This window comes from Etheostoma cragini, chromosome 21, assembly GCF_013103735.1.
Source record: "Etheostoma cragini isolate CJK2018 chromosome 21, CSU_Ecrag_1.0, whole genome shotgun sequence".
NCBI classification, from domain to species: Eukaryota; Metazoa; Chordata; class Actinopteri; order Perciformes; family Percidae; genus Etheostoma; species Etheostoma cragini.
This window is the reverse complement of record NC_048427.1, coordinates 12,742,426-12,814,514: the sequence shown is the minus strand read 5'-3', so window position 1 is coordinate 12,814,514 and position 72,089 is coordinate 12,742,426. Positions and strand designations below refer to the sequence as shown.

Below are 72,089 nucleotides of genomic sequence, written 5' to 3'. Positions count from 1 at the left end.
AAAACTCTGAACTCAACCTCCTCCGGATGCAGTTTAGGTGTGCAGCAAAAGGTACCATGACGATCTAGCCAGGTTAAAAGAGAGCCACCTCTGTGACATTGAAAACTTTAGCTTTAGGCTCAACATACCTTGCTAAAATAATACTCTCACTTCGTAGTAATCCCTTCTGTCAGCTACTGGGTGAAAATATTCAGTAATTAATGTCTGTGTGAAAACTAGTTTGTGTGGTTTTAATTTACTGATGCATGAAATTCCACTAAGTAAACACTTGTGTTACAACTAGGCTAGGTTTGTTCTAGCTAACAGATGGTTTCAACTTTTTGCACCTTGGGTCCAAAACACAGCAAGTATTTTCACTCCTTATGATATAAATAGACAGTATTTACTCACACATCTAGTTTACCTTACAATGGCCTACCTCTGTGCCTGACCCTTAACATAAACACAACATGGCTCCTTTCCCCAGTGGCCCAGAGGGGTGCAGGTGGTCCACATGGACACCTCCTATATGGGCTCTGACCTGGGTTCAAAGGTCAGACCCCTCAAATGATGCCCTTCCTTGCCGCCCATAATTGCCCTGTTTATTTTTAGTCCACACCGGGCCGTGTTGAGCTATTAAAAGAAACATGAACATGAGGCGGTCTGCTAATTACCGTTAGGCCAAAAGACCCTCACTTTCTCTGATTGCTACCATATGCTAACCCACTCAGAAAGCAGAGTCTCATCTGTCACCTTCACTGTCTCTCAGTGGTTTTGCCGTTGGGCTGCAAGATGGTCACCGTCCTTTCCTGAAAAACGCCACCATAAATCGTTTGTTTAAGCAGCAATTACGACACATGTTTAAGTTTTGACGTGGCAGCGCTCTCTTGTGGCCGTAGTTATTATAATGGGAGCAAAGCAGAAAGTAAGGTAAGAAAGACTGCCAAATTCCACATAGAAAGGTAGGTTGGGGGTGGCGTATGGGTCAAATAAAACACAGGACTTCCCCCAGGACATTTGGGTTTGTGTCACACTTAAAAATTTAAATAATTGTAACTTCAGAGAACAAACGGAACTACGTGCCGTTCTGCGTAACTGTGAAGGGAAGTAACCTAACAAATGTACTGATTTTAACCTAAACCATGATATTTTTCTAAGCTTAACTACGTAGTTTTTGCCTAAACCTAACAAACTGCGGCCATTTCACAACATTTATGACATGTTAAAAACTGTGACCGGTACGTCATGTGTTTTTAGAAATAAGGATGGAAAATGTTTCAGTGGGTCGTATTTCCTGGCCAGCCCTCGGGGCGCAAATTAATGAAACACTCCTATGGGTTGTATAGAGACCTATATCATTGTATGGTTTGGAGGACTTGTTGAAAGGATGCCCCTTTGTTTTGTGGAAAAATGTAGATAGAAATGTTCTGAACTAGATAATTAGTTTTAACATAGGCACAAAAAGCCACAACCTGCAGGATGGATTTGTCTGTAATGGAAATGAATCTAATCTTTTTTTTTCAGTTTTGCTTCAGTTAATGTAATGTGTCACACCCTGTTCTGAAATTCCCCCAAAGGCACATCAGAGATGTTCACAAATAGACAGTCATAGTTCACAGGATACACACGACTATCAACAGACAGTTATCACAGAGCCATTGCTGGCAAGTATCAGTAAATCAGGTTCGAGCATTTAAGGAAGCAGTAAGTAATTGGGTCGATTTAGACCTATTTGTGGTCAGAGGGAGGTTGAAATAAAGCAGCAGAGGCGGGCATCTTGCTGATGTTGTGAAGTTTACAAAGGTTTGATTGCAGTAGGAAGCTGGTTGTATGGATTAGCAGATGGGCCTGGACAAAGAGAGTACATGCCTCTGTTTAGTCTGAGAGACATTTAGAGCTGCTGTAGACATTTGATATGATAATTAGATATCTGTTATTGAACTGAAAATAGTAGAAAACACTTAGATTTATTAAATAAATCCTCAATTTTGGGAAACAGATATGGGAAACCAGGATTATTTATTTGAATCAGAATTTAAATTTATAAGGGTACTGATTTGCATTCGTTATAACACTATAGAGATATTGAATGCTGAATTGGCATGGGTGACAACACTTATTTGTAATCTTTCCAATGTTTATGTGTTGATAAAAGTCCTGAACTTCCTAGAAATCCTGTTCTACAGGTACAAGACACTAGCTCTTTCATTTCAACACTTTCTGATTTGTCGCCACTTGTTTCCTGGTGCTCTCTTGTCCCTCAATGCCAGCTTATGTTGCTGGTAACACATGTGTCAGCGGTGAAGCCGGCAGCTGCCATGAAGGTGTCTGGATAATGTCAGCCAGCGCAGGCCCACCCATCTCTCTCTGCCCTGATGGATTGGGTTTCCCCCACACCTAGATGCACACAAACCTGCAACTTCCTGCAGAAATGAATCATTGCATGGAGGGAAAATAGATATATGCAGAGGAGCAATGCATTATACTACCTAGACCTGTTAGGCAACTATAACGTTATGTGTCATGAGCAAATAAATGACTCAGGAAATGTCAAAGTGTTGTCAAAGACAGATCTGTGCATGGTCAATTTATAAAAGAAAAGCCTTAACATGAGGATGACTTAGACCTGGCATTGATAGGGAACATTGATTATGACTGGCAATTAATTTGCACTGTGGAAATGCTAAGTAATTTGACCAGTAGTTAAAGTATAATTATTTGTTTAAAAATTATATTGGGCTGAACATGATACTAATCTGTTTTGTTGGTCCTGAAATCTAAATCCTTGGCTGCAGTGTAGTAACACATAGGATGTTTATACTTATACATAAATTTGATACATGATTCATTAGACAAATTATAATAGCACTTTAAAATCAGAGACGTTTTGGGGAGTTTAACCAGTAAACAGCGCTGATATACAACGTTGGTAAATTTCATTTGATCTATCTGTTACTTCAGTGGTTAAAAACTTGGGGAATTGGCAACAGGCTTTAATGTGTGAAACAATTGATTCTGAATATTTGCAGTTACACATCTGCTTGCTGGCAAGCTTAGTTCATAATAACCTGTTTCCTAAATGTATTTAAAGTGTCTTCTTGATAAGAGGCTCGAGGCTAACTATTATCCTTTCACACCTTTGTTAGTCCCCAGGCACTGTCACCACCCAACTGCCTGTTTCTGTTTCCCTTTAACTAATACATCTTACCTTTTCATACATGTACATGTAAATACTATTTTAGAAAAAGAGGATCTGTATATGTTTGTCACAATGACTCTAGAAAAATCTACATTCAGACCAAGCTGCTCCAATTAGATATAATAGGACACAAGAAAAATGTCCTCTAAAGAAACCTAAAGAGCAACAGTTTTGGCGCTTACTGCTGGTACCTGTTTGGCTCGGCTCAGCTGGCCTTGGCCACGGTACCCCATCCTCCTTTTCCCATTGCAGAATTAGTACCGCCGCACACTGGTCATCATTGTGACCCTGCAGGAAACTGCCGTGACCTAGTGTGACACACACAAAGAAAGTCAAAGGTGTGTTATTTTGGATTCTCTGCATTTGGCTGATGTGTGGCGGAAGACACATTTTGTTTTAAAAGAAACTATTTAAAAATGGCGAGTTTGTTCAGGACACCCCTGTCTGTTGCTAGCAATGATGACAAAGGATGATGCAATGCTTAGTGACAATTCTCTCCAACCAATCAGTAGTCTGCAGGTTTTCACGTGATCTTTTGCCATCGCCTCAGCTCGCTTGGAACCTCGACTGAGGTGATACTCATAGCGTTTTTCCATTACATGGTACCTGCCCGACTCGCCTCGACTCGTGATTTTTGGTTTTCCATTATGAAAAAAAGTCCCTGGTACCTGCCAACTGGTACTTTTTTAAGTATCACCTCCGTCAAGGTTCCAAGCGAGCTGAGGCAATACCAAAAGGTGACATGAAAACCTGCAGAGTACCGATTGGTTGGAGAGAATCGTCACTAAGCATTGCATCATCCTTACTAGCGACAGACGGGGGTATTCTGAACGAACCCACCATTTTTAAATGTTTTTTTTTTTGCATCCTCCAGCTTGTTTTAAAACAAAATGTGTCTTCTGGTTGGGGCAATAGCCACATGCCGAGAATCAATACAACACACCTTCTACATTGTGTGTGTGTGTGTGTGTGTGTGTGTGTGTGTGTGTGTGTGTGTGTGTGTGTGTGTGTGTGTGTGTGTGTGTGTGTGTGTGTGTGTGTGTGTGTGTGTGTGTGTGTGTGTGTGTGTGTGTGTGTGTGTACCATTTTGTAGCCATTCAATGCTTACGCCTTAAACATGACTGTGAAAGTCACCTTCTCCCACAGTAATCTTCCATGTCAGAGGCTCAGTCATGTTTAAACGTGGATAATTGGCTTCTTAGAACATGACACATGATGTGGTCAGATGTAATCTGATGTAGATGAAAAGCCTATATGTGTTTGCCTAATTATTTAATATATGTCATATTAAATCATGTGTACATAGACAACAGTTTATTTTGTTCTCCTTTTGGCCATTTTTGTGGGGTTGTTGTCCATTATCCCATCCTCTTTCAGTCACTCTGTTTTCTGATTTGTACTTGTCTGGAGAAAATAACTTTGACATTTTTTTTTATCAATTATTAACTTATCCGAATCAAGCATCAAATTGTTGTAGAGATGATCAAGATGCATCTAAGAATTTATTATTTTTCCCACCCCTAGTAAGCGCCTTGAACAAAGTACCTGTTGGCAGGTACCAGAAAGTTTTTTTCAAAACGGAAAACCAAAAAAGGCGAGTCAAGCAGGTACCGTGTAATGGAAAAACGCCATTAGATAACCTGGAGACAGATTATTATGTTGTGGCAACATCTGGTAACACTTTGTAATAATGACTGCTAACCCGTGTTATCAGGGCCGGGCAATGTGGATTACTCTTTCATCTTAGCGTTGGAATTTCAAACTTTGAGCTTTGTGTAAGCCTTAATTGTGGAAAGTTGTTCCTTTTTGGTTTGGTCTGCTGGGGCAACACCCAGCTGTTGCAGAGATGGTAACATGCACAGTGTGCCAGGAGCTTTGCTCTTGCCACTTTAGCTGTTGTTTGTCTTTTCACCCCTGTGAAACATGGCGTAACTTTTCATGGTTGAGGTAATCCTTAAATGTGCTGTGCAGATGTACAGTAGATTTCATTACACCACAACACTTTTTGCTATTCGTGCATACACATTTTTTTTTGGCATGCACTCCTCTGGACAGACGATACATTTGTTAATTTTTACAATATGTTTTGGGTTTATTTTATCACAGACAAATAGCAAAATATGTCTTTGTAATGTATTGTCACAAGTAACAAAAATCTTGATAAAACTTTTTGGAACAATTTTAAGCACTTCTAAAAGTAGATATCTTAGAATGACAAAGCATCATATATATAAAAACAAGAATCTACAGCCATGCCATCAGCTCTGTGAAGTTGTACCTTGGTACAGCTGTGGTAATAGCTAATTCCTAATGCTAACAAGCTCATTTGAAAGTGCTAATATGCTAATGTATAGCAGGTATAATGTTTACCATTTTTAACATCTTAATTTAGAGTGTTAGCAGGATAACGTTTGCTATTTAGCACCGAACACAAAGTACAGCTTAAGTCGATGGCAGTGCCATTAGTTTACAAAGTTACAACATTTTGTTGTGATAATGCAGCTAGATGAAAAGTCAAGGGATCACGAAAGACAGTAGGATTCATCCTCTTGTGACCATGAATGTGTGTGCAAACTTCCATGGCAATCCATCATGTAGTTGTTGAGATATTGCAGTCTGAATCAAAGGGGTGGACAGCCATCTCTTAAGCCACATTGCTAAAAAAAAGAAAAAGTTTATGCATATAATAACATATGTGCTGATTATATGTTAATTTTCATCAACAACATGGAGAGCAGAGACTCTAGAGACTGTGGTAATGCTGTCATGTTCCCTGTGTAAACAGTGGGAGTTCCTGGGCCACTGTTGCCACCCAGACAACTGCTGTGGAGCATCAGGCCCCCCGATGAGCACCTCAGCATGACGAACACACCTGATGGCGTTCCCTGTGGCTCTGTTCTCTCGGGAGCCTGGCAGACGGCTGGAACGTTGGTTTCGGGCAACGCTCCAAGAACAACATAGAAGTCAACGGAAACCAAGTTTGAAAGCGAAGCTCATAAAATCACCAATCACACTTTTATGTTTGCTAACAGTCTGCTGCCACTGAGGAGGAGCCCCTTTTAATGAGGCTGTGCTCAGCTATTCCTAATGGAAGGATCAGTAATAGAAAACTGCTGTGCATCGGTTTTACATTTTTGAATAATAGCCAAACCGGTGAAGCATAAAAAGGTTGTTGCAATACAGCATGAAATTCAAGACTTGAGTGTTCCAAACCCAAATGCCTGGTCCTCCTCCAAAGAACTGGAATCCTCTCCAACATGGATCAACAGCTAGCTTCATGGGACACTCCCAGTTCCTCTACCACCTCCTAATCTTCCTGGGAAACCAAGGTGGGACTCTTGGGTGAAAAGGTCACTGTCCCCGAGCATTCCTGGCTTGGCAGGGGGGCGAGGGTTGAGTTAAAATGGAGGTTGAGCAGGGGCATTGTATGTCCAGGGGAGTTTTTTTTTTTTCTAAACTCGGGTTGGGCCCTTTGGCTTTTGTTGCTGTTTTTGTTGTCATTGTTGGTCAGACTTAATACAGCATTCCTCCTGGCTCTGCAGTGAGTATTTACTGGAGAAGGTAGCAGTTAGGGGGAAAGACGACAAAACAAGACAGGTTTTTACATCTTATCCCCCCCCCCCCCGGAGCCATTTTGGGACCTCATGGCCTTCAGGGCCTTGAGCAGAAAACTGCATGACAATGACAATAAAAACCAAATAGGCAGCAAAAACGTGAGCAACCTGAGGAAAGTCACCTGAGGAAAGATTTAAATAAATACCTACAGTATATACAGTATTTACCGTGGAAATCAACTATAGAACTTAAGTTTTTAAGGCAAAAAGTGTGGGATTACACATAAATGGCTTCATTGTTCTTACCCATAATACTTTGAGATATCTATCACGGCTAATTTATTATTGTGATTATCGACAATAGAGTTCCACACTTCACATAATTAATTTGTTTTCTCATCTGAAATGCACTCGTCCTATTTTTTAAACAGTTAATCTGTTCATCTTAAAGGCTCGTATTGTCAAAATCCTTTATAGTCCTCTATTTAAATGACCTACATAAAAACCCAAACAAAAATGCATTTGTTTGCTTGAAGTGACTTAGCCTTCAATAGCTAATGGGGTCAGGCTCTGGTCAACCGAAGCTTCGCCTACCTGCTTGTCTTCCTATTTTTTTCCTTCTATTTGAGCCAGTCTACCAGGGCAGATCACCTCCAACAGCTTTCCCGTCATTACAGACCTGCCTCACTCCTCCTAGGCTGCTTTTAAAACAGATTACAGGTAAATGGGGTTGTTTTGCCCCGGAGCCTTCTGTCACTGAAATATGGATGTGTTTGAAGTTCCGGCCTCTACACAGCCAACGAAGAGGTTACATGTTTGGGTATGAGCAGGATCAGTCATTCTGCTGGCGTTATCACTACCAGTTCGTCATGTCTGCTAAAGCTCGGCTAAATTCCTCACCCCAAGATTACTATCCTCAGGTCATTGCTGGCCTCATGGTTTCTCTCACTGCCTTTTTAAAAAAGCTCTCTACGCAGTGTGGTCACAAACAAATATTCTAGCAGGGGATCTACTGGTTTTTAGATGCATGGTTCGGGCTGGTTTTGTGGTTGTGAATTAGGAAAGCCATCGTAAGCGAAAGAGAAACAGTGCCATTACTCAGCTGCCTGCCCACAACAGGGCTTATTTGTATACACATGCAGATTTGAAGAAGTTGGTATGTGTGTTATCTGAAGTTCCACACTGAGAGACTTTGCTTTCCTTCTCATTCAAACCGGAGAAATGCCAAAGCTCCGTCCATCAGATAAGCGTTTTAAGTTTTTTTTGGGTCAGGCACATAAGAGAAATATTCAGCTCGGAGCATTTCTATGCAGTTGCCAGACAGAGGTTTTTCAAAGCTGGCCCAGGGGACCAGATTATGACTAATGAGGTCCAAGTTAACGTGACCAGAGGAGGCAGCTGGCGAGAAACAGGCCCTGGTTTAAACCTTTATCGTGAGATCTCTTCGTGGGCCAGACCCACAGGAAGTACATCACTAACTGATGCCCTGTCACGTCTGCCACAAATGAGCTACAGTGACTTATAAGGAGATCTTGGAGACGACAAGGGTTAACACTAACTGGCTTATTTTAAAAAATAGATTTTTTTTAGTAGTTACAGTAAATAACACTATATAGCAGCGTTATTTCTCTTGGTCGCTGTGTGCCTAAAAAAATATAAGAGGAGAAAAATGTGATGATGGCAGATGGGATTGTGGTTTAATTTACCTCAACTGAAGTTACACACAGTGTGTTCAGAACACCTGTTCACTGGTCCCCTGTGTCCCCAGTTTTGTTTTGGGGCTTGTGTTTTTACCAGGCTGTAAACATTCACAAGGGGTTTATCCACAAATGATGTATCATGTACAAGATTATAATCACTTTTACATTTTATCATGATTTTATTTATGATGATTCTTTTATGGTCAATGACCAAAATCTATCAAATGAATACATAAAACAATCTTCATGTATTCCTTGTAATGTCATGTATAGAGAAGCTTATTCCTGTCCTGTTTTTTTTCCAGTGCCTGGTCTGGTCCCATGCAAGCAGTTTTGTTTTCCCCTTCTGCTGCTTAATTGAAATCATGTTGTCATAGCTGACAAACAGAAATAAGTAATCAGTAATTGTTTTGTGGTTCTGGGGCTCCAGAATCAATTATTATGCCTCCCCAAGCAATAATATCCTTTGTTTTTAACACCAGCTTCCCCTTGGCAAGTCATCAGGGCTAATTGAGACCTGGGGAGCTCCACTGCAGGACGATTTTCAAATGTGTTTTGGTGCAGCACGGCCCCTGTTGGATGTTAAATCAATGAAGAAGATCATATTAATTTAGGCATTACGCAGGTTGTGATTGTGCAAGACACCAATTAAGAGACTTTAATTTTTACTTGGTTTGTATTCGGAGATTATTACAAAATTCTCAACTAACGAACAGTCACCTGGTCCTCCTCCTCAGGACAGTCGTTCACAGTGCCAAGGAGAGAGCAGCAGGTGTGGGAGTAATCTGGGACCCACCCAGTTAGCCAGAGGCCCCTGATTCACACTCCGCCCTAAGCTGCCATCCATTGTGTCCCGGTGGTTGAAGAGGAGCAGAGGAACAGGACAATTATGACATTAGGGCTGGGTGGCTGAGCAGCATATCCCAGCTGGTGAAGAATGGGTGACCAGTAAGCGACAGTTCCCACAGGAAAGCAATCCACCACATACAGTTGGGAGGTTATGTTCTGTCCTCATCAGGGGGTGTGTGTCATGCTGGACCGCTCCGTTGGGAATAGGGGTGTAACGATTTAATCCAACAATGATTTAGATTTAAGTTCAAGATCTACGCCATCAAATCACTTTCAACTCAACATGATTTGACTCAGTTTAATTCCATAAATTTAACTTTTAGAGCTGAATATCAAGCACGAAGACATTTGAAAGTTACCATTGTAAGGAAAGGCTCAAGTCACATTTTTAAAGAGAAATTTATGTTCTAACCTAATCACTCTTTTACTTACTGACATGCAAGTAGTAACACGATAGAAAAGCTAGCGGATTCTCCTGAAATATGAGCCAATCAGAGCTTGTGTAAAGAATGGAAAAGGGTAAATTTAGCTGAGAGGTTTGACTTCTGTCAACTGAAACGAAGCCAGTGAACGACATGACAACTGAAAACAAATGTCTAAGGGTGGATTGACGTGCCTTTTTGGTGGCGAGTCTTAAAGTAACACTTTAAATGATCGCCATAATGGGACTTTGACGTATTTCTGTTTTGATTAATCGTAACTTTTTATATTGATGGAGCACTAAACACAAAGTACAGCTGAAGCTAATGTCATAAGAATTGCATGTTGTTGGTCATAAACCAAAGTCGAATGGAAATTTGAACCTGATCATGGCGCTAGATGAAAGGTAGAGGAGCACACTAAAATTACTATTTCGTCCTGAGGTGAACAGAAATGTGTGTACCCATGTAATGACAGTCCATCCAATTGTTTAAGGCATTTCACTCAAAACCACAAGCTCATAGTGGCACTAGAGAAAGGTCAGTGGATCAGGACTTAGTTGGATTCATCCTCTTAGGAATATAAATGTTTGTACAAAATAATCCATCCATCCATCTAATATTTGTTGAGATAATTCAGTCTGGACCAACCAAGTTCTATCTGCCTTTTATTAGTCCCCAGCCATTGAGACTCCATATTGTTTCTTCCGGTTTCTCTGTGAGACCATTTCTTTCTCCTCATAGTTATTTACCTGTAATGGGGTTTTAGGAGGGTATCTGGGTACATTCCAGTGTTGTTGATTAATGTATACAGTGCTGTAAAATGTTCTATATTCTATTTTAGATATGACATCTGCTCCTCCACCATCTAAGCAGCATTCCTGTTTAGTTCCCCTCCTTCCAGGTGTTTTTGTCTCTTGCGTCATTGCCTCATCCTGTAAACCTGACCACTTTGACATCAAAGCGGAGGTGTGTTGTTCCCTCTCTCCACGCTGTCATGGGAGAATGACCCCGCGAGAGCCTGCTGCAGCCTCAGGACGATGTGGAGCCACCTGAGACGAGGACTCGGTGCATTCCTCTGTGTCTCCGCACTGTAAAATTTCAGTGGCCTGATGATCGGACAATCACATCTGAGAAAAAACTTGTTTGACCATTACGTCTGAGCTATGGACCTCGACAGGTTTGTGTGTGTTTCACACAGGAGAAATTCGCTGGTGGCATTTGTTCATGAAAATTAGTGTTTTTTTATTAGGGCTGGGTACCCAAATTCACTACCGACCGACCAAATTGCCTCTAAAGTATCGAGAATCAAAAAATGCCTCGCCATTCAATACCCAATTTCAATACCTAAGGGGTAAATCTAATCAGTGTCAACGAGCCAATAAGCATGCAGCATGCTTCTAACCAAGATCTAGTAATGTGGGTGATTGGCTGTCTAACGTTACACGGCAAAGAGGCATTCAGGGAAAACTGTTACGCATGGAGACTGGGCTCACGTAGTTGGAGATACAAAATATATAAAAAGATTTGTGTGGTAATGTGTAATGTTGGTATTTCGTTTGTTTTATACAATTGTTATTGATAAAAATATTGTTTAGGAACCATTATCATAGTCACGGTATTGGTATTGAACATTTTTTAACAATACCCACCCCTGAGTTTAATGTCAGTCACATTAATAAACCTTCAACCCTAATGTATTTGTCAGGACAGTTACTAAAAGTACTGTTTTTAAGTGTAAGTGTGTCTGCCCTCTCCTCTGTCCGGTTGCATGCCTGAACCAACACTTTAAGTAATAAAGTAGGTGCTCCTTTGATCTGATGTCCCACCCAGAGGCTTCTCCCTCCAAGCAGACAATACTCTAATTCATTACTGGACCTGCCTCTTCAAAGCTCAGCAACTCTTCAGCGGGAAACTCTAAACTTAGGCCCCAGACAGGCTCTTTTTAAACACGCCCCATGGGCACTGAGGTGGTGGCTGGATGAGTCCACATAAGTCACGGTAACCTGCACATATCCACTCCTTAACCCCTGCAGCACCACACCTACCCCCCTCGGGTGACAGGTGGATTATTGGGCATTGGTATTTGTGCATTCTGCCCATTTCCAAACACGCCTGTTAACTATGGGAAAATGTCACATATGAGCTGCAGAGATTCTCTGCAGCAAGTGATTTTTGTGTGTCAGATGTCAAATGTCCGACTGGGCCCCAGTTTGAGCTGAGGTCACATTATTAAAGAGATGAAACCTTTAAGAGATAACTTGCAGATAAATATCAAAGTAATTTCTGAGCATCCCTTGCCCTTTTTATCATGTGTATTCTAAGTGTCACTTTACACTGGGATGTGTTTGTTGTTGCAGTGTAATCCCTTGTTGTGACCTAAAATGGGTTGAATGGCTGGTTGGCCACTCAGGAGATAATTGAACCACTTGACTCACACAGAAGTAGTTTGACTTGTTCAAGATAGAGGATGATCCGTAACAAAATAAGTTTTCCCACGATTTGTGTGTTTGGTATTGTTATGAAGATTCAGAATGTGGGTGTTATTATGAAGCCCAATAAGACTGCAAGGCCTTCACAAATAAACACAGCTTTGCTTGACTTAACATGTTTTCATGTTAGTAACGTGTTTTCATTTTATTTGTATTCAAAATACAGGGATAAATACAGTAAGATACCCATACCATTATTGAAGTCACCAGCCATTTGCTCAACATAATTTGTTATACTGAAGAGCAGTTCCCCCCCTTGGGTGGTAAGAAGCTGAAACGCTGCACATCTCAGCATCTCTTTGTCCCTCCTCTCTCTGTCTCTTTCTTCCTGCCCCTGTTTACCCACTACTTGCCAAGTCTGATGTCAGCCTGCTGCACACAGGGTCCCCAAGTGAGTGTACAGTTTCTGTTTTGACACCCGTTCCTAATTACACATGTAAATGATTGATCACCTGGACTTGGCAGGGCCAGCGGAGATGGAAGTCCTTGTTACACGACGGCTTTGCGATTATGTCCAAGTTCAGGACAGTTTCTGCTGCCGGGAACAGTGGAAACAGATACCTGCAATGGCCCGAGAGCCTGGAGATTAAGTTCTGAGCCCCCGCCATTTCGACTGAAGGCTCTCCCTATTAGCTGTCCTTAAGAAGCAAGTTGCACAGGTGTGGCTAGATATCTATGGCTCATTGTTTGGTATAATCCCACACTATTTAAACCAAGGCTCTGTGCCTGCATCTTTAAACTGACTCTGTGACACCTGAGGGGCCTGGCCGTTGAAAGCAGAACTCAGCTACTCTTGTGAAATGCGATTTGGCTAATTGATTTTGGAGTGGCCAGTCTGGAGTGCCTAAGGGAAAGCAAGGCACAGGATTGGACTGTGATGGAAGCCAAGGGTGCTTCCTTCATGCATAACGGTGAAATGAAACGGCTTCTACTATAGAGCTCTCTCAATTTAGGTACATAACGATGCTGAATACAAAATAAAGACATTTAAGCTCATATATTGTTAAGAACATAAACAGTGACCTGAAGCCAGTAACCATGTAATGCTTTTACAGATGGGGTGAGAACTTTTGTTTCCCTGTTCGGCCCGGCAACAGCTGTTGGTTCCTGTGTGCTTTGACGCAGGTATGGAGCCAATCTGAGGGCCAGGAGGGTTTTAACCCCAATCTTCTCTCGTCTCGCAGCCTGGCACACATGGGCTGTGCAGCTGCACTTCCCATTGATCTACGGTGCTGCTGGGATGGCTGGCTGGAGGGAGATAGATTGGAGGGGAAATGGCTTAATTATCCTCACTCTCACTTCTGGAATGCAAATAGCCCTCCACCACTGGCCTCCAATGTGAGGAAAGCCCCACTTTGAGAAACCAAGGTACTATTTGTTTTGGAGAAGAGTAAAAAAAAAAAAAAAAATGCCGTGACCTGTTTTTTCTTTTGGTCCAAGCCTCACAGGTTGCCTATACCCTTTGTCAGACAGAGGTCAGACTGATAGACAGGTGAAGGGTCATGATTCATGTAGAGGAGGCAGGAGATGAAAGAGTTAAAACGCTGAGGCGTATGTATCCTGTCTTGACTTTGATCTCTGCCTCAGGTGGCTCTTTCATAGGCCCCAATCTTGGCCAGGAGCTGATGGGAGGCTGCTCCCTCTGAGACCGGGCTTGCTCAGACTGAGACCGTCTCCTCGCCTTGACAGAGCGCTGGCATGGCATGTCAGGCATCCACGCAAAAAGCTCCAAGTCTAAAACAATTCCTCAAAAATAAGATAACTCTCCTTTTCCCACTTGGTTTGAGTTTTCCGTTTCCAGTTTACTTTTTTTCTCACCGAAATGTACTGGCGATGTAGGGCGAGAATGCTGGCAGGGAGGGAGGCGGAAAGGGTGTGCTTTTGGTGAGGTTCAAAGATGAAATGTGCACGTCTCTGAGGCTTTGATGTTTCTTGGCAGGCTTCAGACAGCAACTGACAATCTGATGATCTGGCCTTTTTTTTAAATCCCCGGCCCAGCCTGGTCCCAGTCGTCTAGCCCTCCAGTGACAAACGCCTTAATATGACAAGGTCAAACACCTGAAGCACTGCGGCAAAATGGTCACGACGAAGCCGGGGTCAGAGGAGCAAGCTTTGAACACCAAGCGGCTCAGTAGTCTACTATGACTGTTCACTTATTGGTGCTTGTTGTACACAACAGGTCTCCTCTGTGTTTGTATTGTAGATTGCTATAGGCAATATCTTTTTATAAAACCAGTGACGTGTCTACTCGCATCATGCAACTTGTATGTGAAAGGTGTTCCTTGTAGTGAAAAAGCTGTGGAGATTATCCGCTGGCACTTATGTTCTACAGAGCTGCACTGCCTCTTTTAAGTCTTTGTTTTGGTTTTCTGTCTTGCAACTTTACTGTTTTGGTTCTGCTCTCATCTGCATCCTGTTAAGACAGACAGCTGTTTTCAGTGTACAAGCTCTGAAAAAAACACTGTGTGCTACCTGCAGAGAACCATGCAGCAGCAGAGATACAAAGTTAGCACTGTTCTGGGAAACGTAGTGGAGTACTTAGCAGCTAAAGAGTCATATATTAGACAGAGGAGTTGGTGGATACCAAATACAGCGCTAAAACAGGAGTGAAATTTGGTGGACACAAACATGACTTACATTGGCAGCTCTGTAACTGCAAGATGTGTAAATAGCTAACTGTTTGAAAACTTCAACAAATCAATTCAAAGGTCATATAGGTCAATGTTAGGTTCACAACTCATTTCTGCTGCCCGTAAGTGGGCCAAATAATCAGTTATCAAAGGTTTAAGTATTTTCTTAACTGTCTCTTTATTTGGCTTTCTAATGAGGTGTTCACACCGCCTGCAGTCAAACTTGCGTTAGTAATGTGACACAAAGTAAATGTGTGAACAAAAACAAACAAAAAATGATAAATGCATTTAATTCTTGAGAGCAAACATCTTCATTTTGTACTTAATTTTTAAATTATATTCATTCATATAACATTTAGTTTGTTTTGAAATTATAGAGAAATGTTAAAAAGATGCTTTCCACTTTTCATTATTTTCTTACATCAGGATACATTGTTATTTTTATTATTAATGCTTACCTTTGAGTACTTAGGGTACCATGTATACAGCATTAAAAAAAAATCTATTTACAGTTGAAAGTAGGTTCTATTAAATGTGTTTGCAAGTATCAATCCCAGGAAACATTGGGATCACTTTGATGACATTAATAGTGAGCTACAATTTGCGTGGAGTTCTACTATTTACCTCCAGAAAACGTTGTTTTTGCATTGACAGTGCACTGACTGAGGAATTCTCACATGTACCACACTCCCACACTGCACGACACAAATGATGCATACAGTACACACATCTTAATCTTTAAATCAGTTTGCCAAGTTTTTCTCCGAGAGACGTTGTCATTTGATAGGCAGCGTGGTGCAGGCTGGGTGCTGTAGGGCCATTGTGTCCTGTTGTAGGTCACAATGGAACTTAACACTTGACAGAGCCAGGGCTTGTTGTCAGTAGCTGAACTTGATCCCGTCAAGTTGTTCCCATTGACGAGCTATAAAGAAAGGGCTTCGACCTCACGGCTGTGCGAGCAAGATATCAGGCCAAATATGAATTATCTATTCAAAGGATATTTGTTGATAATAGGAGAGCTGCTGTACTGTATGTCTGTACTTTGCTGAAAACTTGTTTTGACACGTAGGTCATATTTCTCAAATTCTCATAGACCCCTTTCAGATAGGAGGATATGATAGTGGAGGATTGTGTGCCCACTGTCACTTCACCTGGCAACCCAGATGATCACCTCTGGCGTTTCAAACTGCCGCTTCCTTGCACACTGTTGGCCCGCAGATCACAAAGGGGCTTCACGTTACCCAGAGGGGCAGGTAACTTCAGATGGATAATCCTTAGACCTGGTAAACCGGTCTTTAACAGGTCAAACGGTCTAAACCTGGCAGCCCTTGTGTTATTGCGTGTGGATTTTCTGTGCATGTGTGACTCCCCTGGGCAAATCCTGATTTTTCATGTCTAAACATCTGCAGTTCAACATTATAGGTCTTTCTACTGGCTTTAGGGGCATTGTGAATCTATTTTTTATTGTTTCTAGAGGATATTTATGGCCTGAAAACATTGTCTGTCGTCATACTTTCTTTTCTTGAAAAATGGCCTGAGTAGATGTCCTTTTGAATGTATTTGTGAGAGATGTCTCCTTAGATGCTTGGAAACAGACAAACCCAGCAGCCCTGGCGGCTCATGATGCCCGCCCCCGCCCCCGACCTCAGATGAACCATGTGTCATCTCCGCCACCAGGCCTGTCAAAATCCTGTCAAAATCCAAAAAAACGGTCTTTCTCTCGGCCACTCCTCAGCCGCTGCCGCCCTCTTGTCGCCCCACTGATCCGTGCCAGCTTCCAGCTTTTTGTTTTTCTAACCGCCTCCCCTGGTACTGGGGGCAAGATTTACAGTGGAAAAATATAGGCCTATAGTATTTCTTTTCTCCCCATGTTGAGCTGGTGAGTCTGGAATGTGTGTTTGGGCAAGATTTTTGTGAGCAGTGTGAAAAAACAACAGAGCTGTAAACACCGAGGGTAGACCCAGACATGGCTTCTTTGTTCCAGATGTGGAGCAGGCACACACACTGTCGGTGCTGCTCTAGCCAAAGCAATGGGCTGGAACCCAACGCGCACCACTGCCCCACTGCATGGCCATCAGCTGGCCTCTGCCTGCATTTGTTTGGACAGGTTACTGCGTGAATCTGCGATATTTTAAATGAGAGCATTAGTGTGTGTGTGTGTGTGTGTGTGTGTGTGTGTGTGTGTGTGAATGTGTGTGTGTGTGTGTGTGTGTGTGTGTGTGTGTGTGTCAGCGGCCCACCGTCAGAATTGGTACCAAATGCGCATTTGAGGCGCAACCACACGGCTGGAATAAAGAAAAATCACCAATGGATAATTTAGACACATGACCGCTGCTCTCTACAAATTAAGCCGTTTAAATTAGATGCCCCGCGTGACACCGAGCTCGGGTTGCACCAGAATGGCTTATATGTAATATATGTATTAAGGTTAAAGGATTCCAGACCAGGCTTCTATATTCAACCAACCAATCAATTAAAGGTTTGGGTCTAACGGTGAGCTGCAGGCTGCGATGCTGCTGTCATCCGCTGTCTGGCAACAATTATGCCAATGATGAATTCCGAGCTCGAGCCAAGAGACCAGACACACTCCGCCATTTCCCACGCAATAGGAGCCTGTCCACTTTGGCTTTGAGGGGTCATTGTTTGTGTTCGTTTTGACTTATTGGTTTTATTATTTATCTAATTTGTTGTTGTCCACGCGCACTATTTTTTTCTTCTGTTTTTTTTTTTTCAAACACCTGTTTAAGCCTTGGGTTGTCTTCCCTTCAAAATGGGAAATCAACACTTTTGTTGCTTTTTATCAACGTTTTTCACTTTTTCTCCCGTTTTTGTCCCTTTTATCAACACTTTTGACACTTTTTTTCAAAGTTTGTCACTTTTTGGACCTTTTCAACACTACGTAACACTAACTCATTAACTTTAGTTTCACAGTTATTTTAGGAATTTATGGTCAATGAACCTCATATTTAGGGAATTATACCTAGTGTTTGAGTTAGAAAAGTAGAACTTAGGAATTATTTCGAGTAAAGTTAAAGGAATGGATGTTGATGGATAATCACAGACTGGAAATGTGTCAACTTTTACTCAATACTATTTCAAACCCACTTTAATTTTTTTTCTCCCAAATGCTGTAAAATTGAATAAGACGTCCCAAAATGAATGAAAGTAGAGATTTGTACTTGTCAAAGAGCGTTGTGTGGAGTCAATCATGTTATTTTGGGTAATTAAAACAACACTGATAGAGGATAACGGATCAGTTTGATCCGAGGACAACATGAGGGTTAATGGACTCGATTTCTTTTCTTTTACTTCTAATTGGTCAATAAAAACGGCGCTTTATAGATATTCTTAAACAACTCAGATGAACGTGCACGCGGGAGGGCCTTGTTCATTTTACTGTCGGAATAAATATTCCATACGGAATTAATAAACAAGAAAAAATAACCAACTAATACAATATCTGTTTTATTTTTATTTGTATCTCCTTGTTTGGAGACATATAGTCTAGTGGCACAAACCAATGCAGATGTTCTTTTCATAATGTCATAAAACAATTATTTTTTCTACGGAATATTAAACTTCCTTTTAAATCCTACGTTAGGCTACTAGAGATTAATTATAGACATACAAATTGTATGTTAATTTTATTTCTAAATTCAAGAAAATAATATTAATATTATTGTTATTTTTATTATTAATATATATATATATTTCAGTCCAATATTTTCCGGCAAAATGGAAAATGTATCAAATCAATACCTCTAATACATTAAATTTAAAAAAAATGTATTAATGACTGACACACTTTTGGAAACTGGGAAATCTTAACCTTTAAATATTAAATAATATTAGCAATAAAGGACACATTCTTGTAATTGTTGTCTTGAAAGTTGAAACGTTCTCACTGCAAATCAATTTAATGACATAATACGCACATCAAAGCTGTCAGTCATCATCAGTAGCATGTGATTATAGTTCCTGTTTATTTAAAAGGCAACATTTTAAACTTCATAAACCCAAGTATCAATAAACCAGTCTGCAGAGGCCTATTAGAAATAGAAACTGGAATAAATGTAAATGGACTGTTCTTAAATAACTCTTTTCTAGTCCTACCAACTACTCAAAGCTCTTTTACATCATACAGGAACCATTCACCATTCACACACTGTGGCCGAGGCTGCCGTACAGGGTGCCACCTGCTCCTCAGATAAACACTCACACACAGTCAAACTCCGAAGGTGCCACATTGGGGGCAACACGTGGTTCAGTGTCTTGCCCAAGGACACTTCGACATGGGACTGCTGGGCTGGGGATGGAACCACCAACCTTCCTTCCGCTCCACCACTGAGCCACAGCCGCCCCATAGAACAGAGATTACACAGATGACATGATATAAAAGACAACAACAAGCAGGTGTGTTTCTTTTCTAAACAGCCGAGCCAGTGTGTAAAAATGATTTGCAATACCAAGAGGTTTGCACATGAGAAATGTTGATCATGTAACATGTGTGAACTCTCGGGGCCCTGCCAACACACACACACACACCCACCACCAGCAATGTGACTGCACTTGTGGAATGAGAAGCCGGTCGTAGAGATATTAGTGTTCCTGTGTGATGGCGCCTGGAGGAAAGATTAGGCCGTTCATCCTCCGCTCGGGCTCCTCCTCTGCTCCCTTCTCTTTCCTGAGGCAGAAAACAGTCAGAGAATTAAAAAAAATCCTTTCGTTTGAATTGGCTTTGTTGATGCAAAAGGGTTGCAAAACAGCTGCTTTTTATCACTGGAAGACGTTTTAGTGACATGTGAGGGAAATGTGAAAGCTTGACTCATCAGAATGGATTATTGTGATATAAAAGCCACAAAGGGAAGCAATGGGACCGTGTGTACTATTCATATGTAAAAGTATAAAGACATACATGAAACCATATCTGTGTTTCATCTAGTAATGTGCAAAAGTGTCTGTTTAGGTATTTTTTATGTTTCTCACGGCTTGTCCCCGCTTTGATGCATTTCTGGTGGTAAAATTGTGTCAAACCGACACCACAGCTTCAGACCCATCTTCTGTGCTGCTGAAATGAGACATGTGGGTCTTTTATTTGGGTCTATTATGTGGTGAGCTGAGCCTGTGATAATAAATCCTGGCATCCTTTCGAGGTGGTGGACTGTCAGCCTGAGTCCATAGGCCTCCGCTCGGCTCGAGCCCCTTCAACAGAGGGTTACTTGTAAAACATGATGTGCCAATGGGAAGATCACAGCCACGGCAGTTGCCTGGGAATGTGCTCATGGTTTGTACACAAAGAATGCTGTCACTCTGCATCAAAGCTGGGTGATAGACAAACTCCACTGGTGTGCGTGTGAGAGAGGGTGAACACACACACACCTATGCCAGCCACACCTCTGCAGACGTATGTGTGCCCTGTGCAGGAGAGTAGACGCCAGTGAGTCTGGGCTGCGATAGTTTTTAACATCATCCCTTTGCGTGTATTCAGACAACCACAGCTAGGACTCATCCCTGCCCTATGACTCCAGGGCTTGCCTTTGTTCTTCACCCGTACTACAGACGTAATTACAAGCCTTAAAGAGCCTCCTTACCTTGCTTTCCCTCTCCCTCTATGCCCACACCTTTTTGGCCCTGCCCAGTTTTGACAGATATTCACATCCAGGACTCAATCCTCTGCATTCAGCTGCTGAAGTGTCTCACAACAGAGCTGTGCACATACGCCCAAAGGCCTCTGCTTCTTCAAAGCTTTTCTGTTTATCTTCATTTGGCCTCCCTGATCCCATTCATGTTTCAAAAAGTGTGACTTTCCTGGGAACTGTTGTTTCCCCACTGCCTTCTAAATGTAACACCTACTCCTATAGCAACAAAAACACACCAACAATGCTGCAAGAAATTCCTAATAGACACAGTATTGCAGTCTCTCGTGTTATAATTTTCAAGTGAGGAGTGCATGCGAGGCTGCGAGGCCTTATATGTGAAACTTGCGCCCACAATATGAAAATGGCCTCTCAACAGCATTTTTTTTGTGACTCAATTTTTTTCTATGATAATAATTTGTGGCTTTGTTCTGGCTTGCTGCATGGCTGAGGCCTGTGGGGAATTGGGAAGCAGTCCAGCCCCCATCTGGATTCCCAGTAGTTGCAGGCTGGGTAGGACATGACCAAAATGACGGGGTTGGACAGCAGCTCAGCACCACGCTCAACCCACCAAACACTCTGCTTGTAATGTCTCTGCAGTGTATGATTTAGCTGAGATGGAGTATTTTATAAAACTGCGCTGCAACACACGGTGAATCAATTAATTGAAAAGAAAGCCTTCATAGCAGGAACTCCACTCTTTTCTCCTCCCACTGTTTTCCACCTGTGGATTGACTCTGCTTGAGAGTGAGCCAACAGAGGCTGAAACATGGAAACAGGGTCGCCCTTTGAGCCTGTGGTCACCATTTTCTCCCCCCACTCCCACACTGCATCCACATGCACCTCCACACGTGTTTTGCTGACTCTGCAGCCACAATCCAGCCGTCTTTTGGCCGGTTTGTGTTTGCTTTATTTTACAAAGGATGACATTTAGATAGAAATAAATGTGATTGACAGGTGGCCTTAGTATTTTAGTTTAATGTAAAATGGAAATCAAACATCTATTCGGATCGAGAGTTTGTCAGTTTTTTATCCTCAACAGGTTGAATTATTCATCTTCATCCCATTTTTTTGCGTAATCAAAGAAATGATTTGTATTAAAGCATTTATACAACTACTTTTTTTTTAATTGCATTATTGGTGCACTGGTGCACATTAGTTACTTCCAACGTGGCTGATTTACACCAGTGAGGAGTGTTAATGGACTGTCAAATGTGTAGTTGTCCTTTTCTAAACAAGCCTAAGTTTGACACAGTGACACAGTGTGAACAACATTGTAGTAAAATGCATTATATTTATGTCTTTGAGTTGTTGTGGAAGCATTGTCTATAAATTCTGTACGACAATTACAATTTTAAAAATGAAAAAGAAAATCCAAATATCAGTGAAAAGCCTTATAGTGCATTAATATTAAATGAGCTAGGGCCACAGCAGAAAATAATATGGAAAATCATAAATTTGTTATCTATTCCATTCAGTCAATACAAGGTTTCTAAAAAAACGTGTCAAATTATTACATTATTAAAACTATCACTAAAATAACTGAAGCTTAAGCTGTTTTTGGTGAGAATCAAGTGCACAAACTTTATTAACAAAACAATGTCAACTCTCCTTTTATTTGACTTATTAGCGCCATTTATGGTTATGGTTATGCTGATGGTTCTAACTTTAATTCAGATTGTATGCTCACCTGCATTAGCCACTTTTCCAATTCATTCATGTCACACTCATAAAACGGCATTTTGGGCCAGCCAAATTATATAACCTTGGCTCTTGTAACACAACTAAATTAAAACGAATTTAAAAAGTAAAAAAAGTAATAGTTAAATTTAAATTCTACCAAAGTTATAAAAGTAGGGCAATCCAGACCATATTACGTCTTTGCTTTAACGTCTTTTTTATGTGATGGTGTTAATGACTTGATGACATTCTAACATAAACCAGAATAAAATGTCTAGATATGCCCAAATTAATTAATAACGCATAGTATGAGGCCACTGCGGAGCTGCATGCTTTATCATATGTTAATGAAGTTCATAATGTTGGAGCTCCAGTGACAGCTTGCTGCTGCGGACCAATCAGAGAGCTCGCAGATAGAAGGCAGTGTGTTCGAGGCTCTGCAGGCAGGAGGTGTTTGAGGAACCATGTCAGCTCCTCCAATGATGTACAGAAGGAGCCCTTTCGCTTTTATTCGATGTTTGCCTCCCAAACAGTTGTGAACATGCACGCTGTAATAACTCTTTCTCACTGCAGGGAACTTTTTTTCACGAGCCAAGCATTGGACTTAAGTGTGGATTTGTTCCAAGTTTTCCTCGCTGCCCGACAGAGCTGATGAAACCCTCTACAGAGCGCCGGGTTTATGGACTCGTGTTGTAGCTAATGATGTCTATGGGTTTCATGCCTGACAGTCTGAATGCCTCGGATCCCTCCAAATCGGCCTTCCTAGAATTTGGCCACGGACTTCCGGCACACCAGCAGCACTCCCCCGGACTCTCTCACATTTACCCCGTTCATGGCTTGCATGCTGCTGGGCATTCCCAGCACGAAAGTTCTTTTCCTGGCAGCGCGTCCTATGGCCGCTCTTATGGCTACGCCTACCCCGGCGCGGTGAGCACTCATGCCCCGTCTGCTTACATGTCCTACCAGCACAGCAAACACAGCAACAGCAGCAGTTTGGCCCACAGCAGATTAGAACCAACAGGTAAGAAAGTCAAATCGAGCTGGCCTAAACGGTTATGTCATTAATGAATATAGAAGTCTGATTTAGCATCGGGCGCAATTACGCACTGGGCTCGTATTTCCATTACATTTCCATTTTAATAATGAGAAGAATAGTTCACTTTAAGGTTTAGCGAATATATAAAGTCACCTTTTCCAGCACATTTAGACCTAATCTGTTTTATTGAATGTTTAATTGGGGCATGGACGTCAGCAGGCATATTCTAACTCTCACTTATGTCCAAACAAGGCCTAGCATTCAACCACCGCCTCCCAGGGATGCTCCCTCTTTACCACTCATGTTACGTAATGAAGTCAGATGGTGCCATTTATTTTATTGACCATAATTTTCTGTGGGAAAGTCGAGTTATGGCCCGTGTAGCCTAGCCCCAGGAACTCTGGAGGCTTTGTTTTTTACCCTCAACGTTACCGCCCTTTAACAGAAAACAGCAGTCCTTTCATCGCTTTGTCATTTAATAAAACTAAATTCAAACCATGTAGGGCCATGGGATGCATTATGATAGTCAAATAGTTCAATAAAAGATCAGAAGTTAAGCTACATGTTTTGGCTTTGAGGCCTTAAAAGTTGTGTGTGTAGCAGGCAGTGCGGGCCTGTCAGGCACTATGTTTCCTGTAGATCAGCCTTGTTAGTTTTCTGGGATCAGGAAAAATGTAAAGCTCAAATGTGACATTATTTTAGTCTCGAGCTATAAAAGTATAGATAACAACAATAATAGTAATAATAATAATAATAATAATAATAATAATAATAGTAATACAAGTTATAAATCAGAATTTTCCCTATTTCATGTTCTTCCCTCTTCAATCCACAAGGTCGCGAGAAGTCCTCGGTGATTGAAAGCAGGGACATTCGTCTAAATGGCAAGGGGAAGAAAATCCGGAAGCCCCGGACCATCTACTCCAGTCTGCAGCTGCAGGCTCTGCACCAGCGCTTCCAGCAGACCCAGTACCTGGCCTTACCGGAGCGCGCAGACCTGGCGGCCAAACTGGGACTCACCCAGACTCAGGTGGGCCTTCAACTCACCCAGCGGTCCTGAATGGATCGGAGCAAACGTAGTGTGTGGGGTCGAAGATATAAGCATAAGATGTGCTTATTAGTAGTAATATCATTAGGCCTATTTTTATTAGTGTTAGTAGAAGTAGTAATGCGGGTATGAAAAGAGGTTGGAATAATGTCACTATTATTCAGTCCACACTACCAGGCCTGTACTATTCAGCATTGTGGCTAATTAAATAGAACTGTTGAGCTGATATTTTGTAATTAAGAACTTAAAGCAGACTGAAGACAAATATTACTGAGAGGAAAAAAAGACGTTGAAATGCTTGAAAAGGAAACCTCTTATTTGCTGTATATGAGGAAGGATCACTGCGCTTCAGGAGATCAAATGAGAAAGCAAATTGTTGTGATTTGTAACTTGATCCTTTAATGCCTGTCTTATTTACCATACTTAATTTCATTGCGGTATTTCCTTTGTCAACCCTGGTCCTCATATTGTCTCCGTGAATGCACCACGACCGCACAAAAAACTAGGCTATCAAAAGAAAAAGAAAAAGGAGCCATAGCACGTCTGCAGAATTAGTGCTTGTCAGCTGATTTCAAGTGTTTTTCAGTAGTTTATTATAGAAAATAGTTCCTCATGAGCTTGAATAAAATGTATGTATTTGTGTTTAATTCCTCACGTGCATTTTGTGAATTAAATGTTTGGTAATAAAGGAATTAAAAAAGGACAGTTTGGGTATAATTTCAATGAACATAATTTGGAGACAAAACAGGTGCACGTGTCGCTGTCTATTTATCATTCAAGGAACAAACCTAGGTGTTTATTGTGTTGCATCGCCTGATTTCCCTTTTGTGTAAAGTCTCAAAACCAGAGATAAACATCTGAGCTGTCTCCTAATCCCTCAATCTCAACAATGACCAACCTTTTGTGCTGCTCAGTTGTTTATAGTGTGTTTTATTTGGAGTTTTTGATGCAAATAATGAATCTTCACACGATTGTTTTCGTGGAAAAGTCTTACTTTGCAATGAGCAATTGTCAGTGACCTACCGCAGAGCCCTTTGCGGCTGTTTCTATTTCACAATACTTTCAGTCTCGGCTTGTTGCTGTCCCACTTATGCACCATTGGACTCATAAAGCGGTGAATAATAAGATCGCTCCGCTTTAATGCAACCGTGAGGCCAACAATGCGCCAGTTGTAAGCCTGGGATTTTCAAAAACAACCCAAAGAAGATGAGAGCTATATGAGGGTTTTATTGTTCTCGATATTCATTTAAGGCCACTTCTAAACGTGTATTACGTTTATTGGGAGGGGGGAGAGGACAAAAGGGGGGAGGGGGTATATGCTAATAAAACGGTTCAATTTGACTTTTATATTACTGGTGTTCTTTAACCACAGTGACAATTATGTGTTTTTTTCTTTTTATAGGTTAAAATATGGTTTCAGAATAAGCGCTCCAAGTATAAAAAGATGATGAAGCATGGCAGCGGATCAGAGGGAGAACATCTCCACAGCACTAGCTCCATCTCGCCCTGCTCTCCCGCGCTGCAGTCTTGGGACGTCTCCATGGCGAACAAAGGAGCCCAAATGCACCCAAACAATTACATGAACAGTTTTGGTAACTGGTATCCAAACCACCACCACCACCCTCCTCATCAGGACGCGGGGCCCAGGGCTCAGATGATGTGAGTAGGTTGTTTCGTGCGGGCCAGGCTCTCGCGCCTCTTCTAAGCGCACTTCACAATGAACTCGCTGGCTTCTCTCGAGGCCTCCTCTCAGAACTGACTTGTGTTTAAATAGTGTGTTTGTTGATTGATCTTGTTCATATTCTTTGTATTTAGTGTACGTTTTTGGAATTCACGTTTCACAGCGAAATGTGTCAACAATGCATCATATATATTTTTAGATTTGTGATCATTTCACTGCATCTTTGGGTGCACGGCTTCGACTCTTCGACTTGGTGTGTGTGCAGTTTATCAGAAGACTCTGGATAGAGGCATGTCAAATATATCCAGTGCGCATGGGTTTACTTTATTAGCAAAATCGTTTCAGGTGATTATGCAAATAAATAGCTGTTGGATGGACATTATTGTGATGAATCTTTTGTGTGACGTGTTTTTTTTGGTGTCAGATTTTATGAGGAAAATGTTGGTACTGTCCTATTTATATGTATGGATGTTTGATTTTATCCATCAAACTGAGCCGGTGACTTACAGAAGTCTAAATGAATGGAAACTTCATTCATCTGCAAGACTCCTGAACAAAAGCGTAAAGGCGTGCCTGAGCTGTGGATGAAGTCTCGAGTCCGGCTTCTGTACTGTGCTGAGTTCTGTTAACCCCTCACAGCTCAGTCCGTGAGATAATTCATAACTGGAACATCAGCTGTCTTTTGTCCGTCAACACTCCCGCTGATGGACGTAAATCTGCTTGGATACATTCCAGTCATGTTTTGTCAAAGCACCTGCGGATTGATTCCTGATTAAAAGTAAAAGTTTTAAAAAACAATAATAATAATAAATGTTTGCTTGTATCCTTTTCACTAGCACTTTTAACTTTCATGTTTTAGGACGAATACTTTGACTTTAAAGCTAACAAAATCCTCAGCATGGTAAATTACAGGCGATGGGTGCCACCTTTTACGCACGGTTGTGTTCGGTAACTGTTACGCACTGACTAATAGACTATGAAGACACGTACCTTTTTAAATGAGTTCCTTTTGAATTCGAAACAAGACCATATGATATTTTAACACATTTTAAAATTCTAAGCTACATTTTTCTGCATTTTCTTAAACCTTTTTAAACGGAAACTGACTTTTTTGGCTGCTTTTAAAGAAGATCTCTGTTTTTTCCAACAGAGAGTGACACAAGGCGTGAGTAGTGGAGATAGCACGTGCAAGACAGCATTTTAACGATCTTTTCCTGCCCTCTTTTCTCGAGGGAACTAAAACAGAAAACTTGTCGTTGTCATAATAGGATGACAAATGGCTACGCTGTTCCACCAAGAAACCTACGACTGATTTACAGTCTTTTTCACTGATTTGCGCATTGTGGCGCTTCCACTGCCTAAACAGAGAATTATCTATATATATCTTAGCAAACACCGCCACAATTTGTGCTCGTGTTGAGTTCTAAATAATGAAACCCAAAAGTGCGTTAAAGCAACATCCAGTGACTTCTTTTTGTCTTTTTCATTTATAACTCTGCGGTCTGGCAAACATTAAATACAATGTGTCTGATGTCATCCACACAAGGATTGGAACAATGACTAACCAATCTCGCATGCTGCTTTTTGGGAGGTATCTTCCTAATAAGACCAAGAATTTATTAAAGTACGGCAACGTCTAACATAGGTTTAGTTCTTCATGTGTGATGTAATATAAAAGGGTCAAGGCATCTATTCTGCAGGTTTCACTCGTCCTGCCTCAGCAGAGAGCTTCCTAGAACAATAGAACTGCTTTCAACTAGGGCTGCACGATCTGAAGAATAGACTTCATACGCGATAATGTTGTTATATATCACCATGTCGATATTACTCGAGATAAATAAATCGATATTAAAGTTAACTCAGTTCTGCTTTCAGTTTTCTGCTCAAACACAGCAAATTGCTTGTTGAATTTAAAAACAAATGAAAGAAAATCATCTACAACATGCTTTTATTGAACAAAATGAGCATTACATTGAATATAAAAGGCAGCAGGAAAAAAGAATGAGAGTTATATTTTGAAGTGCAGTTTTCTGGTGATATTACACAAAAAATCTCTGAGTGTCTTTGGTGAGATGTAGCAGCCTTTTGCAATGGGTTTATGGCGCCAGTTGTCATTGGGATGAAGATTTAAAAAAAAAAATCAATAATAATTTTCAATAATTTAATAAATAACTTTAAATCTGCACTTTCTTAGTGAGGTTCTTGGTTCAGCTGTTATTTCAAGATAAACACATACTTTTTAATTACAGAAAAGCCTCTCTGCACACCCACACACATTGTTGCATTTAAAATAAATATGCCATCCCCACGTCTAACATGCAAGCTGCTGTGACCACCATGTCACCAGTCATACAGTCTCCACGTGCACAGTCCTGTCTTACCTTGGTCAGAGAAGAGCAGCCTTGGTCAGGAGATCTAAAGCCCGCTGTGGTGTTTCTCTGAAGAACAAAAGCCACATCAGAGCCTCGTGTTTTCACTCCACCGAGCTGATTTTCTCACAAAATGACATGCATTGTGTTACATTAACATCTTCTTCTTTATATACACACATCCTTGTGCCCTTTCCCCCATTCCTGATCATTATGTGCTTTGTTAAACATGCTGGGCCCGGTGAGGAAGAAGCAAGTGACGGGGCATCAGGGAAAATTATAGGCAATTTCACATCTCTAGATTAGAATAATGGCTTGTGGAGTTGGACAGACGGAGTAGGACCTTTCAAACGGGGGCCAATTATCATGCAGGCAGATTGAAGGGAAAGTGAAAAGGCTCCTTGTGTAATAGACAAGCTAAGAGGAGGGGACGGAAGAATACAAGATGGGTTGAATGGTAATGATAAAGGCAAATGTGACTGTATCAATGCTGCGGCGGACGGTCAGAGTTATCAGATACAAGGTGTCTGATGGGTTTTAATTCCAGGATAGTAATAGGAGGGAAAATAGCCTGTAATTAATTCCCAGTTGCTTTGAATGGGCGAATTGACAAGGCAGGTCTCTGGGGTGATTATTGTTATTAACTTGAGTGATCTGACATCTCTGGTAATTGTGAGCAGCTTCCCTGTTAGAAAGAGTGAATGCATGATTTGCTTTCATCTAAAGGAAGGCTTGACTTAGTTTTGGGCATGATGCACACACACGCACACACACACACACGTACACGCACACACACACACACACACACACACACACACACACACACACACACACACACACACACACACACACACACACACACAAACTGTGGGGGGATTAAAAGATGAGTACAGTTTGGCATGCATGCACACACACATTGAGAATGGATTCAAACTGGATTTAAGAAGGCAAGGCACACAAACGTGTTAGGGGGGGGGGCACTTGTTTTCTTTTTCTTTTTTAGTTGCAGTTTTTAAGGTCTGTTTCTTTGGTGGAACTTGTGTCTAGATGCAACATTTTCAATTTTATTTTGGTCAAGGTGAGCTCATGCCTGAGCAGCCCAGCCTGGGCCCTGGCCTGAGGTCAGTCAGGGTTCAGCAGTCCACAGCTGTCAATGATGCCATTCTGCCTTCATTTCATCCCAGTTTACAGCAAAATGGAGAGAGTGAGTGATTCTAATGCAGCCGAGGCTCGGCCGGGGCCCGGGCCAAGTGTTGACCAGCTGCTGCAAGTCTTTCCATGGATACATTTCAGTTTCCCGACCTCCATCTCAACCCATATCGCTGCACCCCAGAGAAAAGTGCCGACATCACTCTGTTGCAGGGGGGACGAAGGGCTCACATTTAGCATTGGCTCTATTTAGGGCGCTGTGATGTTGTGCCATGCAGGATCACATTCAAGTTCAACAGTTCACCACCACCTCGATGGCTACTTACACTTGTTAATGTTCAGAGATGACATATATGGACACGTCTGACAGCCCACACACACAAGTGTTGCCTGTAGCGAACACACGTTTGTCTTCGGCACAAATGTTTTGCCTGTCAACCCAGCCCAGGGGCCACACACGCTGAGGGAGCCGCCAAGGGGAGGTCGCATGTACCCTTGATGAGATTTCATTGATATTAAAAGGCAATAGTACTCATGCTGCTTTTGTCATATCAGCACAGTGCACTGAAATGATGAGTGAGACTGTAGACAACTGGTGTTGGGTTTAGGGAAATAAAGTAAAGGGGGGCACTTTAAAGGAAAAGGATTTTAGTTTTGACAAATGGTGAAACAATGTCTGTGAAGTTTGGTAGACATATGTACAGAATGTCTTTTTGTTTGGAATAAATAAATTGTCACAAGATTCCAGAATGTGACCATATGACCCCAAAAAAAGAGAAATCTTGACTTGGTCCAAGTATTCTTTCAAAATAAATGTAACATTCTATAAATGTATTATATTAATTGTTGGACTCAAAAATTAAAGTAAACACTTTTAAATGATCGATGAAATAAATCCGGTTGAAATATAATGCATCCAACTAAAAAGATTGAACATTTTATTTAATATCAATTATTATGGTTTGCTAGCCTATGTTGTCATAACCCCATTACCCAACCCTTAAAAGTGTATAAGTCTACATCCTGGTGTGTTTGGCAGCTGTGTGTGCTCGAGACTCCAGCCAATCAAGGTGAAAAACAAGTCCCCTATAGAAACTCTTCATATCTTTCTTCATCATATTAAATTAAATGATCTTCCTGTATGTCAAAATTATGCTACAACCCCATTTACTGTGAACAAATCTATATTTAGAATTTTAATGAAGAAAGAATAACCAGTGGATCATTAGTATTAGTCCAATATATTTGGATAAAATATCCATTTAGAGAAAATATCAAATAAGGCACAGTGAGACTTGAGATGTCTTATAATGAACATGTTGACTTCTACATTTAAATCTAATGCTCTGAAATCTTTGACACAATGTTGCAATACAGTTTCATGTAGGCTACAGTAACACCTCCAGCCCGAGGGCGCATTGCATTCTTGCTGCTGAAAGGTTAGAAAAAGTAGGAAAGGTTGAAAAACAAACGCCCGGGCCAAGTTTTCTCTCTGTTCATAATGGCGCCTTGGTGCTCCATGTGGGTAGGCTGCGTTTCCATAGCATGTAATTGTTTGCGCAGCATATTTAATAACGCACGTGGACAACTTGACGTTATTGTCCACTGTCATTAGTTATGAAGACGGAGGTGTTTTTTCTGACGGTGTCATTATCGCTGACTTAGCGGTATTTATCGGAGTAGTTGTCATGTTTGTGTAACATTTCTCAGCTAACTCACATGCATCTATTCCCCGGGTTTCCCACGTGCCACAGTCGATCACATTGTTTCTTTTTTGTCACCTGGGAATACCTTTTGCCTATAAATAAAAACAAGGTGCGCACGGTCCACCTTCTATTGTGGAACCTGTCCTCCTTGGGTAAAAAAGTGCGTCATCACATGAATGCTCCTGACTCCTAAATAGAAATAAATAGAAATAAATTATAAAACCTGCTCATCAGCAGATTATTTTTCACCCAAACAACTTTGCCAAATCCAACAGAACGAAAGCCAGTGCCTAAATGGAAACACTCAAAAAAATAAAAAAGGGGTTGTGTTATCTTTTATTTTTATATTTCCATCCATCCATCCATCCATCCTGCTGCGCGCACGATCGGCTTCAACAGCCTTGCTTCATCTCACTTGCTTGTGTGTGTGTGTGTGTGTGTGTGTGTGTGTGTGTGTGTGTTTGGGTGCTCAACGCGCTGAATTCTCTCGTTATCTGGCAGAAAAATAGTAATTAAACCCAATGACTCCAAAATGTCTGCTTGCACGCCGCCTCCTGCTGCAGCGCTTTGCACGCAGCTCACAGTGCGCCCACTATCCTGCGACCATTACCGTGTGTATACCAACTACATGTACTTTGGCTCAGTGTGATTATCAACATTTTTGAACGTTGAAGTGAGGTTAAGCAAAACGATCTTGGAAAAGATAAAACAGATTCAGATGCACTGGTTTTGTTAACAACATTTAAATATACAGGCCTAATGTACCTTAACTGGAATAGGCATGCAAATAACTTCTTTAAACACTGTCACTCTGAGCCTCCGCCCAGTACATTATGGCACAAGCCATTATGGCACAAGCCAAATACAAATGTATTTCAAGCGGATTAATAGCCTAATTATTTAAACCTAAAGATGCGTGGATAATAATATTAAGTGTTTTGTAACAGCTAATTCTGAACGAACATGCTTCCAGTGCGAGCACCCTTTGACCAAGTAATTCAAAGTGACCTAAATTGGGATTTAATTCATTTTCCCCCCAAATAAGTTCCACTGATGACTGTGCACCTTATAGACCTTATACATTAGATTTATAGTCCTAAATCTAAAAAGAAAAAAGGCGACTGGGCATCAGTCTGTTGATAAAGGGGCTACACACACAGCGTACAATTAACACCTTTATTCAATTGACATGAAGGCAACAAGTGGACTAATTACATGAACATGAGAATGATTTTGAAAGCACCACGGTGCAGTTGTTCCGTTTTAAACACATAGCATAGTGGTTCTGCATATAAACACGTATTTACAGCCTTCGACGTTTTGTACAAATACATATAAATATGACCTGAGTTCTTTTTTTGACGCGCTCTCTACAAACCCACATGGATGATTTAAATGCAGCTTGGATCAACTGCACATTTTTGTCAATATTTGGTTTGTGGTCAGGCTGCTGGTTTAAAAAAACAACTGCATATTAATTTACAAAAAGGAGTGAAAGGAGTAGGCCTACAACAAAAGCGATAAATAATTTTTAAAAAAAAGCACACACGCCAGATGTCCGTTAAATATGCTGCCACAAGTGATTGGAAATCCCTCATGTGCTTTGTGAATGGAACCCCAGTTCTGAAACCTTCTTGATCATCCAAAAAAAACAAAACAACCAAAACCAATGTTTCACTTCCGGTCTGCTCCGGGTCCAGTCCGCTTCGCTCTGCAGTCATTGTGAAGAGACCTCGTTTGAAGAGAAAGATCTGCTCCTGAGTCATTGTCAATAAACAGCTCCCACACTGGGCTGCGGGACTGGGTGGTGCACGGTGCCCGGGTGATGTAGGTGTGATCCCTGCTGGTACCAGTGGTTGTTATAATCCTCCAGGTATGGCGGCGACGAGCTGTGCGTCTGCTGCGGGACCTGAGGTCTGCTGATCGGGGTGTTCTGGGGGGTGCTGTTCTCCCAGACCGCGGGGGAGGGCGGGGAGTTGCAGGCCATGGAGTCGCTGGCGTTGGGACTGTGCTCCAGGGGAACCTCGCCGTTCTTGTACAGTTTCTTGAACTTGGACCTCCGGTTCTGGAACCAGATCTTAACCTTGGAGAATAAGAGGGCGAACATTAATTACAATGCAACCGAACTGCATTTCTAAAAGAAAAAGTGCTGTAACATTCAAACATTTTTTTTATTTTTATAAATGTTATCTGCATATAAACACACGTTTTGCAGAATTTGGCTGTGAAAATATAGCTTTTTTTAATTTTAATTTTTACTTTATCTAAATAAAGCTTTCCAGTGTCTGCTGTGGGTAATTACGCATCCATGGATAATTACAAAGCAAATTGTTGGCCGTATTTGGGAAGCTCTGACGCACATGACTCTACAAGAATTGATCAGTTAGAAAATATGAGGTGTTCCACAGGGTCAAGCAGCTTACCTGTGTCTGAGTGAGGCCCAGCTGCGCCGCCAGCTCCGCTCTCTCGGGCAGCGCGAGGTACTGTGCCTTCTGGAAGCGCCTCTGCAGGGCGGCGAGCTGGTAGCTGGAGTAGATCGTCCTCGGCTTGCGGATCTTTTTGGGTTTTCCATTCACCATGCGGACCTCAGGCTCTGGCTCTTCTTTCACTAAAAAAAACAAAAAAAATGTCAACTACACTTTTTTAATGAAATAGACCAACAAGAAAAAGTTTGAACATCCATAAACATGAAGCGTAATGAAATTAAACCATTACAAAATGATGTTATGATGAATTGCCTGCGTTAAAACACAAACATGTTATACTTAGGACTATTTTGTCATATTAGTGTGGCAAAATGTCTTTACAGTAAAAAGAAAATATGGCAACTTCAAAGGCAAATACCACAAAAATCCAAACTAGGCTACATCACGCAGATGGAATCGTTTAATTTAGTTAAATTTTCAAATATGGCTGCCAGTGGTAACATATTAAAACCGATGGCGTGAATATTATTAGCTTTAATCAAACCATCATTGTTTCACGGACAGCTATCGATGGCTGGCTCGTTTCCAGCTCGGCGGTTAAAACACGATATTAAAATAGGCCACTGAGCAAATAGCCTACATAATAAATCAGTAGTACACGTGCAAGTGAATATCATATGACCTTGTGAGGTAACACATGTTTGGGGGACATAAAACTTAAAGAAAGTATGTAATTTAACAGCACTGCGTATTTGGTGTCTCGTATTACGAGATATATTTTTGCAAAAAACTAAAGGAAACTTAAAAATAATAACAGGTGATACATTGAATTGAGATAATAATACCTGAGAATTATAGCTAGTAGGACGATATGATTTAATGTACAACCAGGGCTCTTTTACAAGACTATCTCAGCCCGAACAAGCGACTTGACCTTAGCGCGCAGAAGACATTACGCACGCTGGAGGTAAACACGGCCGCGTTAAAACAACCAATGCTTATATCAGCTATTTACCTGAGCAAGGAGGCGAGGCCTGCAGGTGATCTCTGTTGTAATTTACGATGTGTCTGTAGCCATTTGAGTACGGGTATTCAGATTTGGTCGCGTACGCTCCAGCAGCTCCCATTCCGTTCAGATTAAATTGATGGTGGTAAGAGTTCATGGGCTGTCCGTACGCTTGACTCTGATAATATTCGTGATGACTCGGTCCCGTCTGTCCGCTGTAGTAGCCCATGTCTGTCACCGAAGACTCGGGGAGAGTAGGAGAGTCCTTGGAGCTCGGGTGGCAACTCATAGATCCTGGTAGATCGGTCAAAATACTCGCAATCTTCTTCTCATACGTCTGTCCGACGCTCATGGTGGAAGCAACCCTCCAGAGTAGAGAAAGTCCACTGGTGGAGTCTTTTTGTTGTGGAGTGCCACTAGCAAAATCGCAATAAAAGAATTGGTGTGTGCGCGCTATTTGAACGGCGTTGGAGAGCTTATAGTCCAGTGAAACTCTCCCAGCTGCAGTTACTTGGTTGTGGCATCGCTCTGCCCCTGTGACACAGAGTTATAAAGAGCTGGACTGGAAGCTGTCTTCCCATTGGCTCTATTGGCTCCCCCCATCTTGCGCTCCAGGCGAAGTCGCGGTGAAACCCAGCCTTCAGCCAAAAGCGCCTATACACGCATACCTCAATGCCCGGAGTGTATTTGTTTGTTGTTATTTTAGTTTTTTACTTGTTGATTTGCATTTACATGTACACTGAGTGAGCATCCAGCTATGTAGGCCTTCAGGGACCGTCTGTGAAAGGTCTGTGAAAAACACAACAACCTATAGGTCCAGTTTTTTTTCTCACCAACGGCATCATCTATAGACAAGCACCAAGATGATACAATAGCTGCCCAAACTCTTTCTAAAAAAAAAAAAAAAAGAAGCCTAATCCTGCAGCCAGACCGTCTCCTTAATGTTTATGCAATGTTTTCTTAACAGTGCCTAGAGATCCCACTTTATTCAGCCCATTGAAAGGCTGTCAGCCAGCGTCCCACAGACTCTTATTGTCATTCAAAGGAGTTGGGGGACAGTGAACTTTACGTAAAAGAGATGGAAGAGATAGGTAAAAGACTCGTTCAACTGATATTGCCTCCAGGTAAATTCCTCTTCACTGTGTGTACGTGTGTGTGTGTGTGTGTGTGTGTGTCTGTGTGTCTGTATGTGTTTGTGTGTCGTGTGTTTAACCCACTTCTACTACTACTACCTCACAGCAGTAAATGGTTTAATTTTTATTTATTTTGGAGAATGTTTTGTTGAAGAAAAATAAAAATAAATGTTTTTGCTTGTAATTTAAACGGACACATTTTCACTCTGTCCACTTTTTCTGCAGCTCATCTGCTGTCAGCATGAAGCACGGCGCCCAGCGCCCCCTGCTGTGTTCATGCACACACAGAACTGCAGTTTTTTGACTATAAACTAAACAAATGCAGCTTCGCAATGATGGAGATGCACAAACTTCGTTTAATCGGCCACTGACAATATCTCCTATTGTTAAATTAACATTTTCACCGACCACAATATCAAGTTTTTATTGGCGCTTTTGATGTGAGATGTTTTTCTCTCTGTGGCCCCTCATGTCTGATAAACTGCTGCCCTCTTTTGGTACGTTTCTGTAGCACTGGCGTGAAGTTTTAAAGGGCCAGTTCACCCAAATCACACTTTTTTGAAACCCACTTACTTCTTGCAGGGACTATAGCAACCCAGATATACTGAATACTTATTTCAAAATCACAAATATTCAAATGAAGAAAACCAAAAAGATGACACCTTTAATATACTCAAAAATAGACCGTGGGAGTTCACAGATTACCTCTATTTGCCTAAATTAAAGTCTGCTTTTTTGGTAAACAGGTTTCCACTCACTGTAAATGCAAATCGAAACATAAGAGCATAATGCACACAATCTAACCCAAAACAAAAGTAAACCTCTCTTGTGTTGCATCCAGTGCTATTCCAGGCCTGTTGAGGCACATTTCCTCTCTTGCTTTTTTTATTTATTTCATTCATCAAAATAAATTCCAAGAGAACTTGAAGCACAGACAAAGGCTTTTTGAGTCCTGTGTTGTGTGGCTGTACACATGTATTTGCTGCAGGGAAGAGTTTTGTCTTTCAATTAACTTCCCAGCATTACTGTTTCCCTGGACAACCCAAATGTACCCTTGCACTGTATGTATATGACCTTCAAGGCTAATGAGCAATAGTTTAATGTTGTGATACAGACAGAAATTAAATATTGTCCCATTGTTTTCAACACGTCTGTTTCTATTTACAGCAGAAACAGTCAAATAAGGAATAGACGAGGACATCTGATCCCATCTTTTCTCTGGCAAAAAAATGCTTACACATGGTTTTAGGCAGTTGAACATGTTTGATGAAAGTGTTATTTTACATATAGAAACAGACATTACGGCATATTAAACATGTCTGAGAAAGACAGTGCATGTCTTGAGTCGATCATTTTTTTTGGAGAACATAATCTGTGATTTCATCACGCATTCGAGTCTCAAACTTGAAACCATTGCAACACAGCAGTGGAAGATTGTATAATGATGATGTAGATTATTTGACACTAGATAAGGAACATTTAGTCAATATACTGCACTTAGAGCACAAAACATGTAATATAACAAAGTTCTTTATATTTACTATTTCTAGAAAAGCCACTGTCACCAAGGAGCACTCTACCAAAGTATCGTCAGACCTGCAAGTCTTATAAACAGCCAATAGGAATCGATCGAATTTTTATCATGATTTGATTTTCGATTTTGGCTCACAAAATCATTGTAATCGAGAAAATGATTGTTTTGCACATTACATTTTGCAAGTAAACTTTTGTTTTGTCTTGTGTTCTGAGAAGGGGGATGCAAAAAAAAAAGAAAAAAAAAAAAAAAGTATTAAGGAAAATGTTACAGCAACATCCCTCCAAAGGTTTAAGTAATTGTGTTGAATATTTGTGATTTCAACATTGACCAAAACATTGTGATTAAGATTTTTTTCGTAGTCGAGCAGCCCTAAGAGTAAATAAGTTACTGTTTTATTGTGAAATGGTCATAATATTGTAGTATCACAAAACATCCAGTAGATGGTGCACATGTCTTACATACACCCACTGCTGTCAAAAGACTGTACACACACACACACACACACACACACACACACACACACACACACACACACACACACACGCAAACACACACACACACACACACACACACACACAGACACACACACACAAACACACACCTCCCTCATCACTGGAGGAACCTGGCAAATTAAAAATTTTTTGAAAATATATGAAATAATATTAATGTATACTTTGTGATAGTTTGATGTTATGTCTGCTGGTATCAACACCAGACCCCTCTTAGGTTTTGAATGGTGTTAAGATCAAATATTGGACTTTTTACATGGATTATAAGTTAAAGGTGCTATGTCAAGGTGCTCTTTGGATGCTTTTATATAGACCTTAGTGCTCCCCTAATACCATATCTGAAGTCTCTTTCCCAAAATCCCATCTTGGTGTAGAATTACAGCCACTAGAGCCAGTCCCTGAGCGTTGTTCCATTAATGGTACCTGCTCGACTCACCTCGCCTCGACCGGGGTGCCCTGGCCTCCTTTTTCCATAGCAGATTAGTACCGCCTCATGCGTGAGACAAGCCGTGCCTGGTTGTCATAGCAGGAAACTGCCGTAACTTCACGCGACACACACACTTAGAACGTCGAACGTGTGTTGTTTTTGATTCTAGGCGTGTTGCCACAGAAAGAAGGCAAATTAGTTTCTAATGAACCTGGACGCAGCAACAGCAACAAAAAAACCTATTGATAAATTATGCAGTTTTTTTTTCCATAATGGAAATCAAAAAAAGGCGGGTAAAGGCAAATCAAGTAGATACCATGCAGTGGAAAAACTCATGTGCCATTTCTGAGTCTGTAGCTATGAGGAGGGGGGAAGGTGGAGGCTTGGGGTATAAATGTGATGTCTCTCCCTAATGGGTGGGCCATATTCTCTGAGCGGGCATAGCAGAGAAAAGGGAGGTAACTTTACCCTTTATGACCTCATAAGGAGCAAGATTCTAGATCAGCCCATCTGACCTTTCATTTTCTCAAAGGCAGAGCAGGATACCTAGGGCTCGGTTTACACCTATCACCATTTCTAGCCACCGGGGGACCATAGGCAGGCTGGGGGAACGCATATTAATGTTAGAAAACCTCATAAAGTGAAAACTTCATGCCATGGGACCTTTTTTTCTGAAAGGCCTCAGGGTAGGCCAGGAACTAAAATTACATGGACCTTACATGGACCTGTAAGGTCCTTATAGACACTTGGTGTGGCATTGACTTGCAGTTTTTATGAGATTTAATAAACTGCATATTAATACAAAAAGAAGAATTCTACTATTATGCCTACAGACGAACTCTCATGTAGGCAAGGTTTAGGGAATTATATGAACTACACTTAAAGGTGTTGCAGGCAGGTTACACCCGTAAATGTATGAAATTGCAGAGAACAGACCTCTAATCAGCAAACTTGGTGTTTGTCTTTGATCCCTAAATGTAATCCTAGACACCAGACAGTGAAGATACTCTCAAGTGGCAAACTGTGTACAAGTGCATCAGTCTCAAGTCCTCAGCTCAAATCATTTTCTTTCTGTCAGAGAATTATGTAATTTATCTTTTGGTGAAAATCTATCCTGCACGCTGTCAAATGAACTCTCTGCACTTCTCAGTGAGTCAACCAATCAAACCCTCACAACACAGTAACACGAGACAGCTTTCAGGGCATGTTTTGTACTATTCTAATGCAATGTGTAAAAGTGGAACAGCTGGCTTGGTTCCAACACAGGACAAAAGCTCAGACCTTGCCCAGAGAAACCACAGCAATTACTAACTAACTAGGGTTTGGTCTGTTGAGGTCAAAACAAAACAAAAAAACTACCTTTTGTACTGTATATTACAAATGAAGCCATTTTCAGTGTGATTTAGGGAGCCCATTAGAAACACTAATGGTAGTGACCCTCAGACATGACGTATGAGGGAGAATCAGAGGGCTTTTCTCAGGACCTTGATAGGATGACAGTGGCTGTGGTTCTCAAAACATTTCAAGTACAATATGTACCTTGCTCTGTATCTCTCCTTGTTTTTTTTCATTTTGACATGCCAAGTTCAGCATTCCGTAACAAATTGATTCTCCCTCAGACTGTACAGAGCATAACGAAGGCCTTCAGACAAATATTTCTCTCTCTGTTATCTCAGGCTCAAATGTTTTTGAAAGCATGAGAGATATGCAAGTTATATGAAAATATGTATAGGAATACAGATGTTGTGAAAAGCTGATTGTTCCTAACATTAAATATGCCATGCACTTGCAAGACTAACAAGGGGAAACATATATTATGTATACACCTACTACCTGTTTGCTCTATAAATACTTCTATAGCAGAACAGTGCTGTATCTAACCCCCTACACACAACTCAAAGGGATCCCCATCAGTGCAGTAATGTGCACATAATCCCACAATCATACACCTACACTGCAGAGGATGTTTACACTTTAATTAGGTGGGGGACGGTGACACCACAAAAACAAACTCCGCTCATTGCTTCCTACGCCCCCGCAACCATCAACGCAATTTCATCTCCCTTTGAAAACTTCAAGGCAGCAGGGTGGAACTCCTTGAGATAATAAAGCGCTGCCGGCTAGTTTGTGCTGATCAGAGTGAATGGTTGGCTCGTTCAAAGAGAGGGAGTCAGGGCCTACTCCTGAGTGGGAGATCTGGGGATGTCTATTAACTGCTAACTCTCTCTTTCTCTCCTCTTCACTCGCTCTCCCTCCTTCCTCAGTCCTGATTAGAGATAAAAAGAGAAAATAGCAATGAGTCAAGGACGGCGAGCCATCTGCGTGATGAAGATCTGCGTGTGCAGACAGGGAAAATCACCTGATGCTCTTTTATTTCTACTCCTCTTTCACGAGTGAACACTTTTCAGTCTTTCTTCCAAAAGTTTCCAGATTTCTATGAAGTACACAATCTGCGAAATGCATTATCACACTGACTTAATATTAGCACAGAGTGAAACCCATCAGAAAACAGTACAGTAATTGGCTTCCACTGCTGAAACTGGCAAACGGCTCCCTCTCCCTCTCCCATCCCTCAGAACTAAAAATACTCAACTTGATCTGGGATTTCTCTGGAACAAATGATCGTTCCAGCCTCCCAGCGGTGTTGTAAGTTGGCCAAGCTGGAATCGAGACCTCACTGTTCTCAGGCTTCTTTACACCAGTGCTGTGTGTGTGTGTTTGTGTGTGTGTGTTGTTCACTAGAGGAAGGAGCCTAGGTAAGGCCGGAGTAATGTGTTCCCAGAGGTCCACAGCTGCCAAAGGAGTCAAGAAGTTAATAGAAGACATATGTGGCCAGATGTTAAAGGGCAGGTACTTTCCCCAAAACACAAAAACATATCCAGAACACCTTTTAAAGCTAAAAGCTTCCCTGCAGGCCTGCCTCCACCACACTGAAAAACAGAGTGGGTCAACTGCTGCTTTTAATGGAGCATTAATGACACTCTCTGTTGTCACGCTCAGCCTGTTAACACACTTCCTTCACTTGAGCCCTGGTATAGGTAATCTTTAATGTGACTCTTTTTTTTTTTTTAATTAGCATCAGCTCTTGTTGTCCATTTAGCTATTTGGTACACAAGCCACATCTCATGCTTAAATCATAGAAATATGTTCTCATGTGTACATCTTACATAATATGGAACCGAGAAATAAGTTAATTAGTGAAGTTAGAGTTGAGCAATTCCATATTATGAACTGTCACATCTCAGTTTAATTTGAGAATATGATGATACTGTGCTATATATTGTGCTTTAACAAAATAGTGATGAATGATTCCAAACAAAATGTCACAATAACAAACTAACAAAATAATTAGTAAATGTATTTTATGACACAATGTGTACACAACAGTAATGTGCTGAGACTAATAATGCATGCAAATTAGTTAGGTAGGGTGCAGAGAAATTGAAACGGCTAGAAGTGATGGTTAAATGAAATCTCTAAGAGATAAATAGTTTAAATAGGTAGCTAAAGGTATTGCTGTACATTTGAAATAATTAGCTCTAAGTAATGAATAAACAACTGAAACAGTTAGCTTGAATACAATTATAACAATTTGCTTAAAGTAATGGAATAATGGTGAAAAAGGTAAAGTTTTCGGATAATTGGAAAATCAGGCCTCTCTGTGAGCTTCTGGGATTCTGGGATGTAAATAAACAACCTCCTGGACAACAGGCCTCTGACCCGGACAGCATTCCATGTCAATCAGTATGTGCAACAGTGCACTGCGCTAATTGGCCAGTCGGGTCCAACTCAGCGGTGAGCAGAGCCAGACACAGTGAGCTGGACAATGGCAGCCTAACAACCCATAAGTGGGTTATATACATAAAAAGACAAGGTGTCCCCATCAGGGCCTGATGCATCCTCCCTATATTTTCTTTATTCTAGGTTTTCTTGAGCTGTACAACATATTTTCCTCCTCCAGATTTGCCATCCTTTACTCCTCACTCCATCCATGACGCCCCAAGAGTCCTCTCCATCTTTTCCACTCAGCTGGCACAAACACCAGACGTTGCACAGAGGCATCTGTACAAGTGTCCCGATCCTGGCAACCCCAGCTTCACTGACAAGAATGCATCTATTCTCCGGCTCCACTTCGCCAAGAGTGCACGAGTGAGAGCGGCCTGTAGAAACAGCTGTTCAGGGAGTATTCAAAAGAAAGAGTGAGACTTATTTGATTACTACCTCCCTGCACTTGAACTTATGTATTCACTGAGGCCACTCTTTGAGTTGGCCACAAGCCAGGGGAATGCCCAAGACAATAGTATGTTTATTGGAGAGAGAATATATTTTTATTTACAGTTTAAAGCCTTTTGCTTTATCAAACTTCAAAACATTACATTCCAGTGATACATATTTAAACCACAATATTTGCAATTGTCTCCGTCTCCCATGACTCTCACTAAGTCCCCACTGGGCCACAGTTCATCTTGACCCTTCACCCCTTTGTGAATATCTCTTTTGGTGCTTATCGGTGAATATGTAGCCTTGGTTACAGCCACGCTCTCCTTGAGTCTGCTGGGTTGAGATGCCCTCTCCCAGGATTCTCACAGGAAGCTCCACCCTGATCCAAGCATGTTTGTTTTGGCTTAGACTGAAATGCATTTAGGACTAGATGAAACTGTCTGTCTGCTGATTAAATCTGCAGGCAGGATGACACCAGTTTTCTCAACACAATAAAAACCATTTTCTGGTGTTTCTAGCATGGTTTGTCCTCCATGTTGCTTTCTATGAAGGCTACAGAAATGCAGCCTCATCAAAGTCTTGTCAAAATTGTCACGGTAGGTGACAAGAGAAGTGGCTTTAACAACCACTTTTTAACAACCGAAACGATTTGTCAAAGTGTAAGATTAAACAAGTGTACAGTGTAGAAACATGTAAAAAAGAAGGCATTCCAGTTGATCCTAAACTGCTTATTATAGTGGTTAGATATAGTGGTTATAAACAGTGGTTTAGGATGGTCCTGCAAGGTCCTGACATCCAGCACATTTGCGTAGGTGTTACCCAAATTCAAATGCCCAGAACAAATGTACTCAAATGCCTTCGACTGATTATCTATTGTAGGCAAGAAAATCACAGAAAGGTGTTGTGTAAAACATCCACCTAATTATTTGTAGGGCTTGTTAACACAGAGTAGAAAGCTGTCATTTCTCTAGGCATGCCTGAGCACAGTAGATTTTGGGAGTTCCCATTTTTCCTCCTCAGCTTACACAAAAAAACTCCACCATGGTTTCTCATTTCTTTTTAAAGAATTGCAGTCGTAGTTCATAAATCAAACATGGCAGCGTGAGTCAATCAGGTTGTTAAGTCAGGTTGAAACAAAGTGTGTTAGTCTACAGTCACTCTAATCCATCTGACCATGAGTAAGTTTCCACATAAATATTTGGGCTCAGGAGGAGAGTGCCCTCTCTTCTACCTCCTCTCCCTTGGCTCCTGTGTAGGTTTTTGTACTGGATCTGGTCTCAGGGAAGTGATGACAACACAAAGTCTAGTCCGGGAAACAAGAGATATAAACCAGCGACTGCAGTGCCTGGGGCCGTAATTCCCAGCCAGGAGTAGTCTACCTCAAAGGCTAGTTCCTTGGGGGTATGCTGACAGATTGTGGAGTAGCTTGACTGATTTGTAAGAAATTACTTTTTTAATAAAAAAGAAATCCACATATTAAGTCGGCTGTTATTATAGTACACCAGGTGTTGAGAATGTATAAAAAAATAGTTAGCAAGTAAGGCAGCAGAGAAAAGCCAGCAGAGAACTTGAAAGAGTTGAAATTAGTTTAAAGTTACTGTATGTAACTTTTAAATGTTACTGAAACTAGGTCATTTTGTATCTAAAGATCATAAATGACCTGTAACAGCAAACAAGACTAACAATGAAAAGAGCACTATTTAATGTAGTTTTTATTAATGCCTTTAGTTTGATTTTACCTGCAAAGTCACAAAATGATTTCTGGCAGGTAGACAACGCTACAGAGCACGCGTTATGACGGATCACAGAAAGCCTGTGTTAGTGAGTATACAGGTAAAAGGTAGCAGGATCTTTCTTCATTAAAGCAGAATTGTTTTTTATTTTAATTCAGAAGTTTTCTCCTGTAGTTATGGCTAATACTGGGGCAGGGCCATCACAGAAAAGAAAATAAACAAAGAACTAAAAGCTAAAAGGGAAAGTGAAAGACAACAGATGGAGACAATTACAGGACTGTAAATGATTCAAAATCAATCCCAAATTGACTCTCAGGTGTGTAATTTGACTATTTCATTCATAAAAAAAACTTTAGATTGAGCAATGCGGTTACACGTCAGAAGCTGACATTATATTACATACCCTTTCCATTTAGCGCGGAAACCTTTATTCCTTTTAGTCCGTGTATGTGTTGGCCTAGTATTTTCTGTTCCCTTGTCCCCCTGTGCTTGTGTAAAGCATCTTTGGGTTTTATGAAATGCACTATATAAATCTAAGTTATTATTATGTTGGTTGCTACAACAAAATTTTGAAAATTGTTTGGCTCGTGACACAGTGACAGGGATAGCTTCACCCGGTTTAGCTCATGAATTGGAACGTATTCTACGACTGTAAATTAATGATGTTCTGTCAAATCGCAATTCTACGACCTCCCTGTAACGCTAACTCAGTAATATCTAGTGGACAATACAGCACCATAAAGAAAAGACCTTTATGACAGCCGGTGTGGTAAAAACACAGCTGGAATCAACACAAACTGAAAGTTACAAAAAGTAATAAAAGCCATTTAAAAGTAATGGATATGGAGTCAAAGGGTTAGCATAAAATAATGGATAAACAGTTAAAATTAGAACAGTAATATAGCTTATTAGTAGTAACACTAGTAACATTGGCTATATACAGATATAGTGGAGTAATGGTGTCCTGAACAGAGAAGGAAGTCACTCTGTGTGTGCTGTAATCCGAGCTTCTCTGTTCTTTGTTTTGATAGCCGGTATGGCCCCGTGTGCATGTCTGTGCATGTTAGTGCATGTGGCCGTGAAAAAATGTAACTATTTCATATATTGGGAAACTGTTCGTGAGAGTCGCGTGGGGTCTATGCTACCCGTCTGTTTTCTTCTTCTTCTAAAAGTATTTTGTAAATAGTTGAAATTGCTGAAAAGAATGGGTAAAACAGGGCACTTAGGTTCATCTGACAGGGCAGTCAGAAAAAGGTGGGGAACCATCTTTCAGTAGATATTATTTCTTAATTTACAAAAACACTATAAATGAAATGAAAGCTTTTGCATGATCATGTGAAAACCCCAGCTACCTATACTCCACAAAGCTTTTTTATCATGGTGCTATACGTGAGGCACAAAGCCACCCAAAGTGTCTCAGACCACAGTGTGAGGGACAGTTTCCTCTCCCTGTGTTTGCCTTATTGCTAAGTCCCTGCCAGTGTCCCCAACTAATGAATGGACATTTAATGATCTGAGAGGGCTATTCAATTGAGTGGAAAAAGTGCAGGTCTGTAGTGTACAGCTCCGCTTGCCGAAGGAGACAAAGGGCTGGGCTCTGTATTCACATGCTGGGTAGAGAGAGTCTGTGTGAATTCACACGCTGGCTTGAGAGGAGGCTGAACACACAAACGGCATTCATGGCCGTTTTCACACACTTTAGCACAAATCCAGAATGAGTTGTTTTTAACGCATCATTTTTAACAATGATGAGGGGTGATATGTAAACTACATTTAAATACATTTCAACCGTTCTATAAAACATGAAAAGTCTTGCTGAATTATAAACAACAAAAAGTATCCACAACTACAATCTCCTGCTTCTTTGTCAGAAAACTCAATCACCTGAACACACAGACATTTTTATATCTACAATCTCATGAGTTCATTAGCATTACAGCAATTTCCTCACCAATCAAATCTGAACCATCTGCCAACCTCAGTACAATCACAACAAACCAAGGACGTGGACCACAGGTTTGGCTGTTGAAAACCAACACGTGCTTTCAATGTAAACCCATCCTTTTATGTTCTAACATTCGTTTGCAGGTCATGAAAGCCGAGTCATATACACAAATGGCTCCATGTGGCGTCAGGAGATCCACTGCAAACAGCCGTTTAAAAGATGGCAGGAAACAAAATCCTCGGGGTGTTTAAACAAGGTCTCAGGGATGACCAGTGAAGTTTGGGGTCAGGCAGCCAGAAAGCCTATACGCTGCGCAGGCAGGAAGGAGGCTTCATAACGAGCATTGTAAATCAAAGCAACTCACTTGACCACAGGAGGGAGGACAAGCAATGTAGGAGCAATCTAGTGTTGTGTTTGCTGGTCAGTTGCAACCAGATTGTGTCATTATTCAAGGGCCTGTCTGCCGGATTACATTAGGCCTGGTTACAGCACCATGCATCAGATTTACTGCCCTATCTATTCACCTATTATCCAAGGTGAAGAATAACGGGGCTGTTAATAATTGGATTAAGTGAATGTAGATAGCCATATAATTATCCAGTTTGTCAAAGTGGTAATGTGACTTTCAGAGACAATTGTAAGCCAACATTCTCCATCCTTTCATGATATTTCATCTACAGGGATAAAACTGTCGTTGTAACTACAATAAAGTGTGGCAACAAGCGATATTTATTTTGTTGCTGTGTACCTGTAAAAATGTAATGTAATGCAGCCCTTTCTAAAAGAAGGGACTGTTTATGTCCCAGAGACAGATAACTGCTCCTTTGGTAAACATTGCAGACAAGTGATAGTGTGGGCTTCACAAGCTTGTTAAGTATCAAGTTCTGAGTTAATGTGTCCCACGGGAGGAGGGGAAAATCTCAACTTAGGTGTCATGCTCTCTTGACCTTTTTTAGTGATTGTAACAGCCAAAAACTAGTGTGGTCTGAGGTACAAAACCTGTGCTAATTGAGCTCTGGCTAAAAGATCAACCTGGTGGTATTCTCCAGAGAGATAGCTCTCACTCACCCACTCCCTTAAAACTCTCTATAACAAATGTACAGTTATGTGCATTTTTGTGATGCTTATTCCTTCTCTATCTTTCATACTGAGAGCTCATGTTTAGGGTTATCAGTCCTCTGGGCACAGAGCCAGATCAAACCCAGCCTCTTGTCAAACATTTCTTTCTTTACCTATGACTCCTCTGCACAGAATTGTTCACGTTGAACAAAAGTGTCTCTACGGAAAGAGGAAGGAATGCTGCGTGGTGTGACTCCCTTTTTAATGATTAAACCTTGCTGAGAGTGCACCATTGTACAGCAAATGTTTTAATGTCATTTTTACCCTTAATAAATCATTTACTCTGTCACGTACCCCTTTTACTGTTAATACATTTCCAGAAAGGTTTGGAAATGAACTCAGCTCTAAGTGAATTTTTATCAAGTTATAAATTCCATTAAGATAATGCGTCTCACCCCCAATACTTTGTGTTGTACATTACTTTCTGACGTGACACTGGTTGGTTCAGGCCAAACAACTTCTTGAAGTAGACATTTGGGGATGAATGCTTGTTTCCTTTCTTTCTGAGAGTTATAAGGTCGATACTGCTCTCATTAACAAGTGTGGTAACAATCTTCTCATCTAACTCTCAGGCAGAAAGCAGATAAGCTTATTTCCAGAATGGGTGACTATTCCTTTAACAGAAAGAAAGACAAACTGGAGGATTCACTGTTACGCCAGAAGTATTGTTTTTATGACAGGGGTTTGTGTAACAGCTGTTTTGTGTTCACAACATGGCGAATATGTCCCGCTGTCTCCCATTGCTCTCTCATCTGTCTGCCTGAAAGCTAAGCTGAAAAACAGGTGCCACTGGACAGTGAGAGAGTGTTCGGAGCCACGCCTTCCTCCTCGGGCTATACATTCCTACACTTAGCACGAACTGGAGACCTGAGGAACAGCAAGACCTTGTGTGGGTCCCAAACCCCTGCTGCATTTCCTTCCTGCCACAAATACACCAAACACTCAAAGAACACGCACATGTGGATGCTGACATTGAGCCCCCAACCGCACTCCGTGAACATATACTCACTATCTACACACAAGTTGAATGAAGATTTAACAGAGGAAAGGAATGCTCAGCAGTCATAAAACACAATTCTCACACGCAGAGGCAATGAATGGAGAGGTATCGTATAACATTAGGCCAGTTGTTCCATATTAGATATGTAGTATGTACTACAAACATATGGGGTCCAATGGGAGCTGTGGTAATGACCGTTTCATTATGTGCTGCATCTACTGTAGTTCAATTCCTACATTTGTTTAAAAAATGACTTTGTAACTCATGAAATACAAGAACCTGAGTTCAATGTGGTGTTTCAGAAGATGCTTAAAATAACACATGGAATCTACAGTGCATGATCGCTCTCTTCATACCATGATTGTCTCTGATTTGTTGGGAAAGATTTTGCTAATATGAGTATCCCTTCACTGTGGACTGTCCTATATGTGTACAATACTGAATGAAATCTGTGGACACAGAGTTGACAGGACTGTTCAGGCAAAGGTTTGGTGTATTAAACAAAATGCCGTATTATTAGACATTTCCTCATGAATTATTTATATTTTGTCCTAAAATTAGATTTCATTTTTGCCAGACAGTTAAAGTCCCAGCAGAAACACATGGACATCCTTGTCTTTTGTCTCCAAAAGTTCACTTTGTGTTCTGTAATTTAGCCAAGTGCCAAGAAACAGCCAATGTGAAAAAGATTACCCTTGTCTTCACAGTGGGACATTGTTATAAAGCTGCATATTATTTGTGTCACTGTGTGCATGCGTCTGCATTCATTTGCATATGTTTCTGTGGCAAAGTCTTGGTTTAGAGGAGAAGGCTGAGTAGATCATGTTTTATTCCTGTGAAAGGTCATCTGAGCCCAGCAAGGGTCCTGGCTGGACTCTAAACAGAGCACACTGTCTACCAGCGCTCGGAACATACTGGCTTCATAGCAACTCCCAGCTCCATGGCAACGGCTGGCTCTGTCGTCGCCATGCAGCGAGGGCTCCTTTTGAGAGCGTGCTGTGTTTCATATTCAACCAATGTCCTGCTCTGTATGTTATGTTCGCCAGTAATATGGATTAATATTCATGAAAATTCAACACAAGGCTGACATCTCATTTTTTATTTTTTAATCTTGTGTATTTTCATGTTCACAAGGCAATTTTGTTTCTTCAGTTTGTTCCAACTGGCCGTCTGAAGACTTTACCCAAAGCCTATGGAGTACCAATATACAGTTACCAGAGATAAGTGTAATGGGACTATTATGGAGCATCCTGATGCACTCAGTCTTTACATCTGCTCTGCTCTACAATAGCCAGTCCAATTCCACTATCACACATTCACATCAGGAACTCCACATAGCATCCCACTCACCCACCCCGTCCCATCAGCCCTCAGCACGGTTTCAAAGGATGCCTAGAGAGGACTCTGTGGAGCCATTCGGTATATATGAAAAACCGCAAAGCAGCAGGAAAGTTGAGCGGGAAGATGTTATAAGTATGTAGGCGTAGCCTCCTCAATTACATGGATATAATGAGGCAGAAAGAAAAGGCATAGGCATAGGAAGGGAAGTAAGGGGGAATTCTGTCTTTTTTTCTGGGATGTATGGTGGGCCTGGTGAGGAAAAACAGGAAACTGGGAGATAAATTGCAAATTACATTCCATGTGTGTTGTGTGGGTTAAGACTGCAGGGTTGTAGACCAGAGGACTCTGGGGGCAGCAAGAACTGCATTTGGGTCTTTGTCCTCATGCTTCACAGAGACTGGTGAAGGCTTACAGCTGGGTCGGGGGAATACACATTTAAAGGCCGGAACTCTTTTTTTTTCTCTACTCTAGGGACTTTTCTCAGCTACAGCTTTTTGTACATTTGAAATGTTCAGAGGCAACTCTAGTATCAGAATATAACAGGGATTAACAGTCGGCTGTCAGTGCAATTACACACCTAATGCATATTTCTTTCTGCCATGCAGAAAATGCAGTGTATCCATATCAGCTGTCACTTTTCCAGAGTGGATTTCTTTTCACATTTCAAAAGCCTAGGTCTAAGACGCAGAGGGGTTAAGGATCTGGTATTTTCCAGCACTTTTTATTTAGGAATCGATCAAATAGAGCAAAAATAACGGGGGAGTTCAGAATGTTTGTCTGTTGTCGTTAGTCAGGCCGGTCAAGCTGGGTCTTTTTTTTTGCATGAGGGCATGGATCTGTTCTACGTCAGTGCTGTGACTGATGCATGTCTTGATAAGGCAACAACAGGATGTTGACACTGTATACAATGGCATGTTGGGCACTCACCTTTGGGCTGAAAAGCATTTCACTTGCTAGATAATATGCAAATACAAATTTTAAGTCTGGATTAAGTCTGGAAATATGTTAAGATTCCAAATGTACAGGTCAGTGTTAAAGTGACAGAGAGAGATGTGACCTCCAACTGAGATTATGAGTGTTGCATTGCAATCCATGGACTGCACCTTAACCTGTTGATTGTAATGTGTTTTCTGTGTTGTGTTACATGCACACTTCTTGTTTCCAGGTACCAAAAAGGAAGTTACATGTAATTTAGAAGTGATATTGTATCCAAATACTGACAGTTTTTCTTGAAGCACACAAAGAGCTTTTGCAGCCGACCTGTGTGGAATGTGCACAGCGAACTACATTCTCCAGAGAGCATTATTTCACTGGGGAATAGAGGAGAGGTTAGCTCTGGGTGAGAGAAACTCCTGGAGTGTGAGGAGATGCAGAGTGGAGCTCAGCTCATCAATTACAGGAGGTCAGCGGTGCCGGATGTAAGCCAGGAGTCAGCTAATAAAGCGATAAACACAATAAAAGATGGAACATTGCGATCAAGATACAAGCAAACGGGGGAGGGGATGGAGCGGCAGCTGGTCTCTCGACACCAGGGGGTTCTAAAAGGAACTAAAAAAAGGATGGAAGGTGGAGGGGGATTCATGGAAAGGAAAGGATGCTTTAAAAAAATCTGGCCTGTTTGGTGAACTCTCTAAGGGGATTAAGGGTTTAATGAATTGCCTATTGGAAGCCATACGTTTGAGCAGTATGCAGTGGAGCGAGGCAGGGGGTGGATGTCACAAGAGTGCTCATGTGAGGGCTGGCCGCGCGTGTTTTAGTTGGCTTGGAGGAGTTTTGACAGGACTCTTACACCAAGTATCCGGGACGCCTACACAAAGTATCCTGCGTTGAGCTAACACAATTACACAGGCTACATTTAATTGATATGTTTAACTAGCTTGAAAAAGCCTTTGTATGCTCTTTTGCAGATGATGTGTGTAAAAAGTCATTTCAGAAACGTTATCATAGCCTACTGTCTGGATATTTGTCAGGAGAGCACTTCCACTAGCTTACTTGTAATATCTAATGTACATTTGAAACTCTGTTGTGGTTTCACTTCACATGCTTCTATAGGAAAATCACTGAAAGGAGTTTATTAATGACCTCATTTAATTTTTGATTAGAATGTGATTAAAATCTGAAAATATTTTATGATGTGGTGTTGATGGATGTAGGGCTATTGCTCAAAGATACTGTAGGCTATGTAATATTGTATGAAAGTTTCATAAAGGGATATATGAAAACCCAAGTCTCATAACATAGCCTACCGACGTGTTTATTGCACAGATACCGAGTTACTTTCAGTATCTTGTGTTAAACTAATGGCTTCAACTTTTTTTTTGAAAGGTGTAATTGAGATTTTCATTGCTGGCAGGTAGAACACGTGGAAACCAAAACAATGTTGTACGTGTGTGAAAAAGAGAAGCAGAGAGAGGAGGAAGGGGAACAGGGCGAGAGACGGAGGTTTCACACGGCTAACCACAGTCAGGGTGTGAAGGCAGTGAGTGCACTTGTTTCAAATGGGTGTGGAGGGCAGAGAGGCAGAATAGAGAGGAAGAGGGAGGCAGACACCGACACCTAGGCAGTAGCACTTAGTGCGAGGAGAGGGGGGGGGGCGACACCGGCTCACAATGGGCAGGTCTCTGTGAAGCGCAGCCTACCTGTTGGAGCTCGTTGCGGGAGACTGTCGTGCCGGATCCACGCTGATCGTGGATCTGCGGGAAACCCACTTTACTTGCGAGGCTTGAACAGCCCAAACATGTCTCCCAGACTATTGCTCTGCGCTGTTTTGGCTGTGTACCACGGGACGCAAATCGGCAATGGATTTAACATAGATGAACGGTTTCCTGTGATCAAAGAGGGAAAAACCAAAGGGAGCTTCTTTGGATTCTCAGTAGCTGTGCATCAACAGACGGAGGGCGCAAAAAAGTACCTGTAAGTTATCAGCTGTGCATGTCTAAATGCTCCACTTTTGTACCCAAACTACGCCACCTGCTTTAGACCAGGTGGCGTAACAAAAAACAACCTTTATATCCGCCTCAGATAAGCTTATTGCGCCCGAGTCTATATTGCGTTTGCGGCCCATTTATAACCTGCGTTTAGGCTTCTTGTTAAATCATTTCTACAAGGCAACCACCTGTTAATAAAAGGCAGCGGAGCAATTTAAACCTCTGCAAATTGAATTAGTCCTTTAGACCGTTTTTTGACGAACTGTGCCGTGTGTGCCGCAAAATTAAAAGTCTTGTAATTGGACGTGCGGAACTTGGTACCTGCGTCAGAAAAAAAAAAGTCTTGCATTTCAGTTAACCTGTGACAAGTAGTCACATCAAACAGGAGTCTGAGGCTCTAAAGACACAGGCGAATGAAAATCTCTCCTTTTACTAAAAAGACAAATTCTCCATTTTATTTTTCCCTTTTCTGGCTGTCATGCACAGCTATGTCCAACACCTTTAGGCTACTCATCCAATTATTGCAAGTGCTATTTTTCAACTTTGACTCAATCCTATGGTTGAAGATGCATAATTAACTAAATTGGATTTGCTATAATTCCTGTTTGAGAGGAACTTGTACTGCAGCTGGGGGTGAAACAGCTGGGCCATGTGAACACAGGCCCTTCAATCTGGGGCTTGTCTATGCTGTACAGTTCAATACACCATCTGAAGCGTCATTTAGGGTCACAGCATGTGTGAATTTAAGTTATTGTTTAAAACCATAATTTCAGATCAGTTTATGGGTTCCCAAGCTATTCCGTTGTTGACCCATAGACTTCAGTGTACATTTTGGAATGCACAGAATGAAAGCCATGACATAGCCTGCTCTAATGTCTTTCCGCCTATCCCCGGGCTATTATAGTTAGCTGGGACACAAGTGAGTTTGTGTTTCGCAATAAAGGTGTTCATTGGCCTGTAACACACAGGCTGTTATTACCTAGACATGAATGCTCATGTGGAGTTAACAGTGTTTGGGAGGATTTACGTGAAAGTACATGCTTTTTGTTCAAGGAAGAGTTGATGTTCAAGAACAAGAACGTATGCGACACAACTTCACTATATGTAGCTTATTTAATCAAAGATCCTTAAACTGCATCATTGTTTAGGATTTCCCTCGGCAAATTACAGTGGCCCCCTTCATCCTTCCGCATCCATGATCACACGCGTGTCCATAACTAGATGTTATCTGTGTCCTGGTCTTGCTTTGAAGGGTAATGCAGGACGAAAATTGCAAACCGGGACACACTTCCTCTGTGTTGTCACATAACTCTTGTTATGAATTGATACTGTAAATAAAATTGAATTGAATTGAATTGAAGGTGTCAGCCATAAAAAATTGAGGTTCAGCATTATTACTTCAGAAATGCCCCCTAGATTGTAGAATGAAGACCAGTGTCCAGTTGACACCTAATCAATGTGCCATCCTGGCCCTGTCCCCAATGGAATGAAGTCACTGTCCACAGACTGCAACCAAAGAAGGCACCACATGGCCCTGGAAGAGGGGTTGGAGGCCTGTGGGAACAAGAAGTTTGTAAAAAGTATCATCACTCCGCTGCTAGCTAAGAGGTTTAAGCTAATTCATGCTCGGTTCTATATTGCAGTTTTTAATTTGGTAATTAAGGATTTATTTCAGGCCTTAAGTTAATGATTATGCATTTTGGGTAGTACTTTTATGTCCAGAGTTGAGAAAATAAATACCACCTTCTCTGTGTTGTGAAAATGAAGCTACAGCCAGCAACCACTTAGCTTAGTTTATCAGAAAGACTGGAAACAGGGGACCAATAACCAAATCCAACCATCAGTATCTCACTAATTACAAAACAGTATACTTTCAGATAGAGCTAGTTTAGCTGTTTCCCCCTGTTTCCAGTTTTTATGCTAAGCTAACTTTAACGGCACTGGCGATAGCTTCATATTTGCCGTTCAGACGTGAGAGTAGTACATTAATCTACTCAGCAACTCTCAGCAAAAAACGGAATACTTGTATTTCCAAAATATGTTGAACTATTTATTTAAAATGTAAAGAAACTAATTAATCAAAGAGTACGAGTGTTGTACTAGTGTTACATGTCAGTATGTAATCTCGGCTTGCTCGAATCAGCCAAGAAGTTATAGCCAAGAATGATGCCAGCCTTGTCTGCAGTTAAATACATGATCTTGCCTCATGGTGTGTGTCTTGGTGCTGTATGTCGGGTTGGTTTGTTTCTGAATTGGAAGAAGTGAGTCTCTAGAAAGTGTGACACGTCCCCCCGTCAATGTGATTATAACCTGTAATTCAAAAGGAGGTCGTTAACCTACATACTGTACATGCAACCGAAATCTCATATTCATGCTTGACTTTCTTGAATATTTTTCAGAAGGTGTTGCATATTTATTACAGTGTTACTGTGTCTCCCATTTGTAATCTGTGAATTCCACGACTGTTGAGTAAAGACCATTCTTTAGTTCTCAGACCTAGTTGTGTACATACTCTGTGATTCTGTAAAGACACATCACAATGTATTTCAGGTGTGTCTCATGTTTGACTTGGGCTGGTTTTACAGTGCTGTCTGTGTCTGTGTTTGGTCTGGCTTCCATTGTAGCCCCAGATCTGTCTCACTGCACCCCAGAGCTGTTTATTACATGCTTCCTCATTTTTGAAGCGAGCAAGTGTGTGAATATTTAAAAAATGCAAGAACTCTGCATATAAACCGGTCGTGACATGTACAGTGGCCATTCTTTGTGCATGTATGAGTCAAACAGAGTCCAGGATAAAAGTCAAGAGAGAGCGCTTACACTCCCACCTCTGTAATAAAGCAAGTGCAATAAAGTTTTTCCTTAACCTCGTAAGAAGAAGGCTATTATCTAATTAGTCTGAATCTAGCAGTTTATTTCGGCTCTGCTGAAGCAATTTAAAATCTATGCCAATGTCTGAAAAGAGGTGGGTACATGACCAATTAGTAGGCCAACATTGCTTCTTCTTGGGGAAGGGCTGCACCTGAATGATCTTATCTACCTGAAGCCAATTTGTACGGGGTATTCACATCTCCAATCCCCCCCAACTCTTTGAATCACCCATATATGGCCTTTGAAAGTTTTTTTCTGAGAGGGCTTTTTTTGTTCTCTGTTGTAGCAGGGAGGAGGGACTGGGCAGTCAGCTGGCCACCTATTGGCTCTTCCAGTCCCCTAACCCCATGGTATGCTTGGAATGTATTACCCTTCTCTGCACAGTCACAACCTGCCAGGTTTCAGGTTGAGACAAGACAGGAGTGAGTGATTCTGGGGACTATACACAAGCCCTTCAACATCATTCCTCTGTTCATCCTTCAGTAGACAAGGATTCCTTAATTGTATGGGTGGGAACCTCTGCGACCTTAGAGGAAGAATTTAATTCCTCTGACTGATGAATATTTAATCAGAGCTAAAGTGCCTTTGCTTTTTCAGCTCATCTCTGTCTGACTGCAGTGGCCCGAGGCCATGAAAGTCGGCCGTTTAATTTGACGGGGCCTTCCCCTTTCTGCTGTAAGGTACAGATTTAACAGTCTGATATGTTGTTTGAACATGCACAAGTGCATGCTTTGCTTCTCTTAAATCCCCTTTGAGTTTGTTTGAATCAAAAACTTGATTCCTAAATCACATTTCTCTTTTGCAATGGTAATGTGATGCAACAGATATGGTGTGTTGTATAGAACATGCGTCCTCTAGTTAAACTCCAGCTTTTGTTTGTCAAAGACAGGAATTAATGCACTGAAAAGACATTTAAGTGTAAAGGAACACTCCATGCAACTCCACGTCTTGAATATTGAATAATCAGCCTATGTTCATTTTAGTTACAACAAACTCACTCAGTGACTAGTTGTAATAACCTAAACATACATTTCCACAGAGTATCACTTTAACTGAATGCCTCAATGTGTTATATGACATGCTGTCGCACAGGCTAACGGAAGTAATGCAGATGGATCTGTTCAACTTGGATGTGATCCTAAATCCCCCCTCATAGAAAGGCTAATGGTCTTTGTCTCGGAAGTGGACTTATCAGAGTGCTAGTGGCAATGCCTGGCTCCGCCCACCTACCGTATATATATATATATATATATATATATATATATATATATATATATATATATATATATATATGGTAGGAGGTATATATATACATATCAATTATCACTTTCCTTCAGTACTACGTCTGGGTTTGCGGTATATTCACGGGTTTTCTCCGGCCAATCTTTACCGGTCCAATCAGCAAACAGAGGGAGTGGCTGAGAACGATGATGTTGTGGTCGTGCGCTAGTTTGAGTTGTAGTTCTGTAAGGGCGGCGCAGAAAGACGCGAGCGAAGCCTTTCGTTCTGTTGTGGCAACGTTGACGAATATCTAGAAGTTAAAGCCCGAACAACAACTATCTTTGCTGAATTTTGTTGGTGGCCATGATGTTGCGGCCTTCCTCCCCACAGGGTTCGGGAAAAGTTTGAATTTCCAACTTGCTCCGTTATTGGTGCAGGATTTGGCTAAGGCAAACGCTAGCGATGCTAAGCCGACGTCACGACCAAACGTTAGCGATTGGTTATGGCAGATCCAGAGTGGCTCTTGGCCAATAGTTTTAAACTTTAACAGAGTACCCGCCTTCAAAAAACACTGGCCAGACTCTCAAATTAAATGTACCAGAGTCTGGTAGGACAAGGCTACTAGTGTCATGCCACAGTGAAGCATTTCCAAAGAACAATCCTCTGTTGCCCATTAGGTCCTCACATTCATGTATTACCTGAGAGTTAGCAGAAAGTTCTTACAGATGTGTCCCAGTGAGAAGGAGGCCTGGTAAAAAATAAAACCTATCTAAGGCAACATGTAATAATCAAATGGAAAAAAACAATCTATCTATAATCAACTATCTTTTTCGAATATGATGCCCTTTACATAGTGTTTATAAGTTGTAAGTAGTGCCTGAATTTTATGGTAATAAACCATTTACTAATGATTTATAGATATGTTATGAGCAATGGATTAAAACAGTTTTTGGGTTGCCAGGTTGTAACAACTCACTTTTTATTGGTTAGGCCATTTGACCACATAGGCCTATGTCTAAAAGGCTTGATGAAGAAAATCTGGACCAAAAACACATTTATTAATAATGTATTAACATTTATTAACATTGTAGAATTGATCTATAAAAACCCTTTATTAAAGACCTAAAGACAGACATCATCTTTTACTAGATATAGAGAAACACAGGAGCATACACACCTGCCAACCTTGACAATTTGGCAACCCAACATTTTTTGTAATGGCCTAGAAAGCATAAGTTATAGTGTGTAAACCCATTTAAAGTGTTCCTTATTTAAAAGTATGACCACACAATAAAAACCATGAACCCAGGCAATTCAGTCTGTTGTGAACCAGTGTGTTTGTAGAGTGAAAGGTATACATGGTCCTTTCTAATTTATTGGAGACTAAGCCAAGCCACTGCAACTGTACTAGACCTCACTAAAGTTAAGTGCAAGTGTGTCCATAGTGACTGTCCCTAATCTTTATGGTATTTATTGTCCGTAACCAATCAGTTGGTAATGGCATGGGCTGCATTTTGTTTAGCAGCATAATGAGTGACGGCTTCTAATAACATGTTGAAATGGATCCCAGCGGGACATCGGGCCTCCTGCTATTCTTCACAGAGGATATTCTCTATGGTGGGGCTTTCACTGGAATTACCTGCAGTGAAGACTATTTCTATCTTAACAAAACTGTAAGAGATCCCCTTCTGCTTGAATCTGCTTGTACAAATGCCCTCAACCAACATTGAAAAGAAGCTGTTGGAGCTGGCCTGCAGGCTAATGAGGGCTACCTGAAGCTAGAAAAGCTATATGCTTCCCTACTTTTCCCCTCTTTGCGCCATTTTTCATCTTTGAAGGGCAAGTGATCCTGAAGTATAGCTTTACACATGGTATGTGGAAGTCAGTGAAGGTGGTAACTTGTACTAAACAATGCAAAATGTGTTGAAATCTCTATGAAAACCCTCCTTTCACCCTCCTCCGCAATTTCCCCACTGTGGGACAAATAAAGGTTTTTCTCATCTTATCTTTTTATAAAGTTCATTGATCAATTCAAATAATATAAATGTAAATATGACAGAAAATACAAATATCTGCTCCACTTGTGAGGTTTGAAAAACGCCCACAATCTGCTCTGTTTGTGGGCAAACCTAAACATGTAAAAACAGATGGTTCATGCACACACCTGCACTGCTTTTATATAAGCTGAGTAATATGAGTGAAAACTTGGCACTACAGCTGTGAGGTAGTCCACCTGTAACCCACCAGCTCCCCCTTTCCCCCTTTTACAAACTGGGGTCAAAATGTTAATGGGAATGCTGTTATTGATACCGCGAGTCTCTTGTGAATTCTGCTATGGCTGCATGATGTGTGTGCTAGTGTGGGGCCACTAGAAACATGTGTCCATGCTCAGTCCAGCTGTGATTCCGTGTGTTCCTGTTTTTATGCATACATTAATGTGCGTTTATCTCTGTCGGTTTGGTATAATTGCATGTTTTTGTGTATGTGTTAGTAATGTGTAGCAGTGCTATACTGTGTACATCTGTAGCAGTGGGGGGGTCAACCAGTCTGATGTAATTTACCCAGCTACACCAGGCACTGGGTGGTTAGCCTACTGTAGTTAGCAGACCAACCTACAGACATAAGCCAGCATAACATTGTCCTTGTCAGACAAGGTTATATTCATTACTAATGAAAAACTAAGTTAGTTTATTATCAGGGGGATGACCTGCCTTGTTTAATTTGTCACAATGGGTCTAAATGAGTTTGCTCTCTCATTACTGTTTCACCAATGGCAGATGGTGGTCTTCAAACAGGATGTTTGTTCAGCTGATATCAGACTGTTGTGTGTGTGTGTGTGTGTGTGTGTGTGTGAGAGAGAGAGAGAGAGAGAGAGAGAGAGAGAGTGAGAGAGAATGAGAGAGAAACACAGGTGCACACAGATTTTCTTACTTTATTTAACATTATTCAATTGTTCCATTCCTCTAGTGATAAACAGTAATATATGCATTTAATTTCCATCAAATGTTTTCCCCTAAAAAAAATAGCTCTCTTAGGTCTGAACTCGGTGACAGTCAGTCAAAGAAGCTGGGGTCAAAGAAGTGTGACTTGAAAACAAACGATGTTAGGCTTTTGAAATAAAATAATAAAAGTCAGAGATGGAACTGAGTGACTGTATTTCACAAGTTTGAACATTATGTTTGTGAAATTACAGTTTAACTTCACCTGGCCTCAGCAGTGTGCTAGGTGTGCCGACAGTTATTCAACTTCCTCTCACTCTGTGCCACCCTGTTCTGTAAATCACTGATACCAGATTATTTCGAAATCGTCATCGGGAAAGAAAAATAGTCTCATCAAATCAATCAATATCTAACAGTATCTAGAACATCTCTAGAATGTAGATCATTTTGTGTGCTGATGGTTGTAAGGGTTAAGTTTTTTTACCTACTTGTTATGGTAAATATGTATCATGTAGTCATTGTACACATTTCTGTTGTCGAAATTCATCATTCTAAGCGAGCTGTGACTTAAAACCTACAAAATTAGTTATAGAAGTTTCTTGTAAAGACTTTGGCCTCATATACATTTGCCATATTGTGATATATATCAATACAGTTAGAATTAAAAGATAGAACAAATGTAAGAGTCCGAAGACGCACAGGGGCATGGCATGGCGGTTTGACCACTTCTCTTTGCAGCAGGTTGATGTATTACTGTGTGTCCGCACATGCCTACACACGCATACACGCACGCACGCACACACACACACGCACGCACACAGAGTGAGTGTGTTAACATCTAGGCGTGCGACTATTCTGATAGCAATGTGCATGCTCACCCCCACCTTTACTGCTTTGTGATACTGTTTCTTGAAAGTACAAAGAAACCACACACACACACACACACACACACACACACACACATACACACACACACACACACACACTCTCTCCATGTAGGCAGCTCAGTATTAGCAGACCAAACTGAAACACACTATTTATATATCATACATCATCTCAGTAAAGTCATTACATTAGCAAAAAGAGATCTCAGCCTCAGTCTGGTCTTGTCATCATCCCTAATTCAATCTGAAAATTGAGTCTCTTCGTTCAATATTATCTCGATTTGTTTGCTTCGGGCAATGTTTCTGTGGAATGGATATGAGTTGCTTGTAGTGCATTAGCTCAATTCCATGAGAGTGCAGTATAGTATAGTGTGTGGGAATCTGTTACGATTGGATTTAGGAGTAAGGGTAATGATTAATAGCATTTTGTGCGCCTGTTCCTCGCTTATACTTCTTTGGAAATTTGGTGATCTGCTTTGTGCCAAAGTGTAGAACTGGGAGTGTCAAGGATATTGAGTTGGTGGTGAGTGTGTTTTGTGCAGTCTTGGACCAGGTCCACCACGAGTAATATTTTTTGCCATTTAGGCTGGTGGAGGCACACCTAAAGTGACCTCTTTAACTCATATTTTGCGTGTTTGGTTGTATTTTATTCTTCAGCAAGCTGACATATCTGATATTTTTTCCTAATATGACTGTGATGCCAGTTAAAGTAAAGGCTAATGTCGGTTGACCACCAACATTTGTCATCCACAACAGCTTGCACAGTCTTCCCTTTTAGCAGAAGGTAGCAGGTACTGTATGTGTCTCATCTTCAATGTGAGCATGCACTCCAGTTCCACACGTACCTTAACTAAACCCCCCAAAAGCAGCACCGGGCTATTGCAAAATAACCAAAGAACTTGTGTTCTCTTGTGCACGAATTGGTGATTGCCTAATCTGTAGCGTGAAGTGTTGGAGATGGCGCCGTCATTGGGACTCACAGTTTAGACCTTTTCTCTCCTCTTTACATCACTGAACCTCCTCAACCCTGTTGCACCAATCCCCCACCCCTCTGTATCCTTATCCAACAACACCTTGTTACCATTGGCAACAGCTTGTGTCTACTTGCTTGGAAAATGGTTCTGACAACAACAGCCTGACATCACACTTTTAACAGCAAAAGACCTGTTTGGATGTGCTTTGATTCACAAAATGAACATCCGTAGAATTTATGAGAACAGAAATGTCAACTTTCATGAAGTAGATACACTAATGCTGATTTTCTTCTGTCATCAGGGAAGTCATGAAAGAGTTGCATGGCTAATAGTGAAAAACAGGCCCTTAGGTAGCCTACTCTAACATGAAAACTAAAGCTTTTTTCACTTCAATGCCCTGAAGGCTCACAGCCGCACCCTGTGACAAACAGGTTGTCCCAAGCCTTATGTAGACAGGTGATCCATCACTAGTGTAAGGCTGATATAATCAAACACATTTGCAGCACCTCTAATACTTGGTCACCCACTTTTGCTCACCTACCCATATATATATATATATATATATATATATATATATATATATATATATTAATAAGGCAAGGTCCAGCAGGGTGAAAAGCTGTGTGCCAGTTTTAAACATTTATCAATTGTCTCATCCCAGTCCTGTTCAGACTGGGCTGAGAAGAAGATGGATGTACTCTAAATGAGACCTTTCTGCTCTTCTGTAAACACGACTGGCTGGCCCTGCACATTGTCTCTTCTGGTTGGTCTTGCAACAGCCTGTGAGATGGATAGAAAAGGTCATCCAAAAAGGGTAAATTCATGTTTAATTAAGTCGGGTTTCCAGGTTTTAGTGCTGTTGGTTTTATTCTGAGTCAGGAGCAGTCGGGTGGGGGGTGAGAGCTTGAGAGACTATGGCTTAGTTTTAATTAGAGAGCTACATGTGTTGTGCTGAGTGTCTTGCGGACAGATGTCTGTTTACCAAACTGACAAGGCCTTGTAGTGGTTTCTCTTTTTCTCTCCTGTGAGCAACAACCCTCCCTTCAACCACTCCGACGCAATTTTTAACACCTACCCCTGCTATGTTTTTTGGCGGTCAGGAGTTGTGTGGTGGGCAGAGGTGATTAAGATGACTAGATATATTTCACCTCTGTTAGTTAAACTAAACACCACTGATGCAGATACACAGTAGTTCTTATCCAACTCCCATTCTTCTGGGAGGTTTTTTAACTCCAGATGTGAAGAATGTCGGCAGCGCTCACCTTGGCTGGGTGTGTTCGCCACAGTAAATGTTTGGTTTAGCCAGCCGATCACTTGTGAGGCAGAGGGGGCGAATTTCAACATGTCCTCAGAGTTGGAATGCAGCTGCAGGTTACCCTCCTTCCCTTCTCTGAGCCTTTGACAGCCTGTTTATGAGGAGGTGATGAGCAGGGAGGGAGGTAGGAGGAGAGCACACAGGACAGGATATGAGGTATGTTGTCATGCCCATGTCAACTCTTTGTAACTCAAATTCTGGTGATTTTTAGGTATAAGTTGAGAAGACTTAGGAAAATACTTTCAAATCCCGTCACATAAAGTGATATTCTTGAGGTTATCAATTTGAAAAACAGCTTTTTTATTGACATTTGGAGAATATGAAGGCCAGATTACACTTAGGCTTGTGTGCTGACTGAACAAACAACAATTAACATGTTAATTAGGAAACTTTAGAGGTGCCAGTAGGTGGGTTTTTGTTACCTTTGAGCTGACCCAAGCTATCTGTTTCACCCTGTTTCCAATCATTGTCCTAACATAAGCTAACTGCTCGTAGTATATTTACCTCACAGACATGGGAGTGGGATCAACCTTTTCGATCGTGTCATCTCTGCTAGAAAGCAAATAATCATGTTTCCCAAAATTTCAAACTATTCCTTTAATTAAAAAGTTACCTTTTGTTGAAAATACTACTTCACGGTTTGAAAGGTACATCTTCACTGTATGTCAAACCTAATTCTGTCAATCAGCAGTGTTGAATTTCCACAACAAACACAGGTGACCCTTGTGGCTCTGATGAGACAGTGAGACAAGAGTGAGTATGTTTATGATTTCAGGTTATGCTAAGTCTTTTTCTCCACAAGGACTCTGCCGGCCGTGGTTACCCAAGCCTCCCTAAAGCTGTTTGATTAGCGCTGGACTCTGTTCCTTCCTCGTAGTTTTTTTCTGTGTGTGGGCAAAGTTCACAATAACTAGCCTCTAAGTATTTTATAACAGTCTTGCTTAGTCTCCGGGTTGACCCAATTTCTTTCCTGCTCTTTCTAAACGCTTTTGAGACGTCACTTAGTTTTCCCACAAGAATGGCTGACCTTGCAAGTGAGTGTTTTGAGACACTGTGCTGTTTACAGCTGAAAAACATGTTGTGGGGCCATGACGTTTGGTTTAATGGCTATCTCACACACTCATACCGTAGATTACAGAAGACTATGTGGCCCTGATTCTCCACATATCAGTCAGTCCAACAAGCTACTAGAAACCTCTGTGGAATCTCAGATGGTGTCTACATTACTGAATGATCACCTGAACCAAGGCCTCTTCCTCCCAGTCCAGTGGAAACTGCTGGCCCTCAGAGGCCATCTAGGCTCTAGCTGGTTGTCATCACTGTTGCAAGATAATTGATTCATTCCTTGCTTATAATGCCCATCTGGTAGCAGAAAGAAGAGATAATTGTATCTTTCTGTTTCAAAAGATGGCAGGAGGATGTCTGTTTTTCATGCCTCAGTGGAAAATATTAAAGCAATGTGTTCTCTTTCATACACTTGTGGTCCACTTTTCAACCTGGTTGTAATAATATTAGATAAGTAAAATGTATGCCACAACTCCTGAACCAAGATTAGAAATGTTATCATCTGCCAGATGGTCAAGTATTAAATTGGTAATGGAGTTATTCGATCCAAGATCTGCGGTGGAAACAAACTAACATGAATGATTTCCATGCAAAGGCAAACTTTCTGAGTCTGCTCATGTTTTGGTGACACATCAAAGAGAAATATTTGTGTCTGGGCTCTTGAGATGTTCTTGTGATTAGATTGCAAGTATGTACAAGGGCATTTTGTCTATGTCCGTGGTGGAGTGGTAGAGCCTGGTACACAGTTTCACTGTGTTTGTATAGCATGGAAACTCACCCCATAAACTGTGAGTAGTGTGTGAGTGTGCAAGGCTCACCTTTAACACTATTTTACGAAATCTGTTAATCTATTAAATCTATGAAGTAGTTTAGGATGCCTCATCCCTACTGTATGTCATATTTACCTTTCAGGACATGATGATCAAGTTGGAACAATGATGGGTTGACTCATGAGAGAGATTTTGATTTGAGGCACAATGACTTTACTGTAAAGGTGTACACCCACTATCTGTACTTATTCTTACTTATCAGTGTGTGTAAGGGGGGGGGGGTAGCTTGACTCACCACTTTCCCCTATTCACCACTGCTAGCAGCATGTCAGCATGCAACCAGTATTGCATAAACACATTCAGAATGCTTGAAGGAAAAAACACACGTTGACTACACTTCTTTTATTTCCCACATAGTACAGCAAATCATGTGTCTAACACACACTGTAAACCAGATTGTCTGCACCTTCCGCCCACCAAGCGGAGCTAATACATCTTTTGCTGACTGTAAATAGTGTGTCCCAAGCAGCACAGAGCCTTGTAGAGGGACTAATCCCTCTACTTCAAAGTTCTGTGGTGTGTTAAAAGGTGCTGATGTAGGGAGTGTCTGGATGAGTGGACAAAAAGATCAGGTCCATCACCAAGAAACTTGTGTGTGAGTATGTGTGTGTGGAGGGGTGTGGGTGTGTGGGTGTTGCCCAGACTTGTCACGGGTCATGCTCTGACTGCTCCACTCTGTCCACTATTAATTCACCAGTCACATGAACTGGCTCACTCTTTGTGTGTGTGTGTGTGTGTGTGTGTGTGTGTGTGTGTGTGTGTGTGTGTGTGTGTGTGTGTGTGTGTGTGTGTGTGTGTGTGTGTGTGTGTGTGTGTGTGTGTGTGTGTGTGTGTGTGTAATGGAATAAATACTACGTCAAGGTGTATCTGTTAAATCTTCTCTTCTACTTTTTATGTATTGTTTAACACCCAAAATATAATCCAACAGTCTTCATGTTTCTGCCTTTCTTTCTGTCTGTATCCAGGCTTCTTGCAGGAGCACCGAAAGAGAAAGCTGAAGCTCTACAAAATGTCAATGAAACAGGCGCCGTCTACTCCTGTCCCATTACAACTGATACGGCCGACTGCTCCAGAATGGACCTGGTCAGCACAAGTAAGCATGATGCATAGCTCATTGAAGGGATTTGTCATTTTGTCATTTAACAGGGAATGCGGTATTATAACCGAGTTTCTGTACAGGTTAGTAATTTGAGTGAGCCTGAGGCACACAGTGAAGGTAGAGTTGAATTCAGTCTGCATGTGAGCAGACTCCAAAATGAGAGAGATAAATTAACATTGAAGTAAAAAAAAAACATAGTCTTCAGCCATTCTAGCTGCTCTGTGAGGCTGTACTTATAGGCATGGCAGTGAGTTCAATTTTAACATGCTCACAATTACAATGCTGATGTGCCAATGTGGTTATAATGTTTACCTAGTTCACTAAAAAAAAGTACAGCGGAGGCTGATGGAGATGTCATTAGTTTTGTAGAAAACAAGGTATTGCTCAAATATGATGTGTGACCTTATCATTAGGATTCATTCTCTGGGCACCATGTATGTACAACATCTTTATAGCCATTCAGTAGTTGTTGAGATCTTTAAGTGAGGACTCATTGTTAGAGCCACACAGCTAGAAATATTATTTCAAGGGGTACCTAATTGTTAAAGGTCCCACAACACGGTGTTCTTTGGATGCTTTTATATAGACATTTTAGTGGTCGCCTAATACCATATCTGAAGTCTCTTTCAAGAAAAGCAAGATTCCAGACCGGCCCATCATTTTCTCAAAGGCAGAGCAGGATACCCAGGGCTCGGTTTACACCTATCTACACCTATTAAATCTACAATTACTCATGTAGGATTTCACTTCTATAGAGCTGATTTAATATTATAAATTAACTTCTATAAAGTTGATTAAAAATAATTTGTTGATTTAAAAATAATGGTTAAAATTGAAGCAGCAGACAAAGAGATATCCTACCCGGAGATCAAACTCCAAAACCTTCTCTAGACCCGCCCTGTCATGTTAACATTACTTTCAAACTCCAAGCCCCCAGTCTGTTAAAAAAAAACAAAAAAAAAACATGGTCCCCTAACCAAGATAACTCTTATCTTGATCCTGTCTGACCTATATGTGTGAGTTTCCCTTTACAGTGCCCATATTATGGAGAAAAAAACCTTTTTTGTTATTCTGTTTCTCTGGTGCTTCCACACGCACACACACATGGAAACAACTATCCATGCTGTTTTGAGTGAGGTACAGGTTTCTGAATGTAACAGCCTTCAGTCTCCGGGTTAGCTGTTCAAAATCTGGAGAGCTTTTTACGTCACTAGCCGAGACGAGATGGCTAACCTCAGCATGCTAGCGCTAGCACACTAGCTCGTTCTCAATGGCAAAACACTGCTACAACACACACTAGTTCACCATTATCTACAAAAGAACTACTTCCATCATGTCCCATTTCTGCAGGTATTCCACAAGTGAATAAAAATAAACCATGCATAACCTCAAAATACAATTATGAACCTGAAAATTAGCATAATATGGGCGCTTTAACACATACAGGTCACTGTGAAGTATTTCCCTGATTGCAAAGTGATGAACTGTAAATAACAACCTGCTAGCTTTCTCTTTATTCAATAAGCACAACCCTAGTATGTCAAACAATCCCTGCAGCATTCACCAATCATTTGCTACATGGTTAGCTCCAGGATATGAAACTCTGAAAGGGCATCTTTTTTTTAATTGAAGGTTATTAACTGATAGACTTACCGCTTTACTACCTGGAGGGGAATAGGCCCCCCGGAGGCTACAAGTAAAAACCGTAATGAAAGGATTCCTCATCACTTTTGATGTTCAGCTTTTGAGTGGCTATTGCTACCGTCACTGCACATTTTTGTGGTTTGTATTTGTCAGGTGATGATCCAGGCTGAAATAAGCTTTACTGTTTGGATTGGTTTTCCTGTGACTATCATCACCATAATCATGTTGAAAGTTTTTTGTTTTTTCTATATAATGGATGATTGGGCATGGCTGACTAAGAACTTTGTCTGGTTAAAATATGGTACGGGATTAACAGTAGAAACCTGGTTTTAAATAAAAGACCAGACCTTTCAGTAACCTAGATGTGAAACTGTGAAACTTTTTCATGTTCATAGTAACCTTTTAAACCCTTTAATTCACTGTAATGCCCTCATCTGACCCATCCACAGCAAATCCATCTGAGATTGTGGAGGGCATGTGGCTGGGTGTGACGGTGGCCAGTCAGAGATACCATCCAGCGGGACGCGTGCTGGTGAGATGACATCCTGCTTTACTCTCTTAGTCAGTGCCACAGGTGGCATATACACGGTCAAATTTACTGTAGCACTGAGGGGATGCTGGGAGAGATAAAATCCCTTTGTATTTTATTATATTGTGTCACAGATGACACAGTGTGCTTGTTGCAATATTTACTGAAGCATAAAGCAACTACACACCCAAGACAGAATGACACAAACAGCAATTGCCATATGGCGTAATAATGAAATGCTGGTCATAGATAAGATAACATTGGGATTTTTCCCTTTTAATATGATTCATATGATTCAAGAGAATATTGTGCTAACATCTTATAGTTATTGTTTTTTTAAAGATAACTATATTTGGCTCAAAAACCGCAAAGAGACTGCCTCGCACACAGAAACATTACTTTCATTCATACACAATTTATTATTAGTCTCATTTCCAACACTTTTGGCTGTGCCACTAAAAATGGACCCAAGTCAGGAGTCTCTCTGTCTTTGTCCCAAAGGCTTGTATACACATTTTAAATGTATTTTGTATAAACTATTCACAAGGAAAGCAATATTCAAATATGATTACACTATTTTCTGACATAGAAACACCTTAAAGTGTTTTAAAAACACATTTATTTAAAAAAGAATGCTTTAAACAGCCTCATTCCTAAACAGAAACAAAAATACACCTCCCCCTCTACCACACTTGGTCTTGACCCCTGGGTGCTCATCTTCTTATTTGAATGGACCCGCCCACTTGGTTTGACAGTTTCCGGTCTTTTACTGTGCCTCAGAGTAGAAGTAGTAGATTGTTTGTTTTTTTAAATGTTTTTTTTCAGCATGACATACAGTGTCAAAAGAAAATATCTTAGGAACAATCATGTTGAAATATCAACAAAATACCGTAGAGGAAAGAAAAGCCACAAGCAAGGTAAGATTAAACAAAAAACAGATAAGTAAAGGGACAGTACAGTCAATGAGTAGAAGAGACAAGTGTATCCAAGAGGGGTGTGTGTGTGTGTGTGTGTGTGTGTGTGTGTGTTTGTGTGTTTGTGTGTGTGTGTGTGTGTGTGTGTTTAATAGGGATACTGTTGATAAATTGATTGTGTTTTTATGCGCTCTCAGTTAATTTAAAGGAATTTTACCACTGCCATTGTTATTGATCTCAGTGTGGATACATTATCAGAAGAGGTTCCCAGATTGGACACATTGTAAATTTGAGCAACTGCCCAGTCCATAACATTCCAGAACACACACTCTTCTTTTGTCTCTAGGCATGTGGGCATCGCTATGTGAAGATCATGCAAGGCGGCACAGAGGAACAGTGGCGGATGATAGGAAAGTGCTACGTCAGGAGCAACGACCTGACCTTTGACCCAAATGACGAATGGCAGACTTACAGTTATGAGGTCTGCAACCCCAACTTTGACAAGGAGTTTGAGGGCCTGTGCAACATGGGCATGTCAGGTGGCATGACAGACACTGATGTCTACATCGGGGCTCCAGGCAGCTACGTGTGGCAAGGTGGGTACTGGAGGGTTAACGTGTTTTGTTACTTATCACTGAAATAATGGGCTGTTTCCTCAGACAGGGTTTAAACCCTTTGCATGACTGCCAAATTCTAGTGTTAGTCTAACACTGGGATCATTCTGTGTCTGGGAAAAATGTCCATTGTGCATAAAGCAGACATAACAGTGTTGTCTAATTCTGCTTTTATTATAAAGGAAATGTTCACGTAACTTGGAGAGATCCAGACCCAGATCTTGCCTGGGACTCTACAAGCAAAGACTTTGGACAGCTGAATATACGAAACAGTTATATGGGTAAATTAATATACAGTATGGTTCTCCTTCATGTAAATATGGAAATTATTATACTTTTACCATGCTTTAGGACCTCTAGCCCGGGGGGGGGCGCGGCCAGATGACAGTTTAACAGTGAATCTCAAATGCTGTCTCCGGCAGGTTACTCAGTTGTTGAGGAGAGGAAGCTGCTGAGCCATACCGACTACACAGTGGTGACAGGGTCTCCCAGAGACGAGTCCAAGGGCTCGGTGATATTCGGGAGTAAGACTGACAAAAACATTGAATTGGTGCTTACACTCCCCGGGGAACAAGTGGGCTCGTACTTTGGGAACAGCCTGGCTGTCACTGACCTCAACAATGACGAGTGAGTCTCTGCACACCACACTAACAGAAATGAATAATATATTTAGTCTTTTCTTTCCTGTATAGTACTATCAGACTTTGTCCATGCTGGGAATCAAATTGTGTTTTTAAATGAATTATGTCCTGGGTTTAAAAACATCATTTAATCAACGACAACGTCATTGCATCTTTCCCTCCAAGGGACCAAAACAAACTGGCAATCCATTAATTTGGAAATTATATTTTCACCAATTGCCATATTTTCAGCATAAGCTGCTTATTATTCTAAATCCACATACGCAGAAGAAGAAAAGCAGATGTACTATGTTTGCATGTTTTAATGGATTGTCTGTAACTGTATCTTAAGCTTTTGAGCTGCCTCACGCTCAAATGCATGACCTGCCTTTTTATGCATAATACTGATGTATGTATGAGCAGAGATGAGAGAAGAAAACCTGTCCCTTTAGTAGCTGAGACAAGGTGTTCGTCATGACATTATGATGAAATCATGTGCATCCCTTAATGCATGAGTGAAGCCTTGTTGGGCCAGTAGGATTTTAAGGAGTACAGAAGTTTACAATCTAAGGAATACAATGTTTAGGATGTCCTTTTCTGGTGTGTGTGTGTCTGTGTGCGTTTGTGTGTGTGTGTGTGTGTTTGTGCTCACACGTGTAGCTGGAACGACCTGATTGTGGGCGCCCCATTTCACTTTGACCGTATGAAGGATGAGGGAGGAGCAGTGTATATCTTCATGAATGAAAATGGATCGTTCCAGAAGACTGCCAGCGTGGTGCTGAAGGGTCCAGCGGCCTCTGGATTTGGCTTTGCAGTGGCTGCCATCGGCGATGTTAACCAAGACGGATTCCAAGGTATGACATTTGTTACCCATGACAGGGTACAAACAAAATAAAGTAAATACCTCATAAATATATTCACCCAAATTGCAATTTCATTACTACCAAATGATGGGAAATAAAGGTACTTCTAGTTAAAGTCTAGATTCTTTTGATTTGTCAACCCCTGTGTATGCACTGTATTTTAAAAGGTGTTCCGCTGTGAAAAGGCGCTAACGTATGGTAAAGATCGAGCATGAAGTTTAAGACTTTGTGATTGATTTGACTTTTGTTATATGATTGTTTTTTATGCACTGTTGCTCAGCAGTCATCTCAGCAGGAAAAGGTCATGTACTGTATTGCATTCTGGACCACTGAACGCTGCACAAAATAGCTGGCAAATTACTCATGGAGTAGTGCTATGCTGCCGCCCAGAGGGCAAATATATGTATTCCAAACATAGACCTACCTGAGCTTCTTCTTAGCAGACCATCTTTGCATGTTTCCTTTCAATAATTCACGACATAGTTTATGTTTGCAGACTTTGCAGTGGGAGCTCCCTTCCATGACACAGGAAAGGTCTACATTTGGATGGGAAGTAAAAAGGGAATCTCAAAGGAACCCAGTCAGGTAACGTCTGTCTATATGCCATGGATAGACTACAGATACACTCTGAAAAAGCCCAGATTTATTGTGTTGACCAACATGTCCCCTGTAGGTAATCGAGGGTAAGTCGGTGGGAAATGGAGGATTTAACACGTTCGGCTACTCCATCAACGGGGGGATGGACATGGATGGCAACAGTTACCCTGACATCTTAGTTGGCTCCCTGGATGATCGCATGGCCCTGCTCAGGTAGAAATTAGAGAGAGGCTAAAAAAAAATATGGAGTTTGTTTTTTCTTTTATTGCAATTGATGTCTCAATTGTAAATAGTGCAATGTTTAATACTATGATATAACCTTTTCATACTATGATATAACTTTTTACAGTACAGGTACAGTTTTATTCCTCTTCCTCTTGTTTTCAGGGCTCGACCAGTCATCCACTTAACTAAGGACTTCAGTGTCGAGCCAAAGATTGTGGACCCCAATCAGTGTCTTGGAAGTACACCATGGTGAGATGTCTTCTTAAATGTAAATGTGCTGTATTTATATAGCGCTTTTCCAGTCTTAACAACTGCTCAAAGCGCTTTTACATCTACAGGAAACATTCACCATTCACACACATTCATACACTGTGGCGGGGGCTGCCGTACAAGGTGCCACCTGCTCATCAGATAAACATTCACACTCCAATGCGCAG

General features: G+C 41.2%; 3 protein-coding genes across 3 annotated transcripts in view; 2 read left to right on the top strand and 1 right to left on the bottom strand.

Moving 5' to 3' along the window:
• Positions 1-22,526: 22,526 nt before the first annotated feature.
• On the top strand, positions 22,527-26,687 carry dlx4b (distal-less homeobox 4b). The gene is made up of 3 exons (XM_034861054.1): positions 22,527-23,159; positions 24,011-24,204; positions 25,625-26,687. Exons 1-3 carry the CDS (start codon positions 22,838-22,840, stop codon positions 25,883-25,885), a joined length of 777 nt encoding a protein of 258 aa, XP_034716945.1. The 5' UTR covers positions 22,527-22,837; the 3' UTR covers positions 25,886-26,687.
• Positions 26,688-32,289: 5,602 nt separating this feature from the next.
• Positions 32,290-35,096, bottom strand: dlx3b (distal-less homeobox 3b). The gene is made up of 3 exons (XM_034861050.1): positions 34,569-35,096; positions 33,551-33,735; positions 32,290-33,210 (listed from the first exon to the last, which is right to left on the bottom strand). Exons 1-3 carry the CDS (start codon positions 34,909-34,911, stop codon positions 32,896-32,898), a joined length of 843 nt encoding a protein of 280 aa, XP_034716941.1. The 5' UTR covers positions 34,912-35,096; the 3' UTR covers positions 32,290-32,895.
• A 16,954-nt stretch (positions 35,097-52,050) lies between these two features.
• itga3b (integrin, alpha 3b) overlaps positions 52,051-72,089 on the top strand; it is a 28,666-nt gene continuing 8,627 nt past the window's right edge. The window contains exons 1-10 of the mRNA XM_034859921.1: positions 52,051-52,437; positions 65,513-65,640; positions 67,740-67,822; positions 69,080-69,329; positions 69,530-69,628; positions 69,770-69,974; positions 70,628-70,821; positions 71,327-71,415; positions 71,504-71,640; positions 71,815-71,901. Of these exons, the coding sequence (XP_034715812.1) occupies positions 52,262-52,437; positions 65,513-65,640; positions 67,740-67,822; positions 69,080-69,329; positions 69,530-69,628; positions 69,770-69,974; positions 70,628-70,821; positions 71,327-71,415; positions 71,504-71,640; positions 71,815-71,901 (1,448 nt within the window). The 5' untranslated portion in view covers positions 52,051-52,261. The remainder of the gene's footprint in view (positions 52,438-65,512; positions 65,641-67,739; positions 67,823-69,079; positions 69,330-69,529; positions 69,629-69,769; positions 69,975-70,627; positions 70,822-71,326; positions 71,416-71,503; positions 71,641-71,814; positions 71,902-72,089) is intronic.

Excerpts from the sequence above, each read along its gene's own strand:
- dlx4b (XM_034861054.1), top strand. The coding sequence starts at position 22,838 with ATGATGTCTATGGGTTTCATGCCTGACAGTCTGAATGCCTCGGATCCC. Across the intron at positions 23,160-24,010 it reads CAGCAGATTAGAACCAACAG|GTCGCGAGAAGTCCTCGGTG; the intron begins GTAAGAAAGTCA and ends TCAATCCACAAG. Across the intron at positions 24,205-25,624 it reads TGGGACTCACCCAGACTCAG|GTTAAAATATGGTTTCAGAA; the intron begins GTGGGCCTTCAA and ends TTCTTTTTATAG.
- dlx3b (XM_034861050.1), bottom strand. The coding sequence starts at position 34,911 with ATGAGCGTCGGACAGACGTATGAGAAGAAGATTGCGAGTATTTTGACC. Across the intron at positions 33,736-34,568 it reads GGCCTCGCCTCCTTGCTCAG|TGAAAGAAGAGCCAGAGCCT; the intron begins GTAAATAGCTGA and ends TGTTTTTTTTAG. Across the intron at positions 33,211-33,550 it reads TGGGCCTCACTCAGACACAG|GTTAAGATCTGGTTCCAGAA; the intron begins GTAAGCTGCTTG and ends TTATTCTCCAAG.